Source organism: Poecilia formosa, unplaced genomic scaffold, assembly GCF_000485575.1.
Source record: "Poecilia formosa unplaced genomic scaffold, Poecilia_formosa-5.1.2 Scaffold385, whole genome shotgun sequence".
Classification (NCBI taxonomy): Eukaryota; Metazoa; Chordata; class Actinopteri; order Cyprinodontiformes; family Poeciliidae; genus Poecilia; species Poecilia formosa.
This window is the reverse complement of record NW_006800324.1, coordinates 281,703-342,651: the sequence shown is the minus strand read 5'-3', so window position 1 is coordinate 342,651 and position 60,949 is coordinate 281,703. Positions and strand designations below refer to the sequence as shown.

The window sequence follows — 60,949 nt, the reverse complement described above, 5'->3', positions numbered from 1 at the left end:
TATATATATATATGTTTTAATTGCTTAACTAAAATGATAATAATAAATCTGCACTAACCAAACTGGATTCAACATAAATAAAATGTGGACTTTTCAGTTGATTAACAACACAGAATAAAACTCAGCAGATGGTGAATGCCAAAATGTAAAACACCAAAGAAGAAGAAGATGATGATGATGATGATGATGATGATGATGATGAAGAAGGAAAGAGATCCGGAGAAAGAAGAAGAGAGTCGAGCAGGAACCAGCGAGCCGCTGCTCATAATAACCCCATTATGAGCCTCATCAATGATGTAATGAAAGCAAACAGTGTGAAAATTGCCTGTAAACAGTTGGATCTGAGTCTCCTGATGAATCCACTGTCTCCTATCAAAGCGAGGATGAGCAGAGAGGAGCGGAGGACGGAGGGAGGAAGGAGGGGAGGTCCACTCCGGCTCCCCTCAGCCAATCAAGGCTTGTCACAGGGGACTCACGTGGACGAGGCGCTCTTAAAACCTCGCTCCTGACTTTTCCTCAAGTTCAATTTTTTGGGATTCCCTCCCACCCCAGCCGCATCAAGTCGCTTTTACTTCCCCAGTTGTCACTATTTAACCTACTTTATCTCTCCTTTTTTTCCGCTTCCTCTTCCTCCTCTCTGTCCTTCTTTCTTTCTCTCCACAGCGGCTCCGGACCCTCCTGTCGCTCCGCTTCCAGCTCTTTAAAACCCGTTTTTAAAACCCGCTTTAGCTGCTCACAGGAATGCCGCTGAACAGAGTCCAGCGGGAGGACGGTTCCTGTCCATGGTGCTGAAAACTGGGGAACATTTCCTCTTCCTCAAGCCGAATCGATTGCTGCACCAGCTGCGCTATTGATCGCCGACAACAAGAAAATCGGATAAGCGAACTGTTTTCATTTGAATTTTTATCTGGAACTATTTCCGTCGACCGATCCGGCAGGAGGACTGGAAGTAAAGCGGATGAAAATAAGCAACAGCGGCGCGTTGTGCGGAGACGTCCGAACATAATCCAGCTTTCTTAGAGTAAAACTTGCACCTGAAACCAAATGGTCATTTAAAAGAGAGATTAAGGGAAAAAAGGCCTCATCGGAACAATGGAGGCGTCCACCAATGGGTCCAGTTTCGGCATCGACTCGCTGCTGTCCCACCGGCCGGGGAGCCCGCTGTCCAAGGCGGACGGCCTGCTGCCGGGGGAGTGCCGCTCGCCGCTGGAGTTCAGCCCCAGATCGGACGTGGAGAGCGGCTGCTCGTCGCCTCCGTCGCCCCGCAGGGAGTGCGTGGAGGAGGCAGCCCAGAGGCAGGTGCACAGCGCGGGGCTGCCGCCGCACCTGCAGCACGCACAGATCTCTGCAGGCGCGCAGCAGCGGACCGTCACCTCCTCCTTCCTCATCAGGGACATCCTGGCGGACTGCAAGCCGCTGGCCGCCTGCGCGCCCTACTCCAGCAACGGCCAGCCGACGCAGGAGGCCGGGCGGCTGGCCGCCAAGATAGCGGACGATTTCATCGAAAAGATCCACAGCAACTCCTCATCGGACAGCGAGTACAAAGGTAGCAACTTCTCCCGTTTCCCCAAATATTTCCTCCCCTCCCCCCCAACTTTTTATTTAGGAAACAGAAAAAACAAACAACAAAAATAACTTTCTATAAGTCATCCAGATATGTGCTGTGTTAATCATGCTCCATCTCTGGCTGGAAAGATAAATTTTTAGTTTATTTTTGTGATTCACATTTTCTAATTCACAGTTATAAATTTTTTGGCAATTAACTGAATTAGTTCTTTTTAATATTTTAGATTTTTCCATTTAGACTCAATATTTCATTTTAATAATTCACGTGAAATTAAAACGAGACACTGCAATAAAGCGAAAAAAAATCAATTAAATTGAATTTAACAGTTTGAAAAACTGCAAAATTTCCAATTTAATCAATTGAAAAACTATATATTAATCACTTAATTTTAATTCCGTTCATTTATTATTTTTAATTTAATTTGCAGGTATTTATTTATTAAGTTTGTTCGCGTTGCAGCGGCGGCAGAAAACATCCAGTGTCTGTTTATAATCCTGTCAGCTGAGGCAAAACAACTCATTTCATTTCAACCATATTTCATATCATAATTAACATTTTTCACATTTTTGTTTCAAAATTTAAACTCAATCACTCTCTCTCTTTTTTCCCCGCGTGTGCGCCCCAGCTCCTGATCGATTCATTGATTTATTTCAATGACCGATTGATAAAAAGCAGCCACGCGCACCTTTACTTTAATGTGGCCGCCCGGATTGTCTCGCGGATTTGATCCAATTTGTCCAATTTCGGCGCTTTAATCAGACGTGTGAGCGCGCGCGGCTCGTGGTTTCTTCCCCGTCCTGTGAAGTTGCGGCGGACGCGCGTGGAAGGCTGCAGCCCCGTCCCCTCGTGGCTCAATTAGGGGGATTATTATCGCGTTGCTTCCTGTGATGCCTCCGCTATTCAAGCTCTCTCTCTGTTCGCGTTTCTCTCCTTCAGAATGGATTATAAGAACTCATGTATGTGATTTCTTTGCACTCCACGCGTGAAAAGAACAAAGACTTCGCGGCTCTGCTGACGGGGAAAACATCAGATCTGAAATATGAATATTGAAGGAGCTTCTCATAACAATTTAAGGCCAAAAATCAAACAGCCCCGCAGCGAGGAAAGTCGCTTTGCGCGCTTAAAATCACGTTTTGGAAAAACTTTAAGGTATATTCTTTACTCTAAACACAAGCGCTTTTGTAATTTGCAAGAAAAAGAAGTGAAATTTTGGGCGATATTTGAAGCTGGAATTGCGTTTTAAGCAAAAAAAAAAAGAAAAAAAAAAAAAAAAGAAATATAATATCAGTGATATACCATCAATTTTCAACGACTGTCATTTTAAGACACTTTATGGACCCAAATACGCAAATTAAATTAATATTGTTCATTAAATCGCCTTTATTTTTCAGCGCATATTTAAAATGTCAATAAAAAATATTTTGAAGACTTCATAATTTATTCTCTTTGAAAATCAGAAAATGTCAGATTAATCAGTGACATGTTCTTTTGATAAATCCAATTTAAAATGTATTTTTATTTGTTTCAGAACTTTAAAAATGAGCTGCACAGACATTTCCACATTTTTACCTCCGTTTCCTTCCTCTCAACATTCTTCCTTGTTGTTTGTTTTTAATCGGCAGTGAAAGAGGAGGGGGACCGGGAGATCTCCAGCAGCAGGGACAGCCCGCAGGTTCGGCTGAAGAAGCCCCGGAAGGCCCGGACGGCCTTCACGGACCACCAGCTGGCGCAGCTGGAGCGCAGCTTTGAGCGCCAGAAGTACCTGAGCGTCCAGGACCGGATGGAGCTGGCGGCCTCCCTCAACCTCACCGACACGCAGGTCAAGACCTGGTACCAGAACCGGAGGTGAGGACCGAGCCGCCGCCGCCGGTTCTGCTGCTGCGCTGCTGGTTTTGCTGGGACGGGTTGGAGGAGAGACTCTGGTTTCCCACTGAGGAGAAAGTTCACTTCCACGGCTGAGTCACCTTTTCCCTCCATCCATTTAAACATAATTACAGCTGCATTTAATTTATTTTATACTTTAAGATGAATCTTTGAAAACCTCAAAACACTTTCTCTGTTTATTCTGTCTGCTCTTATTTAGCTGATAAAATGTGTCAAAGCTGGACTTTTCCATCCAAGAATCTTCTGTAGACCAATGCTTTGGTTAGACTTTATTTATTTATTTTAAGCCTCATTCAGATGAATTTCTATCAACATGAAAGGAAATGTGTTTGTTTTATTTAATTCTAATGAAAGGAGCAAAGAGTTGATTGTTTCTTCAATGTTCAACCGTTTTATATCGGTTCTGTAATGGAGAACCGATAAACTACAAACGTGTCAAAAAGCCTGAAAGTGCTAAAAGTTTGTAATTTTCCCTAAAACATAACCTTGTGTGTTTAGTTTCAATTTAACCTGAAGGGAAACAGTTAGTTTAACTGCTCCACGCATGGGGCCCATGTTCGGAGGATGTGAGTTGGAAACTTGGGTCCAGAACCAAATGGGTTGATGAAAGTCAACTTGGGTCAAAACGTAGAACCCAGATGTTTTCCACAATTTGAAAATATTCTCTTAATATCCATCCCAGACATCCAATCAGTCCAGCTGTGAGGATTAAAACAGAATCCAACGTACATAATACAGTTTTATACTGTTTTATTTTTAGTTGTCTATTTTAATATTTTTTTTAATATGGAAAAAGAGAAGAAAACACTTTTTTCCACTTTTTTCAGTTTTGAATGTCAGTAACATGGAAAACCGACCAAACAGACCAATCGCACCAATTATATTTGTATTTTTTCAGTTTTTATCAACCATCTATTCACAGCTTAATAACAAACTGCTGGTCAGAAACAATTATTTTACTTATTTAGGCCAGAAAATGCATCAAAAATTAAAAGTAGGTGTTAACGATTTTCACATTGTTTTGATGGAGGCAATGTTTTCTTTTGCGTTTGGGGAATAATTGACTTAAGGAAGAACCAACTTCAGCGCCATGTTTATTATTTAATGTCTTATTTCAGTTTTTGACGAAACTGTTGGTTGGATCTACTGGTGATTCAATAGCCCAGTTTCCAGTTGAGCAAAACCAAAGACTGGATTTATTTTTTAAAGTTTTTGTTGATGTTAGTCAGACAGGAAGTGGGTGGAGGGAAGAAGGGAAGACATGCAGCGAAGGTCACAAGGTCAGGGATCGAACGGGAATAATCGTCCAAGTCCCAGAAAAAACTTTTTTTGTAGCTTTTCTTATTCAGATATTAATAGTCAACCAACATTTACAGAACATATTGGACTTCCATGGGTAGCTCCATGCTAACCACTGCTCTGATTTAGATCAAAACGTGGATCCTAGATGTGATGCCCAGGTGAGAGGGGACCCATTTGGTTTTGCTAATGTGTGTTGTATTTAGTCAACCCAATGGGTCTCATATTAGAAGCCTAGCATGATTTCAGGGCCAGTTAATGCTGATGTGAACTCACATGACGTCTTTTTAAAATTTTAACCAGGAAGAACGATTTACATGTTAAATGGCCGACTGTCGTAACCCTGAAATTAATTTTGTATATTTAATTTAATCTATTTTTAGTTTTTAAAATAATTTTGTGTTTTTTTGTGTGTGACTTTAAGACAACCTCTGACAATCCTAAACCATAAAAACTTCTGCTTGTCATCAGTTCCCAAATGAGTTAACCCAACTCTCTGAAACGTTGATGTTCATGAATGTCTTACGTTTACTTATGGGACCCATAAGGGACTGGATGAAGAATAAAACTCCAACAGTGATTGCCTTTGTTTTCATAATCACCCCATATTGACTCCCTATATTAGTTTGATGTTGGTCATCTCTGGGCAATTTGTGGGACCCATCCGTTCCTGGTTGTATTGTCCAATTTGAACAGATTTTCTTAATACCCATTTGAGACCCACTATAATCCTACATTGGGTCCCCAACCTTTTAGTTAAGCCAAGTGGGTCCCTCCAAGAAGCCAATTGCGAGCGCAGGATCACTTAGAACCCATCCAGCCTGAGCTAACACCCATATGGGGCCTATATCCACTTTGACGTCCATGGACAGGGAGGCAGCTAAGTACTTTCGGAGGGGTGTGCAGACACATTACAGGCCCCCCTGGGGGGTTTCAATACACAAAGAGCTGTCAAATACAGAAAATGACGACTAAAAATAATTAGTCCATCATTGTTTGGCGCCCCTACGAGTCGCACCCACTTTTTGCACCACTGTCAATAGATTTATAATAATGTGTATTTTCGGTCGGTCAGAAACCTTTTTTATTTGGGATGTTTGACTTTATTATGGCCCATTTGATCCATCCTGATGAATTTCTAGCCACATTTTGAAATCAACAGACTTCTCTATTTTCACTCACTTTGTCATTTTTTTTCAACGTCCTTCCAATGAAATTGTGCTTGGAGAGATAATTTATAGAAAGAACATCCCTGTCAATTGTTGCTTTAATTTTTTTATTTTGAATCCTCAAGAAATTATTTCTTATTTATTTTCCACATTTACGGCAGAAACCATGCTGGTCATCACTGTCTGTGACTGAATTAACCTGAGTGCGTCTGATTATTTATTTATCTTTCATTTTATTTCTAACTCTCATGCAGCTAAATGACATAAATAAATATAAAAAAACACAATTTGAGTCGGAGTTGCTTATGAATAATGCATCGTTGCATGTGTGCATATTAATAATTCAAACAAACTACTATATCTACTCAATTATCTTTATTATGAATTATTCACCTGCGCGGAGTGCACGCTGGCAATCTGAAAGACGTGTTTGGGTGTGAACACAAAGTGGCAGGCTGGAGATTTGGGTGATTTTAAAAACAGAGCGGGGGGTAAGAGAGGCTGGGAAAAAAGAGGAAAACATTCCCTACTTCTAATTGGATCCCAGGTTAACAGATGGGAGATATTTTGGCGTGTCAAACACAATCGCTGCCGGCTGCAGGAAGACTAAAAACAGCCTGTTTTATTTCTCTCCAGGACAAAGTGGAAGCGGCAGACTGCGGTCGGGCTGGAGCTGCTGGCGGAAGCTGGGAACTACTCCGCCCTGCAGAGGATGTTCCCGTCCCCGTATTTCTACCCGCAGAGCCTGGTGTCCAACCTGGACCCCGGGGCGGCCTTATACCTGTACAGGGGCCCCTCGGCGCCCCCGCCGGCCCTACAGAGACCGCTGGTCCCGCGGATCCTCCTGCACGGGCTGCAGGGGGGCGGAGAGCCGCCGCCGCCCCCGCCGCCTCCACTACCCCCCATGTCCGGAGTGCTTCCCCGGCCTGCGCAGCAGCGGTGAGCCGGGCCCCCCTGCTGAGTTTTTATAGAACAAACTGGACCCGCTTTGAACGAACAGGACAAAATAAAGAGAAAACGATGAACAGTTCGGGCCTTTATGGGACAAAACTGGACGGAACGGAGCGGAAAAGACTCTAAACGGACTTTTTGTTGTTGTTTTTGTTTGTCTTTGTGAGACAGAAGCTTTATTTATAATTTATTTATTTTTCAGAAGGCAGTAAAGCCTTTAAGTTAAGTATTTATTTACACCCAGTTTCAGTATTTGGGCTCCGGTATTCGACCTCCAGCCAATTATTATTATTATTATTATTATTTACAGGTAATATGATCAAACTTTCATGTCTGAATAAAAAGTAGTTGTATCATCCAAATGAACAATATTTTTTAGTTTTTTCATTCATCCGAGTCGTTGACGTGTAAATAAGAAATAAGAGGACATTTTTTGTTCGATTGTTTGCTACTCGGTCCAGTTTAAACCGAACTGGTGCGATAATAAATATACGGATGGACTGGATGTTTGGATCCACAAACCTTGGCTCTTGCTGACTTAAATATGTCAAATTATTTATATCTAAAACGCGGTTTTAGCCCCCCAACAGATTTTAATGCATCACCTCGGTGAGGCCTCGTTTTGTATTTTTATCGATAATCGATTAATCAGGCTTGGGCCCCGAGCTCAGGTGGATTTGTTGACGTTGTGCATCATTTCTGTTATTTCATATGAAGCTGTGATAATAACTCCGTACTGTTCCGACTCTCCTTTATATTGGTGAACATGTATATTGCAGATATCAACCTTGTGGAGTGATTTTGGTATAATTACTTTTCCTGGTTTTTATTCGATTTGTTCCCTCTTCTTTCTTTTTTTCCTTCTTTTTTTTACATTTTAGTTTCTTAAAAGACGTTTCCTCCCAAAAAGTGGTGAAGTTTATTTTTATTTTTTAGTGAAGTTCACAGCAAAGGTTGGACTGATTTTAAAAAAAAAAGAAAAAGAAAAGGGGGGATTTGATGTAAAAGAGAATTACTTTTATAAATGTGGAAATAAAAAAAGATGTCTTTCATTTAATACCGTGAAACGCTTTTGGAGTTTTGTGGGGAACATGGAGGGGAATCAACACGTGGATTTAGTAACAATGTGTTTATTGTTGATACATGAACATTTGTTTAAATTCTTCCAAGCGCAAAATCTGGACATATGTGAACCAAGCAACGGAAATCTGTGTGATTTTTAAACAATTTGGTGTCTTTTCTCGAACATGGCGTCCACTCTGCCCGCCTACAAACAGCAGCGACTCCGAGCCGTTGTCCATAAACAAAGCAGGGAGCGGCATGAAATATTAATGCCATTCATCGCAATTGTTTAAGTGCCTTTAAATGATCCCCATTTTGGAAAATTGATTGTTTCCATCCGCGTGTAGTTCCTCCTTGAGAGGGTGCTGGATACGCGCTGCGGTGCCAAGCGGCTCCAACAGCTGGTGACCGGGCTGGAGCTGCCGGCAGACCGGGGATCAGAGCCGGGACAGCTGGTCAGCGGCGGCCCCACCTCCCCAAAACCCCCGTCCAAGCCTGAGCGCACCCACACGATCCCTCCGCGGCGCGTCAGGGGTTAAAGGAGTTCAGGCTGACGGACAAGGCTTGGCGAGCAGGATGTTAACGACGAGACAAAAGACTTTAATAGGTTTTAATTGAAAGTCGATAATGGGTTTGATAGCCAGCTCCCCCTGCTGTCAGCCGCGCATGGCACCTGTTATCTGGGAGCCCCGCTCCTCCTGTCGGCGGCTGATCCGGCCGTGAAACATCAAACTGACGGCTGGAGAACTTGCGCTTTTATCAGGCGGAAAATTGCATTAAAAGCGCAGCGAACTGCGCCAGGTTCTGGCCGGTCTGGGTCATGCATGACGCTTCTTACTTACAGTAAAAAGAAGTTCCCAACAGGACATAAAAATGCTCCAAAGAACACAACGGAGAACCAGCAGACATGTTTATAATGGGCTTATTTTACAAAGGAAGTCCGATAAAATCAATAGTGACCAAAGCGTGGACCAATCAGGATCGACAAACAATCCTCCAAAAGCAAACCCACTGCAGCCAGCGCTTAGAAAACAAGAGAAACACAGAGAAAACTCATTTTTAAAGAATACAAAATAAATAAGACGAAACAAAATAAACAATTAAAGTCCTATAATTTTTAATGCACACTATTTTATAACTTTAGAATTAATATTTTTCTACTTAATTCCTATTAAAGCACTTTGAACTGCCTTTAAATGTGCTACAAATAAAATTACCTTTACCGATTATTATTGATTTTATTTTCCAATTTGATGATTAGAGATAAAAACGTTTTTGGTTCAGTCACTTTGTAAAGGTTACAGAATTTTTTATTTACTTTTTATATTATTATTCTTTCGAAATTAACATATACAAATTATTTTATTTTTTTGAAATTTTATTTTTACATAATTTTCAAAAAATATGTTTTTTTTTCTTTGTTTGGTGTAAAAGTGAAAACCAGCGAATAAATCGCCTCATATTTTAATCAGGTTGTTACGATAACAAAAATCAGACACTTATCCTGTTACTTACATTTTTTTATTATTATTTTGTTATAATTTCTTTCACGCGGTGATGAGAGCCGGACAGCGCCTGGTTTCGGACTGATTTTCTTGCTATTACGTGAGATAAACACCGTTTTGAATCTTTTTCGCCTCCTGCTAAAGTTCAGCTTTGATTATCTTTATGGCCACTTGCTTCCTTTATCATGGCGCCTTCTTTATTTACACCTGCAGCGGCCATGATACCTGAAGCATCCGAGCAGCACCTGCTGGATGTGAGGACATAACAAGGACCCAGCAGCGCTTAAAAATCCCCTCTGTTCAGATTTCACCTGGATAAAGAGGGAAAAAATACCTCCCAACTCGCCAAAAGATCATTATATCCCCATCATGTGGATCCGTGACCGATTCAGATAACGACTGCGCATTTTCTTTTAATACTTGCAAAGTGCGCAGCTGATTATCACAGGAATAAGGGCCCAGCGCGTCCTGCCTGATGACTCGGAGATTTCCCTTTTATTTCCATGTGAAAGGGGGAGCTGGTGGTAAATCCCCCGGCTCTCACCGCGGATTGTCCCCGGCTCAGGGTTAATGAAGTGCGGATGGAGTGTGGTTAAGATCCCGACAGACAAAAAGAAGGAGGAGAAGAAGAAGAAAAAGGCTTATTCTCTCAGGATCAGTGGCTCATTCTAATCCAATGGACCTCTAATAATAATAATAATAATAATAATAATAATAATTCAAAGGAGAAACAAAAACACGAACAACAACCTTCTGATGAAATTAAGAGCGAATCAAAGCCTGATTTGGATTGTTTCTGCTTTTATTTTTAATTTTAGTGGACCAGTGAGGCAGATCTGCATTAGATCTTTATTATTATTGTAAAAAAGATCCACAAGGGAAGATGAAAAATACATCAATTAAAATGCTGAACAATCACACGGCCTATTTTCTTCTTCTTTAGCTACAAATGAAAAAGATCTAATTTTACAGTTTGGTGCGCAAAATGTGATTTAATGCTGGTTATTATATCTGCTCTTAGTCGGATAAGAAACAAAAATATTTTATGCACAAACAGCCACAGCTTTGCTGCATGCATTTAGGGCATCTGGAGCAACTTTTGAAGCCATCTCTGCGCACAAAAAAGTTGCAAAACAAACCGATTTATTGCGCACAGAGCTTCAATCTGAACAAAATATTTGAATTTAGCTCGAGAAAATGCGATAAATGCATCCTGCGGTGTTAATTATGTCGTTTAAATATTCCCTTTATCCATTAGCGGGGAAACTAATTACAGCTTTAAATCACACGGATCTTAGTTTCTGACCCTTTCCAGTTCAAAAGGAAAACTAGATTTAGGAAGATGCTTCCGTATTAGTTGGGAAAATAAACAGCAAAAGTTGATCTGATGATGATGTTGTGTGAAAGGATGAATTAGGAAATGTACTGTGGGAATATCTTTGAAGGAAAAGGAAAAGGAGAAATACTTCTAGCCTGGAGGTAGGAGTGGAGGAAGCCTGGTGGAGCGGAGGGGAGATAATTTCCCCCAATATGACGGAGGGGAAGAAAACATACAAACTTGGGTCGGGGGCGCCGGGATTGACATCCCAATCTCAGCAAATAATGAAAGCTTTCCTCTCGGATCACAGGGAGGGTTAGGGAGGAAAGGGAGAGCTGGAGATGGAGATGAGGGAGAGGGAAGAGGCGGGCCTGCTGCCTCGCATAGCCACACACACGACCCGCTGCCCCCAGACCGTTTCATGTTCCCACAAACAATCAAACTGGTGGCGCTGGTTGACTTTCAGCCGCGCGCTTTACAGATCGAAACGACTGCTAGCTAGAATGCTAGCTAGATAGCTAGCTTTCTAGCTATCTAGCTAGAATGTTAGCTAACCACAGACATGCACTCTGTTCACATTCTAAATATTTATTTATTTAAATGCTACCCTATCGCTAACGTTTGTCCGTGACGTATGCGAAAAGCACCAGTTCGGCTATGAAGCTAACCGGAAGTTACGTGCACTGTAAACAACAATCCTCAAAAGTTATGAAAGGTTAACAAAAACGTCAGGTGTGTGTTTCTGCCTGCTGATTTATTTTTATTCTTCATTCAGTGAATTTACTCACAGTGGATAGAGTGCCCAGAAATTTAACTCAAGTAAGAGTAGCGATACGACATAATAAAATTACTCAATTAAAAGTAAAAAGTACAGCATTGTACAGTAATTCTTTCCAAAATGTTACTCAAGTAAATGTAACTAGTTTTAAAATTTTAGTAACTTCCAATGTTACAGTCAGATGTGGGTACGGTACCCAAAAATTGTACTCCAGTGAGAATAGGACTATTAGAGCTTTTGTAGAGCCGAAAAAATGAAGTGCAAATTTTCGATAAAAAAAAAAACTTTTTAAACTTTGATGTTAATTTTGGAAATTAATATCATGAAATTGTTATAATTTCAAAAACTTAAAAATTTCGACCTTTGAAAACTCAGAAATTTTGAAAGTTTTTCTAGAAAGGTTTTGAGAACAATCTCAACAATTCTGGGGCTTTTTTAGCAGATTTTTACTTTTCAATTTTTTTTTTTAACTTTTTTTAGAAACCGTCCAAAATTAACCTAAAACTTCAGAGTTTTTCCCCTATCATCTTTTTATTTTTGGAGTTCTGAAATGCCCTTGCTTTTTTCCTAGAATATTTCTCAGTTTTTTTGTGAAAATTCACACCTTTTTTTCTATATAAAATGGCTCATCATGATACCATCATATGTCCTTCTGTTTGTTGATTGGTTGGTAGAAATACTGCTGGAGGGAATCCAAGTCAATGGGAGAAAGCCTAGACTGTAGCCTGGTAAAAGCCATACATTTATTATGCTTTTTGCTAGAGGATCTGGACCCTCAGCTACCGAGAAGTGATTGTTAGCTAGAGGAATCCAAGTCAATGGGAGAAAGTCCAGATTGTGAAGTGATATTTAAATTGGAATTGGATAGGAAGTGAATCTGCCAGTGGCATTAGTACTTATACTTTAACATTGAGGAATTATTGACTTAAAATAAGCTTATATATCTTGCTGAAAAAGTTATGTGTAACCCAGTTTTGTCTTATTTGCAGTGTACTAAGATATTCCCACCAGAAATATTTGGTAAGAATTTGTATCTTTTGCAGTGCAAATGTAGTTTAGTGTTCAGATGTGACCAAAATGAAGCATGATTGACTGATAACAGGTGAAAAAGACAGAGAACCTTGTTTCTATTCAAAGCGATTCATGTAAATAGTGTTGATGAAGTGCCATGAAAACACAGATAATCAATAACAACCAGCAGCCACCAACACCTCTTTGATTTCCTCTCAACATGAATTGCTTCTTCTTTTCCCCGATAGCGCTGAAGGCTGCGTGGCTCCACAGCGGGGAGCCCGTGTTAGACATATTACTATCGGATGACACAGATTACTCAATCAATATCTGGTTGTGTTTGTGAGAGCGTCGGCCCCTCTCCCAGCGCTCTCTCAGGAGCCACTTTGGTCAGACGACATGTTGGAGAAACAGAGAGAAAAACAGCCTGGGGCCCTGACACCCACCGGCCAACTAGCCCTACAAATGCCTCTGGGAGCAGACGGCTAGCTCAGTCTGACACTAAAGCTAACAATGATGTGACATTCAGGAGAAGCAAAAAACAAAAATCAAAACACAAATGTTGTTTTGTTGTCACAGCATGAGAGATATTAGATGTAGAAAGTAGATAAATCTAGTGTGAACAGTAGAACCAGAGTTGGGCAGGAAATTACATTTATTTAAGCAACTTTTTTAAAAAAAATTACTTTTAGGAGTATTTTTATTATGGTGTACGATTTACTTTTACTTGAGTAGTTTTATTATGAAGTATTTCTGCTCTGACTTTAGTGAAATTTCTGAATTTTCTACCCAGAGTAAAAACAAAACATGTTTTGACCAAAACTTCACCAGACACACACACATCTGGAAGTTTTGTTAAAGTTTCATAAGTTTTTTATTGTTTTGTAAAAATTTACTTTGCCTGATTTTGTTATGAATTATTGTCACTCGTCTTAAAATACCAAACTTTCCACTTAACTTTACATTTTGGTCCAGATTATGTAATTTTTAAATATGAGATGATTGATAATTTGATCAATTACTCAGTAGTTGAGTAACTTTTTACCAAATGCTTTTTTACTTTTACTTGAGTAAAAACATGTTGAAGTTGTGCTACTTTTACTTGGGTACAATTTTCTACCCACTTCTGGCTGTAACATTAGAAGGTCCTAAAATAAATAAATAAAAATCATATGGATAAAGTTGGGTAGTAACTAGTTACATTTATTTTAGTAACATTGTTGAAAAAAAAAAGACTTTTAGTTGAATGATTTTATTATGAAGTATCGGTACTGTTACTTGAGTAAAATTTCTGAGTACTCTACCCACTGTGAGTAACTTCACTGAATGAAGAACAAACATGTTTTTAAAATAAAATAAAAAAAAGTTCCATATTGAAAGAAATTGATTTTGTAAAACGTTTCTTTGGTCTGCTTTTGTTATTCTAGAAGGTAACACCACAAATCAGCAGGAACTGCACCGTTACCTAGCAACCCAAGCAGAGCCCAGCCCGTTACCTAGCAACCTAAGCAGAGTTCCAGCACGTTTGGTGGAAAGAATGAAATGAACATGTTTTGTATCGCTCAGAGATCTTTCCTAACCTGTTCAATAGGTCACCTTTAAGGATTCTTGTTGTCTATAGGTTTTAAAAACAATGAAAATAGCAACATTCTGATGTCAGATTAAAATGATTCTCCTTCTCTTGTGTTTTGATGTGTCCTAAATCATAAGGTTAGCGCCACCTATCGGCAAAGATAGGGAATTTCAGTCATTCATTTAGATGTTGGGAGAACATGATGTTCATGTAGATTAGGAACCATAGCGAATAGTTAAAATCTGTAAATATGAGACCCTCTCTAAATTTGCTTAACTCTGTATTTTATTAGCTCACACAGTACACATTCTTTAATATAAATTAATACATACAATGAAAACCATCTTAGCAGTCGCACAGAAGCTAACATCTACAGTTTCCTTTATTTCCGCTCTTTGGAGTTCAGCCAATCAGCAGCGAGGAAAATGAATCGAGTTACTGGATTGGCTGCTTTGTAAACACCAGACAGCGTCTCAAGTAGAATTACGTTTACATATTTCAGCTTCCCAATCTGCATTTTCTTTCAAATATTTTAAATATGAGGGGGAAAAAAACTTTGTGCAGGTTGATTTTTTTTGTTGCAAAAATCCAAAGAAAAGTAAATCCACCCGCAGCGTAAATGTTCAAGGAAACGTCCGGGTCACTTAATTTTGTAAACAAAGTCTAATTTTAGTTCTGGACCGGTTATGTTTTCAATCTGTTGGTGTATGTTTTTAAAACTGTGATGTTCTGGGAAAACTCTGCGTTGGAAGCTAATGGGAAGACGTCATTGTTTGTGTCAGGAAAGCTGAGGAAAAAAAAAACGTCAAATTTAATTTCATGAAGCATTTAAAAATGTTTTTCTTGTTTTTACATTTTCTGTATTTTGCTTCTCACACAGAAATGTTTTCACTGCCGAGTTTATTTGATGACTTTCCTCTGTTGGTAACGTGTAATTGTGTTTGTATTGGTGACTTTGATAATGACAATAATTCAGCAAACTCTTTCACATGTAAATCAAACCAAGGCTTATTCCTTTCCACCATCGCCTGAATCGATTGTGGAGTGCCTGCTCGATCCCCTGTAGGCTACAAGAAAACATCAATCATTCCCTTTCCTCCCAGAAACCAGCACCGCTCCCTCTACAACTTTCCCATAATTTATCCCAAGCTGAGACGTGAACACTCGACATAATGAAATGTTAAAAAGGAAAAGTCATTGTTTACTTTTTGTTCCAATGAACAAACGCGTCTGCGTGTCAAACATCGCAAATCCAGCTCAGAAAACGTTTAATATTCCTCTCCTGAATACAATCAATCAAGTCGATCAAGTGTATTTGTACAGCACATTTCAGCAGCAAGGCGCTTTACATAATAAAAACAGAAAATTACTAAGTTATAGAGAACATGATCAGAATCAGAATCCCTTTGTGCACAAATCTAAAAAATAGAAATTCTTGAAATCAAGTCAAATATTTGAATAAAATAAGTATATCTCAATAAATAAAAATATAATATAAACACACAGAAACATATGAAATTAATGAATCTGTTATTCAAGTAGTGGTTTATTTTTATTTGTTTTATTATTTTCCAGCAATCATAATCATAATCAAAGCTGAATTTCTTCCAGAGGAAGAGAGGAAGGATTGATTCAAACACCAGTGGTCCTGCTCTGCTCTCTGGCCTCCAGTGTGAGCGAGCTGCCAGACATCAGACAGCAGCAGCGTTAAAAATACATGTATACCACTCCTCATCACTTATTGATGACCTCTCCTCCCTTTATGTTTATGAGGTGAGAGGCCTCCAACGGTGACCCCGAGGACCCGCCGAGGTGTCCCACAAGCTGCCTGCTCCTTCTAATTGAGGCTCCATCGCTCACGTACGCGGAATAGCGCAACGCAAGGGTCACCGGTAAATAGCATACAGTCGCCATTATGTTTAAGGGAAAAGTTAGACTCAGTTCAGAATGTTCATTCGTTCTCTGTCGCGTTGTTTATATTCAGTCCTCCAGTGACGTCATGCGTCAGTCCAGTTGCCATGACAACACTAAATGAGCCGCGATTAAGACTAGCTCTCGCCTGGTACAAATATTCCTCGATCAGTTTTTGAGTACTCTACCCACCTCTGTGTAATACTAAGATAAATATAAATGATATTTACTGTAGTACTTACGGCCGAGCTAGCAAAATTAGCTTAGCCAATGTAGTTTTGTCTGCTAGCTAACACGGACATGTAGCCTACCTGTGTGTCAGTCAACAGAACGAAGAGTTCGTACGTCCTTTACAAATCCGTTTAAACATTGATGGGATCCGTCCATGGATTTCAGGTGAAGCTCCTCCGTGTTGTACTCACTCTTCATGTTCACTATAGTTAGCTATATCCGCAGCTTTTGACATGTTGTCCATCTCTGTCTCACACGGGTCGATCCCGACAGCGGCCATTTTGTTTATGCATCTGTCTCTCATACATTTGTTAAACGTATCCTCATATTTTGTTTGTGTTGGTGTCCGCGTGCTGCCATTGCCGACCACGATGGTGCGGATCACTTCCGGTTCAGATTTGTTTGGTAGACAAACCAGTGGTGATGTGTGATACCACCGATACTGAGTAATATTGAAGCTGGTACCGGTGATACCGACCTGGTACTTAGTGCAAAAGACACTTAATTTTCCTGTTAAATCTAAAACAAAAAAGTGCTGTAATTTAAATCTTGGCTTCCTAAAAAGAATTTCACTATGGTCTATAAAAAACATGTTACATACATTTTTTGAACAAAATCATTCTTAGATAGTGAGATTTTAATCGGATCATTTCTGCCTATTTTGTTTTAGGGCCTGTTGTCACCAAATAAACGGCTGCTGGCCACGACACCCAACTGTTTTTACTCAGATGTAGTAAATAATGAAGCAAATTAGCATTGTAATAATTTGTTTTCTGTCAGAGAGAACGTTGACTCTCCCCAACAAAAGAGACAAAACACATCGGAGTAGCCCTAAAAAATAAACTGATCAACTATGTTACCATAAATATTCAATAATGTTTGGAATATTTTGTTTGTCTGCCATTTTGTAGTGAATTTGCTTCCTTGTTTGGGATCATTTTCCTGTTTTTACCAAACTTCACCTGAAGCAGAGATGAGCCCATATTGGAGTCATTGTTGACCCTGAGTGTTTTCACACCTGATGGGGAGCAAAACTGAAACATTTGTTACATTTTCAAACTGCTGCGCTTCCCAAGCTGCATTTAAAAAAATATTGAAGACATAATCTGCAAAAAAATAACAATAAAAATCTACAAATAAGTGAATTTGCCACAAATAATTTACAAAAATGTCCAAACACTGAACAGGGAATATGGTTTACTTAAACATACAGACCTTCAATAGAATCATTTAAAGCATACTGGTGTTGGAATGGCCTAGTCAAAGTTCAGACATATTCCAATTAAGAATCTATGTTCAATTTCACTCTCACTAGTTATACAAAACTGATGTTTTACTGTGTGTTAGCTTAAAATATAAGAGCACATGGAAAAAAATGTTTTATTTTAACAATATACTATTTTTACAGTGTAGAATTTAAATAGTCAAATTCCACTCAAACTTTGGAAGGAAATGTTTTTCCAACATCTTGAATGTCACTAAGAAGAACGTCATTTTGGCGAAGGAATGCTACTTCTGACATTTAAAAAGTTAGCGTGGTTTGATTATATGTTAAAACGACTTGCCATACTCCAGGGGGCATGTTTAAAACAATCTGAGGGGTTTAAAATCGGTTAAAACGCAGATTTTTTTCTCTTTCTTTGCATTATTTAGAGTTATAAAAACAGCGGCCCAGATGGAGATGCCAGTTATAAATTGTTTGTGGAGAAATATGTGATGTGTTGTGGATTTTTTCATTTGTTTGTTTATCTTCTGTACTTCTGTCAGTGTTTACAAATGCGATGAATTATTCGGCGCGGCGCGTTTGTCCTTTAAGAAGACGCTGATATTCTTGGGGAAAAAGTGTTACGAGAGCAGTCAGGGAAAGTTGATTCCCATAAACAGGCTAAGTTGAGACATCTGTAGTGAGAAACCACTTGAATTGGCGCGGCACATCACAGCCTGTTTACTTTTTTTATTGTGTATTCTCGGGAATTTGTTGTGTTTTCTTTATTATTCTTATTATTAGGGCTGAGTTTGGGTGTCAGTACCCATCAGGCCTGTGTGAGTCTCTGTGAAGGCGACGCCACAGACGGTGCGTCACATCCAGTTAGCAGACACCCAGCGCGCTAAAGAGGTTAAACTGCCGCGCCTGGCACAGCCAATTGTATTGAAAGCCGTTTGAAGCCGGGTTTCTCTCCTTCCTCTTGCATCACGCTTCACACGCTTTATTCGGGTTGCCACTCCAGACAAACTTCAAACCTGTGTGTGTACAGGTGTGGGTGTCTGTGTTCATGAGTGTGTGGGTGAGTGTTTGCGGCTCCAGAGGCCTTTGGTGTTGTTTGTTTGCGCTGCTTTCCTTTCTATAAACCGGGCTTCTGATCTTCCAGCCAACATGCCTCCAAATTCCTCTGCTGTTCCCGGCGCCATGTAAATAAATCGGTGTCAGCTCGGCTGATGATGAAACGAGCAGCGGCACAATCCTGGAAAAAAACACACAAAAAAACGTGCAGCTTCTTCTTCTTCTGCGGTGTGAAGTGTGAGATCTGCGGCTGCAGGGAGTTTTTTGCGTCTCTTTCTGTTTTCCACTCTTAGCAGGACGTCCAGGTGGGTCGAGTGCCCACAAATTATACTCAAGTAAAGGAAAGTTACATAATCAGATGGGCTAAGAGATAAAGTTAGGGGGAAATGTCAGAATTATCAAAATTCACCAGTTTCAGGTTTAAATTCACCAGTTTCAGGTTTAAATTCACCAGTTTTGGGTTTAAATTCACCAGTTTTGGGTTTAAATTCACCAGTTTCGGGTTTAAATTCACCAGTGTCGGCTCCTATAGAGGTGAAAAGTTTGGACTCCCGGTCTCCAACAGCGCCTTGTTAGCCCGCGCTGCTCGCGGCCCGGAGTTATGGCTCTGTCGGGCCAGCGGTCGGGGTCCTCCGAGGCAAATGGTGTGTCACGAAGTGGTCAGTGAGGTCGGCTGTCTTCCTCACCGCCACCGGTCTCGCTTGTCCAATTAGGGGCTCTTTGGCCCCCCTTATGTCCCCAACATGTCCGCCTTTGACTGATTCCCTGACACGTCCGGCCCCTGAGATGGAAACACCTGACAGAGCGAATGAGTCCAGGTCCGCTTGAGGAGAGAGAGACGAGGACAAACAGAAATAATCCTCTTTGTTTTCACTCCTGCAAAAGAATTAAACTTTTTAAAAATAACTGAGATTTTAAAAACAAATGGGATTCTGCATATATGGATGAAGCATAAACAGCCTGCTCATTATGTGACAAATCTGTTTGCCATACCGGTTCCTTATAGTGATTCTTTGGGTTTCTGTCAGATATTCTGAGGGTCATGAAGATGGAAAAGAAAAGAAACGAAGTCAGAAGACAGAGAGCTGAGAGGAAAAGGGCAGAAGGGGGGAAGGATGCCAGGGAAGCGGCGGAGGCCCTGGGGATTGCAGCTGGCGTGCGTCAGGCTGGCTGGGCGCGGCGGCCGCCTCGGCGTCCCTTGATCTCGCGCAGAGGCGGGTTTTCAGCAGGCCTGCGGGTGCCAAGGCGCCGCCATCCAAACCTGGAACCGTCCTCATCCTCCCTGCGGACGCTTGGAAAAGCAAAGAGAAAACACACGGGAAGAGCGCGTGCATCTGCAGGACGGATATTCATGCATGCATACACCGCTGACAGGCCGTACACACATGTTCCCGTGGTAACGATGACAATGTCAACACATGCTGCTGCACATCCTGAGTCATAATGAACTAGAGGAACAGATCCGACTTTTCTTCTTCGAGGGTTTTCTCTGACAATTTGTCGCCTGCCTCATGGCTGCAGGTTGGATTCGGACCCTGGAGGAGAATGAGGAGAGACGGGAAATAAAGGCAAACACAACCAGAGTGTGTTTATATATGGCTACCCGATCCGGATGAAACGATGTGCCACTCTGCGACCGAGTTGTTCCCTTCAATTAGGCTCGACACGAAAATGAGAGCAGAGAGGCGAAGGCTGGAGGCGAAGCGAGGAGAGACCGAGTCATGAGAAGCAGCTCAGACACAGATGAAGAGCAGAGGGTTACGACGGACTGTTAGGGATCATTTAGACAGGAAAACAGGAGTACATTCCTGCCAAAAAACTCTGCAGGTCTGAGATTAATCTAGGAAAAATTCTACAAAAACAGGGAGATTTTGAGTTTCAATTTGTTTTGTTTTTTTTTTACTTTTGAAAATCAGAAAATCTAAAAAAAAACTGAAAAAGTAAAAAAAATTAAAAGTTTTTCTAGAAAATTTTTGAAATATATTTCAGAAGTCTTCTAGAAAGAACTTGGAAACTTGAGTCTCATAAATGTTTTAGAAAATCTTGGAAATTTATGAGTTTCAAAGGTTTCAATTTTTGAAACTTAGTTTTCCAAAGGTTAAAAATTTGTGATTTTTAAAACTCAGGAATTTTCTGGGGAAAAAATACAAAGCTCTGAGTTTTTTCTACCAAATGTTAAACTTTTCACAATCAGAAATTTCCCTTGTTTTTTCTACATAATTTTAAAATGTTAGTTTTTAGAGTAAATTTTTGAGTATTCAAACTCAGAAATTTCCATGTTTTTTTTTTCAAGAAAATTTTAGATATTAATTTCAAAATTTCTCTGTTTTTTCTACCACATTTTCAGCTTCTCAACTCCTAAATTTCCTTTTTTAATTTGGAAAATGTTTGATAATCTCAAATTTCTGATTTCTTTTTTCTAGCAAATGTTCAACTTTTGAAAGTTTTTTTTTGATTAGTCTCAAAATTTAAATAAAGTTTTTCTTGCAAAGTTTTGACTTTTAAAGTCAGAAATTTTAACTTTTCTTTTAGAATATTTTTGAGATCACTCTCAAAATTTCAGAGATTTTCTAGCAAATTTTTGACATCTGAAACACTAAGAACCATTCGGCTGCATCATGTTGAGCTGAAGCTAGAAAATGGATCCTGATTTAAATGCAAAGGTTCACTTTCACGCTGCACTGAGTCAAATGAACCAAACCTTTGAGGAACCTGTTCCCCTTCTTGCCTGTGGGGGCGCTGCATTAAGAACCACTGAAGGAAACAACATGAAAACCTCTGAAGAAGAAACTGAGCGCAACTTCCTTCGTCTTTAGTGGTTGTAGGATTTCTCTTTTGTCTTGGTGAAGAACGACAAGTCATTTCTCATGCTAATGCTAGGCTAGCACCTAGCTAGCGGGTTGTATTTACCCAGAATGTTTTCAGCTGTAGTTCACTTCCTGCTTTTAGAGCGATCTCCGGTCTGCTTGGCGTTCACATTCGAACTGCACCAGAGTTCACTTCAACCGAACCGAGACCGAGGTTTGCAGGCGAACCAGAGTTTGAATTTTTGAGTTCATTCACGTTTTCACGCTTCCCCAAACACACCGGACTTTCTGGGCAAACAAACTAGAGTTTGATTAAAGTGAACTAAACAGGGGTGGTGTGAATGACACACCCTGAATTTCCAAATCTTTGTAGGAAAGCTCACATCTGCTTTAGCTGATTACAGTTTTTAATGTGTGGGCGTTTTGCAGCAGGAGGGACTGGTACACTTCACAAAGTAGTTTTCATCCGGAGGAATTAGGTGTAAATACTCAATGAAGATCTCAAGGAATCAACCAGGAAATCACAAATCGAATATTTTTCTATTCCAAAATAGGAAGAAAGAGGCCAGCGTTGGAAATATCCACTTCCTTGCTTCCTTACGCCTGCGTACAACGGAGGGTTTTATTTTGGATGCTTTTATCACCTGCTCACCTGAGATTCCCTGGAAGCTATTAATTTAAAGCCACAAAGTTTACTGCCTCCGTTAAAGGAGGAAAAAGGGTAAAGGAGGAAAGGGGGAGGGAGGGAGAGAAAAGGCAAAGAGTATCTTATTGTTTTTATTAGATCCATTCCCTGGGTGTCCTGGTCAATAATGACTCGATATATTAGCGGGCGCCTTGCTATTTGCGCTGTTTTCCGCGTGTTTTCCCTGCCGGTGATTGAGCGGAGCTATTTTCACGAGCGGAGGCGGCTGAGGGGACCAGGGAGGCTAACGCGTGTTTGATCAAAGTTTATGTGAAATTTCCCGGGGCCTCCTGTGGGAGCTGCTGTTTATGAACTGTAATAAAAAGAGTCATTTTGACGGCGTGACCCTGCCGCGCCGGGTGAAGGATTTGGTTATGTCTCTGTTTGCAAGGAGCAGGAGGTGGAGCGGGAGACGGGAGGAAAAGCTGGATGGGTTTTAGGAGGAAGGCGGATCACGCCGCGGCGAAAGATGGGAGAAAAAAAAAAGAAAAGGGAGTGTTGGAAAGACGAGTGAACAGAGGGGATTACAAGCCTCGGTGTTGTCTCAGCAGCCAGCCAGCACCTCTTAATGAAACACTTTGGTTCAATTCCTGACTCATCCCGCGCCGCCTGATCAGCTTTGTCCCCCACAATCCTCCTCTCCTCTGAATTTAATGCATCGTAAATGAGAAATTAGAATGCAGGAGACTCTCAAACACGGGAACCAAGAAGAGAAGATGAATCTTATCGAGTGTGTTACGAAGAGACCGCGTCGATAAGAAGGTATAAATAGTAACCTTTGAGAAAATCAAATAATGTTGACCTTTTGCTAAGTCGATAAGATAATCCTCCATGCTCCTTTCTGCCTGCGGAGATGCTTGAACAGTATTATGCTTTTAATGAAGTGATGAACAGTCTCCGGGCTGCGAAGATTACCGCCGGACTTGGACAGATGCTTTCCAAAAGCTACTAAATGATAGGTTAATATTAACATTAGCTCGCCTGAAATAATCCTTTCCAGCATTTTGCCTCTGTATGCATTGCTTCAGAAAATCACTCTAAATTTCTTTAAACTTCTCCAGACTTCCTTGTAACCTTTTAAAACGATCTTAAAATAGTTCCTGTAGGTCTTCTAAAGTGTTTTTTTAGACTCTGGTGGCTTTTTCACTGGTTTTCTATCCAGTACTTGTGTGTATTTATGTAAATATATGAAAAATGTAGCTAGAAACACGGATTAATCTCTACAAAAGTGTCCTCAGCAGATTAAACATGTCTGTAAGAAATTCATCAACTGGTGAGGTCTTGTTCATCACCTCGACAGTTTCCTGGTTATCACCTAGTTGGAGAAAAAAATGTTATTTGTTGTCTGTCAAACTCTGTCATGTTTGGTGTTTTTCAGTTACAGAAATTGGTCAGGTCCAATAAGGTCTTTGCATGACATGCATAAGGTATCAGTAAGGTCTTGGTAAGTCATTGGTACGGTCTTGTCAACATACGGTCATGATAAGGTCTTCATAATCTAGTCAAGACTTGAGTAAATCATCAGTAAAGTGTTGATAAGATATGGGTAAATTATTTGTAAGGTTTAGGCAAGATTTTGTCAACATATTGGTACATATTGGTAAGGTCTTACCAAAAGGTCATGTCTTACCAAAACATGAGTAAAGTATTGGTAAGGTCTCAATATTTTACCAAATACAGGTCACTTATCGGTGACGTCTTGGTGAGATATGGGTCTTGTCAACAGATTGGTAACGTCTTGATAAGTTGTGGGTAAAGTATCTGTATAGTCTTGGTAAGATATCGGTAAGGTCTTAGGTCTTATCACGATGGGGTAAAGTATCAGTACGTTCTTAGGAAGACAGTGGTAAGGTCTAGTAAAGACATTGGTAAGGTCTAGTAAACACGTTGTAAGGTCTAGTAAAGTCTTGACAAAATATAGGTGAAGTACCTCTTGTCAACATATTGGTAAGGCCTTGACATTTTGTGGGTAAAATATCAGTACGATCTTGATAACATATTGTTAAGGTCATGTTAAGGTCTTATAGTAAAGTCTGGAAAGGTGTTTGTAACATGTTGACAAGTTGTGAGTAAACTAAGATATTGTAAGGTCTTCATAAAATCTTGACAAAATATCGGTAAAATACTAGGAAGGTCCTGACATATCTGTCTTTACCCACAACAATTTCTTATCGATATGTAGGTAAAATCATAAATAAATGTTGTCATTACATGTCCTTTGGTAAATAATGACACTTTTAAAGCAAAGTTGCATTAAAACTTGCATTCAAAATTCACTAAAAGTGTCAACTTTGCTTTAAAATGTCATTATTTAAGGAATAATGCAAATTTGACACTTTTAATGTAACTTTGCTTAAAAAGTGTCATTATTTACTGAATGACGCTTCATGACAGCAGTCATAAACATTTATAAAGACTCCTTTATCTTCATGATTCTCATGTCAGGCTTATGCACAACTTTACAAAGGCTAACTGCTTGCTGGGAAAGTGTAAGGAAGTAATAGATGATCCAAGACTTTTGCACAATGCTATGAAAGGAAAGACGTCGGCTTTAAGTTAAGGAAATCAGAACAGCCTCCCAGTTCAAGCTGCGCTCCGCTTCTCTAAATAAACCCAGCAGGTCAATGAAATCTGCAGGAGAATCAGTGAAGCTGCGCTGCGACGACGCTCCCGTCTGAGATTTATCACGAAAGAAAAATCAATGCGGCAGAGAAGGATCACAGCGAACACCAGAGACCCATCAGCTGTAATAGCCATCACGACACGCACCACTTAAAGAAAAAACACACATCTGTCAGACGAGGCGGTTTGCAGGAAAACACACGAGAGCCTCTCCTAATTTCCTTTCTTATATCGAAGGTCTTTAATGTGGAAATAAAAAGAAACTGAGGAAGATTATTTGTGCATCTGTTCAATAACATGTCCTGGACTTCCTGCAGGCCAAACATGAGCATGCACATCCATCACAGAGCTCACCTATGGGTCCGTGGCTGCATGCCACACACACACACACACACACACACACACACACACACACACACACACACACACACACACACACACATAGAGGCAGGCAGGCAGGCAGAGGATTATTGAGGTGGTATCAAACAGGAATAATAAAGCAGGTTCTTAAGATTTTAATAAGAATAAAATGAAACAGTAACCACCAAGGGGCCAGCAGGGTTAATCCCTTCTATATTACTGAAAATAAAAAGAGGATAAAAACAGACAGGAGGGCAGAGCTGCTGCTGCAGGAGGAGGGAGAGCGAGGAAGAGGAGGAGGGGGCTGCAGGGATGAGAGCGAAGAATATGCCATCAAAAGTGGATCCAGTTAAAAGGGATTGAAATTAACAAGCAGGTTTTAAAATAGAACCTATAATTTCCTTCCACATGCAGAAAAACGGCTGAGTTTAGGCCTGGGTGTCACTTCTTCTTCTTCTTCTTCTCCTCCAATGTCAGTGCGCGAGCAGATGGCATGAAACAGTTGGCAGGAGCGCGCGAGCGTGAATATCTGTTTACTAATAACCCTTTAATTACTTCAGATGGGCAACGGGATCAAACACGCGGACCCACTCAGGAATTAGCCTTAAATGAGACCGGACTGGAAACCCGGCCGAACCCCCCGGCGCTGCAGCGGGCCAGAACTTTTGCTGTGAAAAGTGGCGCTTTGAAAACCCGTTACAGACGGGATATTCTGTCTTTATTTTTACCGTCAAACACGGCAGATGCTGCGATGCAAATTTAAGAGCGGAAAGTGATTCATGTTTGAAACGTCAGAAAGTGGAGGGAATTTTTTCTTGTTGAATTTTTTAAACACAAAATAAAAGCAGAAAAAAAATCTATCATTGAAACATTTTACACATGCACCGATCCACTTTTTTCACTTCCGATACCGATATCTGACACCTCGTATCGGCCGATACCGATCCGATACAGAAAAACAGCTGAATTTATTTCAAATGATTTTTTTAAAATGAACTGAATTACAAATTTATTTGCTAAATCTACACACTTAAATACACCAATAAATCATCAAATCATGATCAAATCATGTAAAAACAACTTTAATTTGTTCAGTCTGTCAAATAAATAAGTGAAATTAACCAAATCAGTTTCAAACTTGTAAAAATAAACTGCAACAAACCTTTCAGATGGTTCAGAAAGTGCAGTTAGAAATTATAAATATAATGTAAAAAAATAAAGAGGACATCTTCCGTTATGGATCATCGATATCCGATCTAGAATGTTGTCAAATATCGGACCGATACAGAGATTAATATCGGATCGGTGCATCTCTACTCATGAGTTTAACTCCTCCTCTTTTATTAATTAGTTATGTTTTAATTTTTAGTTCACACTAATACGTCTTTCAGTATCAGCAGGTAATGCAGCTGATATTTAGATTGAGCATTGGGTAATTTCACTGCAAAATCTTACCAAATATTTTTTAATTTTTAGTGCAAACATCTTAGATCACGTAAAATAAGATAAAACTAACTTATAAGTAACTTTTCAACAAGATATAGAAGCCTGTTTTAGGTCACCAATTCCTTGATATTGATGGGAAAGTTCCAGTTATATTAGCAGATTATTTCACTTATAAAACGGGAAAAATGTCTCGTTATAAATGAAATAATCTTCTAGTTGAAGTAACACTTTTTAATCAATATGAAGGAGCCGTTGGCTTAGACTACTAAACCATGCAGGACGGTGAACGTCCAGCCCTTCCTGTCATTCATCATAAGATAAAAACTCAAATCTTTTTAGTGCACTAATCAGTTGCTGTTTTTAAAATATTTTAACAATATAATCCACAGAGATAATTCATGATGTCCACTTTAGTGAACAGATTATTTGTTCCAGGTTTCCTTCTAGAAACGACTTGCCGTTTGGCCTCAAAATGGACCCGACCGACTGACTGACCGACCAAAAGCGTCTCATGTTTTCCTCAGACAGATTTGATCAGTCAGAACCGGTCTGCTGATAAACCGGATCTGAGGGCAGTGAGAACCGGTCTGCTGATAAACCGGATCTGAGGGCAGTGAGAACCGGTCTGCTGATAAACCGGATCCGAGGGCAGTGAGAACCGGTCTGCTGATAAACCGGATCCGAGGGCGGTGAGAACCGGTCTGCTGATAAACCGGATCCGAGGGCAGTGAGAACCGGTCTGCTGATAAACCGGATCCGAGGGCTTACTGCTGATCCTCGACTGTCACTTCCTGCCGCCCGCTGGGCTCACAATGTGGAGCTACGACATTCACCAGCAGGCTTTAGAAATGATCACAGCTGCACTATTTGACTCAACTGTTTCCAGTAGCTATGGAAGAAAGAAAGAATACGATTTTATCAAAATTCTGATTTTTTTCTCAACATTTTTCTCAGAATTCTGACTTTCATTTTGATCTGAGAAAATCACAGTCAGTTTAAGGGCCAATGAAAGAAAAATAATTTTGATTGTTTTTCTCAGAAATCACTTTTTCCTCAAAATTCTGACTTTAATCTGAATTTCACTTTAATACAGCCTGTAAGCTACTTACCTCATCTAAATCCTATCGTTTCTGACTAAAATGAGGCTATTTTCTAAGTTGTTTAAATTAACTGATCTACAGAACCAATGGAGTCGATGTGAAGCACAAAAGCTTTTCATATTTCTTATTTGTTCAAATTAGTAGTGAATGACTGCATTTAAAATTATGTTTTGCTACTTTTTGTTTTGTCTACAACAGTAAAATAATATCAGTTATTCATCCTGCTTTTCTCCCTTCCTGCTGCTTGCTGCATTCTTGTTGGTTGCGCAGAAGGCTCAACTTCTGCTTTTCAAAGATGTACGGTTGTTTAAATGTGCAGATTATTTCACATATTCACTTAAAACAATCTCCTGCATCTTGCTGAAAAGTTACTTTTGTCTTATTTCAAGAAGAAGCTAGACTAAAAATCCTTTAGTGTCTTTGCTGTGTGTGCAATTATTATTACAAAACAAACCAGCCAGATTTGGTTATTTTTTGCTTATAGAGACTAATTTAATCCCAGTTATTTCTACTCCAGACTCTCATCCTCACTGTGACCGACACAAACGTCCCGCGTTTCGCCATTAGAATCATTTATAGCTCCATCCACCTGAGCGTTTCCTCCACATCTCACAGACACTTTTATTATTTTGTACTCTTAATGCATATGCCTCTGTTCATATACAGTGAGCGCTATGAGGGTGCTCTCAGGGAGAAAATCCCCGCTGTGTGTAAATGTCATGGTGGGAAAAACATTCCCTCGTGTGCCAGAATAGAGTTAACCTTCACCATTTTGTTCCGCTGAGCCCACCTCTCAGCGAAGCGCCTTACAAAGATACGCTCTCCGTCTTCCTTTCTACGCCTTTCATTACGCGAACGCGGAGCGGACGCCGCTCGCCAGATGCCCTTTTCTTTTTGCAAGTGTGTTGAGAAAGCATACATTTTAATGACGGGACCTTTACTTTTAAATAACTGCGAATAGAGAGAGAGAGAAAGAGGTGGGGGGGAAATAAATTGCTGTTCAAAAGGAGATAACACTCCTGGCATTGTGGGATTGCTGGGGATTGGCCAGCTGTGTGGCAGCAACCCCTGTGTTGAGACCAACCTGTATAAATTAGGATAAAAATAGCCTCATCTGGTGTAGTATTACCAGGGGTGTGCTTGAGAGCTCCGGCACATGCTTAATATACGGCTAGGTGTAGAAAGGAGAGCATCATATGTCCAGCCTGCAGCCTGGCGGTTGTATGTGTGACTGGGCGCGAATGCTTTATCCTAAATCCTGCTCAAGTGTAATGCAAACAGTGGTGGCAGTGTGTGTGGTTATTGTTTTCTCTGAGCTTGGATCCCAGTAAAGACCCCCAGGCCTGCGCCGCCCGCCCGCCCGCCTGTATCTGTGGCCATTCGGCCGGCTTCGGTGCCGCGCTGCAGCCAGAGCCCTGGCGCCGGCCCCGCAAGGAAATTAAAAGGGGATTAAGGCTGCCTGACACTTTGTGGCCGATTACTCATTTCTTTCTCTGAGTGAGAAGCCGGGGTGGCAGGTTGGAGTGGCATCTTGACTTGGCTGGGAAGAGCAGGGCGAAGGGGCGTGGCCACAGGGGCGGCGCCGGACACCCTGAAGACCTGATTGGTCTCCCCACCAGAGCTGTCAGTCAGTTTGTTCACATCATGACGTTCATAGATTAGCATTTTGTCCACACTTCATGTCAACAGATGACAGAAATGCTCCTTTTTGTTGTTTCACGGCTGCAAAATTCACATTTTGCACAATTTTATACTTTGATTTGGATTTCTGCGGCTTCTAAAAAAAACCAAGCACTTAAAAAAAAAACAAAAAAAACATCCAGCCGTTTTTTAGTGTCTGGAAAATTAGCAGCTTCAAATCCTCCCTGAATGCCATAAGCTAAGGCCTTTCACCGTTGTCGAGCAACCGCAGCCAATCTCCAGGACGTTTGTTCAGCTGGTTTTACCACTTTATGCCCTGTACAATGGCTGCTGGAAAAGACAAGTGTTTTGTTGCTGACTTACCATCCAGAAACCACTTGCTACATTCTTGCTGGTTGTGCAGGAGGCTCCACTTCTGCTTTTCAAAGATGCACGGTTGTATAATTGAACATTTGATGCAGGCGTTCTCTCGTGTGAGTGTAAACGTTGATTTGGGGGTGTGGCCAGCAGCTTATGTTGATTTAAAGTGACAAGAGGCCCTAAAACAGATCCAAAAGGCAGAATGATCAGACAGAAACAATAAGAATAATATTCCACTAAATGTAATGAACATGTTTGTGTAACCTATAGATCTATCCTAGCTTGTTCAAGGTCACCTTTAATATTTTTCTTTATTCTTTCAAGTTTAAATTTTATAAATGGGACATTACATATCATATATTTACATGTAAATACATGAAATTATATCCAAGAGGCTAATTTCCATCTCTAGTCCCACTGGCAGGTCGATGATGTTTAATAATAAGAAAGAAAGAAAAAGCAGGTAATTAAACTTTTTTGTAATGTGTAGTCTGTATTGGTTAAATATTTTTTAACTTTAAATTGATAAGTTGAATAGAGCTAGCATAACAACACTAAAAATAGAATTGTATGCAGTTAATCTATGTTAAACTAAACAAGCTAATCATGTGAGTAAAATTAGCCTGTATCCTGTAACAACAAATCTACTGCATAGTTTTAATGCTAAACAGATCCATGTGTGGATTTAACACAACATACAAGGTTCATTTTAAGATATTTGGGCTACATTTGGTCATAAATGCCAAGTAAAACTTCTGAATAGCATGCTAGCATATATGTTAGCATGTTAGCATAAATCTTAGCATACTAACACTAAAATTAGCAGCTATTTTTCTTTTGTTGTTGTTGAATCATGACGCTAAAGTGACTCTCTGCCTGTATGAGTTTCTGAAAATATTACCAACATTTGTCCTCAAACTACATTTTAAACTACATTGCGAGTAAATCTTGTGTAGCTCACTTCAACTAGCTACGCAAATACAGGAATGATGAAAACTGCTTACGATTCGGTAGGTTATGAGTATTACGGGCAATTGTGTGTATTATAAGCAGATACTATAACTTTTAAAAATCAAATTTTTTGTCATAAAATTTGTATTCTGCTGGTTTTCATACTTTAAAATCAAACTAAAGCAGTATAATTACTGAAAATGAAAGATTATAGTTCCCTTTTAACATGCAGTATAAAATGAAATCCCAGCAGCAGCTAGTAAACATTTGAAAGCAGCCGTCACTTCTGAACTCTGCTGCTCTAATAGCAGGCTGTGTAACCTCTCATTGTTAGCAACATTTCCTTCCATTTGACCAGCTTGCTCTTGATCCCACATTAAATATGCTAAGCAGCCAGCAGTTCCCTTTCTGATTGTGATGCACAACAGGCAGCTCAGGTTTACGGCGTCTTTGTGTTAGAGCTCAATATCATCGCTGCAGGGGAAAACAAACTGTACAGATGCCAGTGTTTGGTCTGCTAATTAGCAGTTTGTATTAGTAATTAATAGGCATTACCAGTCGACTGGGCCCCTTGCTCGGCTGCCTGTGAAGGGGATCCAGGCAGCGCTGTCCCCCTGCAGCGCCGCAGCTCAAGGAGAACATTTCAGCACTGCGGTTGCTCCCGAGGCCAACTGCAGTCACTGTTTACCGAAGGGAGCGTTCAGCAGAAAGCATGAAAGGCCTGAAGCCGGAGACAGAGCTCAGAACATTTTCCAGGGATGCTTTTCTCCAGCACAAATTATGGATCGGCTCCTTTGATCAGCAAGTCAAAGTCAAAATTTATGTTATCAAAATTTAAATTTGTCTTTTAGCCTGGTGTTAATATGTTATCTGGTTAAGGAGAAAAGATGGGAGAGATGCTTCAGTACAAACTTCTGTTTGACGATACCAACTCTTAAATAGGGAAAAAAAAAGAAAAAAAAGAAGAAATTTTGCGGATTAAAGCCTCACGATTGATTTTATGCCTTTATAAAGTGCCTTTGATAATAAAAATGATTTTTTTTACATTAGTTTTCAAAGCATTTTAATATATATTTGATGTGCTAGACCAAGATAAAAGCGGGTAAAATCCAATAAAACCGCTTGCCTTCAAAATTCTATGGAGGATGGACCCTGCCAAAATTATCAGTAGAAAAAGAAAGAAATAAATGGTCAAAAAATTAGAGATGAATAATGAAATGAAAAACACAAGGTAAAAAACCCCAACAATACTGGAAATAAATTGGAAATTGAAATAATAGTGATAATGTTTAAATCATATTGTTGTAAATGATAAACAGATATTAACTTAATTCACACTACATAATCAAATAAGTTGGAAAAGTTCTTATTGTTTACTTCTTTGGATCCATTATGCATTTGTTTATTTCTATTTTTACTGTCAATTTTGGCAGTACTGGTCCTCTGTAAAATTCCACCGTTTTTTTAGTGGAATTTTTGAGTTGGGATTCAAACCCAGAACCTTTTTTTACTGTTAGATAACAGTGATACCAACCAGTCCAACACATAAAATCCTAATAAATGTATTTAAGTGAACATTTGTACGTCAAGTCAGATTCATTTGTACAGCACATTTCAACAACAGGACAGTTCAAAGTGATTTATACCATAAAACACTTTGGTCACCAATTGACTGTATGGTCAGTTTGTGACCATACAGACACAAATTGAGAAACCAGTGACAAACATTACATTTTGATAACCACAATCATCAAAATCATCAATACATGTCAAGTGTGTTGGTAAATGTTCCATTAATTATTAATCAAAAGCGACTCAACAGGTGGGTTTTTGATTTACAGGAACTCAATGTTTCAGCTGTTTTTCAGCTTTCTGGAAGTTTGTTCCAGATTTATGGTGCATAGAAACTGAATGCTGCTTCTCCATATTTGGTTCTGGGGATGCAGAGCAGAACCAGGACCAGAACCAGAACCAGAAGACCTGAAAGGTCTGGAAGGTTGATACAACAACAGCAGATCTTTAATGTGTTGTTCAGCAGTTCAGTGATTTATAAACTAACAGCGGTATTTTAAAGTCTATTTTCTCAATGTAAGGACTTTAGATCTGGGTGATGTGCTCTGTCTTCCTGGTTTTAGTCAGAATGTGGCTAAATTTAAATCCATGGATGAGTTTCTCTGCTGAATCATTAGTCCTTCAATCCTGGAGATGTTCTTCAGGTGATAGAAGGCCAACTTTGTAACCGTCTTTCTGTGACTCTGAAGGTTCCAGTTTGTCACTGCACACAGATCTGATCACTGGTTTCAAGTGTAATCGCAGGTTGACTCCAGAAAGTTCATCAGATCATAACTTCCAGTCCTGGAAATGTTCTTCAGGTGATAGAAGGCCGACTTTGTAACCGTCTTTATGTGACTCTGAATGTTCAAATTCATCACCACACCCAGATTCGATCACTAGTTTCTAGCTGCAGAAACACAAGCTGTGTGCTGGCTCCAGATTGTTCCTTCAGTCTTGTAAAGCACATCTGGAAGGGATTGGAGGTCAAAACTGTTGTCGAAGTTTGAAGAATTGTGCATGAAGAAGCTTTAAAGCTGCTAAACGTTTTTGTCCGACTGCTGGTTTGGGTCGATGACGATGTGCGGAGCGGCAGGTCGAGCGAGGTGTGGCGAGGTGGCGGCGGGTTATCAATTATCCAGAGCGCAGTGGCACTCTGGCTTCCTCCAGATCTGGTGTTAAATTGAGTTGTCAGCGCTGTCTCTCTGATTCCCCTCATCACGCGAGCAGGCGGTGATGGCGCGTGACGGCCGCTTGCCGGAGCGCCTCGCCGGCTGCCTCCACGCATCTCGCCTGCAATTCATCAGCTTCCGAGCAAAGCCATCCAGCCGCAGCCTCCACGCCAGCGCATGCGGCGTTGCACTGGAGCCAGCCAGCCTACCAAGCAAAAAGAGGAAAAAAAATCCTCGGATCACCTTCCAAAAATCCGACGTAGAGGACGGGCTGAGGTGGACTCTTGCCCCCGCGTCTGGTTTAGGGGGCGGTGAGTGTTTTGAACTTGAGGGTGTGTTTGTTTGTGCAGCGAGGAGAAAAAGCCTGGGAGTGTGTGAACTTGGGAAGTCGTGTTGGGATGAGGTCTCAGGTGAGGGCAAAGGATGTGAGGCACGGAGCAGGGAGTCTTGGCACAAGACGGCGGTGAAGGGCACCGCAGCACTCAGCCGCAAGGAGAGGAAGAGGCAGCAGAGGACAATCAGGTGACAGGAAGGAAAAAGGGATAAGTGTAAAGCAGCAGGGCGCTAAGCTCTTGCACTTAAGTATTTATTTGTGATGAATAGTTATGGCGGCACAATTACAAAGCAGTTGTTTAATATAGAGACCAAGAAGCGACCAGGGGGACGTGCCAAAGTCTGCCCGGCCCGCCACCGAAAACACTTGCCGTCCCTTTACACTGTCTCTGCCTCTGAATTAAACATTAAACACCATTCTGAGATATTAACCTACTTATTGAAAAAAAGAAGCAGTGATTTATGTCGATTTGGTTGGCGCTCAATGCTGCCCAGCTGTCACTGCCGAGCCTGTAACCTAAATTATCGAGCGATGCTCTTTCACTGCGGTTTAGGGAATAAGCAGAGCTTTAACACTTCAAAAAGGCTCCTCTCTGCTAACTTGGAGCTCCAGCTTTATTTTTAAGTTCTGTAATTATTCAATCTTGGTGATAATGAGCGGCTTGTTGACCTTGTGGATGAAGAATATCTTCTTTTATCTCCACGCTTCATGTTTTCCAGGCTAATTTGAGAAAACAGTGCTTAATCTTTCATCAAACAAGCAGCAAAACATTGAGCCTTTGGATCCCCGGCACCGCAGCGGGAGAACCTCCCCGGTTAATGCGCAGCTTCCAGGGCCCCGGTGCAGAACTGGCAGCGGGTCCGGCTGCCATGGATCAAACAGCCATAACCTCCTGTTCCAAAGATAAGCTGCAATCAGATCTGCGGGGGATCTTTAACCGGAGAGGGAGGGTGTTTGTGTGGAAAAGAGGCCGAACAGACGGGGGAAGTAAGCATGAAAAAGAACAACGGGGAGGGAGGGGTGAGGATTCAGGCGAGTGTGTGCGTGACGCTCCGCCGTGGGGCCCCGCGGGGGGCCGCGGACCGAGCCCCTGCGCTTAATTGGGCACTCAAATGTTACCAGGTCCCCTTCCCAAGCGACTTGGAGGGACACATGGCCAAAGTGAGGGAGTGTTGAGGAGAGAGGAAATGGAGCAGAGGGTTTAGCACCTCCTGTGGTCGAGTGTTTTTCAGCTCCCTCCGCTCAGTGAGGCGGGTCCGGTGAGGCGGGCCGACCCGGACTGGTGCATCGCGCCGCGCCAGAGGATGACGGGGCAAAAGGTGGAGGTTTCACTTGCATTTCTGCATCCGTTGAATTATTAAAGGCCGTGGAACAAGCTGAGAGACAAACATTAAAGATTAAATCAGGGGTGTCCAAAAGTGAGGCGCGGGGGCCATTTGTGGTCCTTGGACTGAGTTTGTGCGGCCCCCAACTGCACTGCAAAAACACAAAATCTTACCAAGTATTTGTGGTCTAGTTTCTAGTGAAAGTATCTTTTTTTTCAAATGCTTATTTAGCCAATTTAAGAGAGAGAAAAGCTTATTTAAGTAGCTTCTCAGTACAAGTCTCTTAGCTTTACCTTTTGTTAAAACTTGGTTATAAAACATGAATCCTTTGTGTTGTTCTTTACATTTTCCTGTATAAGAAAATTATGTTGGTAACAATTTTTACCTTGATGACAAATTAAAAGTCTCCATCTGCATCTACGGGCCAAATCTGTATCATTTTTTTAATTGAACACTGCAAAAACACAAAACCTTACCAAGTATTATTTGGTCTAGTTTCTAGTGAAAATACCGTAGTACACTTGAAATAAGACAAAACCAACTAACTTTTCAGTTTGTTTTAAGTCAATAATTCCTTAATACTAATGAAAAAGTTCTTCTTTTTCACTTTTAATAAGACATTTTTTCCATAGTTAAATCAGCCTAATTTAAATATTTAACAGGTAAAATTACAGATTTATTTGAAAAACTAACGCTAAAAACCACCAACATGATAAAATTTGTTTTTAAAAGAGTAAAAATGAATTCAATTAGCCTAATTTAAATATTTAGTATGTAAAATTACAGATTTATTTGGAAAAATAAACACTAAAATCCTGCAGCAGTTGAGAAGAAATTCAGATTTTTCCAGTGCATCAAAGCCTCCATAACGCTAAAAGTAGTTTTTAAAAGCGTAAAAACGAATTCAATGAGCCTAACTGTGTTACTTAACATGTAAAATTACAGGCTTGTTTGGAAAAATAAGCGGTAAAATCCTGCACCAGTGCAAGATGGGTAGAAAATCGCATTTTTCCAGTGCATCAAAGCCTCTGCCATGCTAATCCCCTTTCTTATATAAATAGCTCTTTTGGTGGGGAAGGTATCTGCCGCATGGAGCTCTAACCCTTCTGTCCCTGAAGCTACAGCCAGAATAAGCTGCGTGTTGGATTGGCACATCGGGCTGCCTGGGGCCTGCTGCTGCGCTGGCCGACCAGTACAGATGGAGGGCAGGGCTGGGCAATGCCAGCTTGTCAGTCGGATTAAAACGACTCATTTATTCACTGAAGTACCGTGCAAAGCGACCGGGCCAAAGCGGGGTGAGGCGAAAAGGAGGGCGGGGGCGATGCGGTCCTCTGCTCTCCGGTCATCCGTCCGCGCATCACTCTCCTGCCTTATTCCATCGCCTGCTTATCCTTCTAGGGCTGCCAGAAGCTATTACGGCGGTGTGCGGAAGGCGGACGGCGGGGTGGCAGCTCCCGGTGCCCTGGTGACAGATTGCCGCTCGGCATTGGCGGCAAAGATGGCGAGGGGTGGGAAGTGATTGGCTCTGGCGCTCAGGAAGTGGGCACCGAGGGCTGGAGGAGGAAGAGGAGCAGGAGGATGACAAGACCTGGCTGCGTGACCTTTCCTAACGGCCGGGTTACGGCGAGGGGCAGAGGCCTTCAGGAGCATGCTCGGCAGCGGCGGTCGCCGTGGCGATCCTGAGCCGAACACGGACGCGAGGGCAAGAAGAGGTGGCGGCGACGCTGACATGTCTGGAAAAGCCTGCTGTCCCCGCAGAAACCTCAGCGAGGATAAGTAGAGGACGAACGGCAAGATTAGTCCAAGACTCACCTCTGGAGTTTCAGGGCCGCTGCCAACATCAGTCCTCAAAGTCAAGCGGTGGCGGGGGAAGCAAGATGGCCGATGTGTGTGCATAAATAAAGCTACAGGATGTAACTTTTCTTAAAAAATGTTTTTTGCATATTTTGTTAAAACTCTCCAATTTGTTACAGATGATCTAAGATAAGATTGATCTCCTTCACTTCCTCCCGGAGCTGCTACTGCTGTCTGAATTAATGCCTAAAATCAGCCAATCAGAGCCAGGAGGCGGGGCTTAGTGCTGCCAATCATTCTCATGTACACCCTGCTAAATGTGCTACTATCTACTGTCATAAATTCTATGCTAACTAGCCTAGCATTCATGACAGGCTATGCTAACTGTAGCGTAGCAGAGAGAAAGTGGATGAGCAGTGCTACATGGAAGGTGATATTAAATACTCTTTAAATATCGTGTTGTAGCACGTTAGCATTAGCAGAACTATTATTTATCATTTTTAATTAGTGGTGCCAACCACTGATTTTCAACCACATCCTTTTTAGACTTTAACTAATTCTGTGCTTTTCAAAGCTTTCTCAATTCTTAATGACCAACCATTAAAAACATTAATGTATATTTTCATTATCTTCAGGAATAAAATGCTTAACTAAGACATTTTGGGAAGCTGAAGAAAAACAGTTGAGAACTAAAGGTAAACTCTGACATATTCATATTCACTCAGTGCAATAAGATAAATACTTGGTAAAAAAAATGTTACCAGGTATTTGTCTAGTTTCAAGTGCAAATAAGTTAGTACACTTGAAATATGAAAAACTAACTTACAAAAAAACCTATCAGTAAAATATAGGAGCTTATTGGCTTAAAAAGCACAAGCTCCTTTGGCAAATGTTTTCACTTATAACACATGTCAAACTGAAGGTCTGTGGGCCAAATCCGGCCCGCCACAGCTTCTTATGTGGCCCTCTTGATTCGAGACTAAACACTAAGTGAGCTTAAATGTTATGTTTTCAATCAAATTAATGCAGATTTTATCTGTTTACTGCCAAATTATATCAATCAGTCCCTCCAGTTTCTCGAGAATTATGGTGGAAATTCACACAAAATCAACAAACTCCTGCATATAACTGGGAGTTTATTGTAGATTTTCCTCAAAATTTGTTAAAAACTTTCTAACTTGTACTAAACAGCTGCCTGAATCTCAACTGATGTCAGATTATAGTTCATAAATAAGCACAAATATTTCCAAATTAGAACTATAAACACTTTTCAAATCACAAAATCCTGGAGGGACTGAAAAGATGTTCATTATTATTCAACTTTAATAATTCATTGATGTTTTAACAGGTTTTATCGATGCATTCTGGTGCAACCAGCCCTTTAAGAGCATCCATGATCTTGATTTGACCCAAAAGGAAATTGACTTTGACACCTCTGACTTATATACTTTCCAAAAGTATTTCTTCTTAATTAGTATTACTCAAAACAAGCTACTTGTGAGCTAGTTTTGTCTCATTTCCAGTCAGATATTTTCAGCTGAAACTCGTTAAGATTTGGTGCTTCAGCTGCACAAAATGCATCCTGAAGGTAAGAAGCACGAAGCTCTGACCAGGTCTGGATCGCTGTGCTTCCAAGTGGCACGCGCCCAGGTCAGCGACAGGCCAAGTCTGTACGTGTGCGCATGAAGGAGGGGGAGCTTGGAAGGGTTTTATCGGGTCTAATTACTCCAGATAGCTGTAATTTACAGGTTGACAGCAGGGAGAAATCGGCAAGATTCACACTTCTGCGGGTCAGCATCTGTCGCCATTACAACGCCGCCGGTTGGCTGGTTGGTCGGGAAGGAACCGTAAACAACAAACGGCGTGTGACAGATTAGCATGGCGGGCTAAAGGACCTTCCACTGACACATCATTTCTCTCGCTCCGCGGCTCAGTTTGGCGGCAGCTGTCAGCGATAAAATGGAAAAGGCAGGAGCCGGGGAGGGTGGAGGTGGCTTTTGTTCCAGATCCAGAGAGGTGGGTGGTGAAGGAGGAGAAACCGGAGGAAGAAAATGAAAATGGAGATGGGAGGGAGGGTTAGCTGAGAGTGACCTGTTTTAAAAGTCTGGCCTCACTTTTTAATGGAGTATTATCTGGAAATCCAGGGCAGGGCAACGTCAAACACTAGTTTTCCGCTGACTCTAATTACCCCGGCTGTTTCTTTTTTAGGTCTGCAGTACAAATTGCCGGTGTCATCCTGAAGAGGTAAATTTAGCTCCATTTGCATCAGCCTGTGTGGTACAGTCAGTGCCGAGCTGCTCTAAGCATTATCCGTGGACACATTTGTTAAAAAGCTGCAGCCCTGAACTTTCTGCTTCCTCCGGGTCGGTCCGGAGCCAGACCGGGCCGGTGGGTTCCCACCTCGTTTCCAGCAAACGGCCTCCATAATGGAAATATCCTGGCAGAAACATTTCTCCCTGACCTTCGCCTGGAGGACGCCTCCAAAGCAGGTGATCGAGAGTTTCGTCAACTTCCTGGAAGGAAAACTGAGACTTTGACGGAGAAAAAGAAACTGTCAATCAATTAAAAATTAGATTAATCACAAATAATCACCATTAATAAGCTAAGTTGGAATATAAATATACATGCAGCTGTGCAAGCCCCGCCCTCTGACGCAAACCAACCAATCAGAATTTAACAGCAACTTTACGTTTATACAAATAGAAGCAAACCAGTTCAGGGGACATCTGACAGATAAGATGTATTTAATATTCTAGTTTTTGGGTGGCCCGCCCCTTAATGATGGCGCCCTGGGTAACTGCCATATCATATCAAAAACCACCACTGTTCACTGCAAAAACAAAGTCTTACCAACTATTTTTGGTCTAGTTCCTAGCGGAAATATTGTAGTACACTTAAAATGAGAAACTTTTCAGAAAGATACAGGAGCTTGGTTTAAGTAAATAATTACTTAATATTGATGAAAAAGTTCTAGTTTCATTAGTTTATTTCACTTATAATATGGGATTAAACATCTCGTTAAAAGTGAAATAATCTGCCAATGGAACAAAGCCATTTTTAACAACATTTTCAAATTTAGATTTAAAAATGTTGTTAGATCTTTAGATCAGGATATTTGACTGAATAAATAGTTTATTGGTGGTATCTTCTCCAGCATCTATTCTCCAATATCTCTACACAATAAGTCCAGAGTTGGTAACTAGTTCCATTTGAGTAAAACATTTATTTTTACAGCGCTGTATCTTTTACTTTAGTACTACTCTTAATTGAGGAACATTTCTGGGTATCTGCCCAATGTGAGTAACTTCACTGAAAGAAGAACAAGCTTGTTTTAACCAAAAACTAACACAGTTGCCGATTTTGTTAAAGTTTTCTAAGTTTTATCTTTTAAAAAATTATTTTACCTTATTTATACAAATTATTTTGATTTTTAAAATACCAACATTTTCACATAACTTTATATTTTGGTCCATCGTATGATGTAATTTTTAAATATTATATTAAAGATGTTTTGATCAGTTACTCAGTACTTCAGTCGCTTTTTTACCAAATACTTTTTTTACTCTTGAATTACTTCTTGGAAAGTTACTTTTTAGAGGGTTAAACGCGACTATTAAGCTTCCTTGAACAGGTGAGGATAGGCGTAGGGGCGAAACAAAACATGTTGACTACATTTTTTGAACAAAACCTAGCCAGTTCATGCTATTGTGAATTCCTTTCAGATTGGGTTGCTAGGTAACGGGCAGAGTTCCACTGGGGTTGCTAGGTAACGGGCAGAGTTCCACTGGGGTTGCTAGGTAACGGGCAGAGTTCCACTGGGGTTGCTAGGTAATGGGCAGAGTTCCACTGGGGTTGCTAGGTAACGGGCAGAGTTCCATTGAGGTTGCTAGGTAACGGACACTACCTCCTGATTTTCCAGAACTTTTTCAAAAGGCAAATTTTCTAAACACTAAAAAACTTTAACTTACTGCGTAAAACTGGCTGATTGATTTTTTTAATGCTTTGGTTGTTTTTAGAAGCAGCAGAAATCCAAATGGAAGTAAAAAAACATTTAATTTTGTACAGTACGTCTCCTTTAAGAGACAATAAGTAGCACAAACATAGTTTTTTTTTGCCTGAAGTGAGCGAGGAGCAGCTGTGTCTCCGTCCCCATCAGCGATCACATCCATAATGGTCGCTGGTCGCGGGGTGAGCGTACGGGTCTGGCCTTGTCCTGTTCAATATCTAACGGCAGGCTGCCTGGTGGCCACCAGTGCCAACCTCCAGAGCCCCTCGGTGCCAGATGGGCACCCCAGGTCTGGTCCATTAGCGGGGCCCGAGCAGCGGTTAGAGCGGGCCTGGACCCCAGCCCTTCTGGCCGTCCCCTGGCACTGCCACAGGGCATGTCGTCCCGCCGCCAGCTGCCCAACGCCGGGTCAGACCATGCAACAGCCACTGCCTACCTGAATGCTGCAGGCAACCAGCTGCTGGTTCCAGCAAGACATCAGGGAATGAGACAGGTCCGTTTTCTATGGAAAAGATCTGCTTTTAATAAGTTTGTTCTTCTATTTGAAATTAAAATGTAATGTTATTAAAGTCTTAAATGACACTGTTCTGTACGTAGCAGCAACACTTTATTTTTATAATGGAGACAACAGGAATGGGATAAAAACCCAAACTGATTAAATAACTGTCAGGAAATTCAGCTCAAATCACTCAAATTATCTTCAGGTTGTTATAAAGGGTAGATTCGGTTTGATTGGAGACCAAAATAGCAAAATTTGTTACATTTTCCGTTGGTTGGTTCGCTTTCACACTGCACTGTGAAAAGAGCCAAAACCTGTGAAAAATCTTTTAATTTCTAGTTATTCTTCATGAAGTATTTCTCATAAAGTTACGTTATTCTCCTATTATTACAGCTGTATCCTTGTAATATTTTGACTTTATTCCCATAATTTAAAGAAAGGAAAATCATAGCCTGACTCTCGTGATCTGTCATAAAGTTGGCCTGAATTCAAAGTCCAGATAAGTTATAAAACATGTTTTTGAAACAAGATGGCCGCCCTGGCGTGCTGGCATCACTCTGATCAATGGAAACCCAAGGAAAATATTGGTGAAAAAACAAAACAAACAAATTATAAAAAAATTAATCTTTCAAAACCAAGAATTATCACCCAAACTTTATTTGTTTAAAAAATAATTACACAAATAGATTTAATAATAGTTTTGAGTTTTTCGTTATCGTTTAGTTTCCTTTTGTTGTGACTTTTTGTCAAATTTTTAAGAGTGTTGACTAGTTTTATTAGTCAAATATTGTTTAGTTTAAGCTTAGTTGTTATTAGGTTTAGTAGTAGGTTCAGTTTTTTCATACTCTGGTTTAATTTTTTGTGATTATGTATACATAGACAATAGAAGATACCATTTCAAAACATTTATTCAATATATCGTTGAACGACCAGCTGAGTGGTGTTTTCTCCCAACTCTTGCTGTTGCCATTTTGTGGACTAGCGTTAGCCAGGAGGATTACGGAGAGACTTAATTCCCTACAGGTGACAAAAACCGCTGGTAATGGAGAAAAAAAACAAAGAAAGGCTAGTAGACCGTTTCACAAAAAAACGACGGCTCTTTCACTATGTTGTAGTTGGTTTTATAAATACAAAGTTATGGTTTTACCCCTTTAATTATTGTTTTTATTTCCTTCAGTTACCAAAACTGTTTTCTCAGTTTCAGTTTTCGTGACTTTGTCAGATTTAGTTAACTGTAATAACCTTGGGGACGATGAGAATCCACTCAGAGATGGGTTCTCTGGCCCAGAGTGCTTTTTACATGCTAACCAAGCTCTGGTCTTCCACCTTGTGTATTTATGAGTCGGGTTAAGATGTGGGGTGTTAAGGCATGTAACACGTGTGTGGGTACCCTCCCTGAAGAAACAGAAAGCAGGAGGAAGGAGGGAGAGACATCCAGCACATCACAGGGGAACGTCAGTGTATGTCTGAGCTGCCTGTACCTGCCACAGGACCTCAGGCCTCTTTTAATTAATCATCACACAGGATGAATAATTCAGCCATTATCCCTCAGAATAAATAGAAGCACTGGATTTTTTCTGGAGTCGTTCGGTTATTATGTTTCCTTCACAGATTGGGGACCATAGAAGAAGAAAACTCTGCACTGCAAAAACATCCAAATATACCTTAAATATCAAATAAAATTAGATGTATAAATTCAGACTTGGGTAGTAACTGGTTAGATTTACTCAGTAACATTACTTTTTACTTTTACTTGAATTCTTTCATTATGATGTATTTCTCCTCTTATTTGAGTAAAATGTCTGGATTTTCTTCCCACTGAATGAAAAACAAAAGACACACCTGGGGTTTTTGTTAAAGTTTCATAAGTTTTTTTTAACTAAATAATAAATAAGAACAGAAACAAAAGTGTCATGTACTTCAGTAATAAGTGTCAAATAGATGGTGATAATTCAATAAATCCTGCAGCCACCAGTTTGTGGCGAATGTTAGTTTTTAAAAGCTGTGATGTACGTTTTGATTCATTCCAGTAGTGATTGCTGGTTTTCTGTTAAACATTGTGTAAACTGCTGCTCTGAATGCTTGTTCTGATGTTGGCACTCTGTCGCCTTAACCTTTTACACCGAGCGTCTCTGAGGGGAGCAGAGTGAAAGGCCAGCTCCGCGTTTCCACACTCAGGCGAAATCAATGTGAGCAGGGAGGGGAAAAGGCAGAACCCTTTTTTTGTCCCATATTAAAGAGAGAGAGGAAGAGGAGAAGTTATTAAGAGCTACTGTACATAACCTGAACAGAGCATCCCATAGTGATACATGGTGGTGGAACCATCATGCTGTGGGAAAGATTTCCTTTAAATGTTGATGGAAAATCTAGAAAAAAATCTGACTGAGCAAAAAAGAATTTACAAAAATGGCTGTTTAAAGTCAAGGTTAAGGTTAGGTACCCTGCCTCTCGCCCGGAACGTTAGCTGGAGATAGGCACCAGCACCCCTCCCGACCCCACTGAGGGACAAGGGTGAAAGAAAATGGATGGATGGTTAAGGTTAGGTTTAGGGCTGAAACGATTAATCACAATCTATTGATTATCATCAACTAATTTAGTAATCAATTAATCGTTAACTGGTGTACAGACTCAAAAGAGATTCATTTGCGTGAAAACGTCATATTGAGATCAGCTCCACCTTCAAATCAGACAAAATTGGTGTCAATCAGCTCGACTATGTTTGTGCTGCAACAATTTTCGTTTGTGCTGCTTTTCTCTGAAGGTATTAATGAAAGTTCAAAGGTCAAAAGGTCAACCAGTCTCCCCACGTTACTTAAATCAAGTGAAATTGCAGTCAAACATTTGTGCTGCGTTTGTGCAGCAAAAGTTTTAATTTGTGCTACTTTTGCTTTGAAAAGATAAATGAAAGCTTAAAGGTCAAAAGGTCAACCGACTCACACTCCCCCAACGTTACTCAAATCTAACAAAATTTGTGTCAAAAATTGGTGCAGCAAAATTGTTTAATTTGTGCCGCTGTCATTTGAAAGATGTTGATAAAAACAAAATTGGTGTCAATGAACTCGACTACATTTGTTTGTGCTGCTTTTGCCCTGAAGATATTAATGATGAACTCTGGAAACCTTTTGACTTTAAAACTTTTATTAATACCTTCAAAGCAAAAGTCAGGTGAGGCCTCAGCAGTCGGTGGTGCAGAAGGAGCGCCGAGTCGACAGCCACTCTCTGCCGCCGCCGCGGCGACCCGTCGGGTGCCGCCGGCCTCCAGAGGAAACCCGAACTCTGACGCTCCTCCACGTCCTGTTAACGTCTCCCCAAACGGAGCGAACCGCGCTCTAAATACATTTCATTATCATCACCGTGATTATATCAGTAATTGTGTGTACTCTGTAACGCGGTGCAGCAGCAGCCGCCGCCTCCTGGGAAGGCTGAATGATTAAAACATGCATGGTGAGCCATGCATCAAAACGTCCCTGCAGGCCTCCTCACCACATCCATGCAGGCGGCTGCCCTGACGCCCGGCGCTGGCAGGCTGCAGGATGCGGTCTGCTGAGGGTTGAAAGGCTGAGGAGGATCCTGCAGGCAATAACAAGACAGCAGCTGGACTTCAGAGGTGCAGAGGATTGACCCGAGCTGACCCCATCCATATCCATAAACCCACACTACATAACCTATATGCCTTCAGACACGAGTCCAGCCTAAATAATTCCTCCAGCACACAATCCTGGGGTTCAAATCCGGCTTCTTCCATCTTCATGTGCGGCTGGCAGCAGAGGATAAAGTTTTTGTGACAGCATTTGATGAATGTTTAATCCGACATTCATACTTTTCCCCGGGCTGGGACCGGGTCCCAAGTCAAAACCCACTGCAGACACACAGCAGCAGGTGTGTGAAATATTCATCCACGACACGCTTCATTAAGAATGAAACACGCCGTTCATTTATTTACTCCGATTATTGAAACAAAAGACAGAAAATGGAGGGATTAAAACATGGTGGGTGTGCGATTCCGTGTTTGTCTCGCAGATTTGTAGCGATTTGTTTTGTGACAAATAACTCTGCCTGTCGTCTTGCTGAGAGTTTACAGCGAACAGGGGGCTTAAACAAATCACTGTCTGCGTCAGATACTCCGGTTCTGCAGCGGCGTCACCTTTGACCGGCCCAGAGGCGTCGGCTGACTGGTCCCACAAAGCGAGCTGATGTATGGACTCAGCCAGCAACAGAGAACTGGATAGTTTTTTACTAATTAATGACATTTAATGATCTCTCCTGACGAGAAAGGGCTGCGCTCGGACAAATGAAGTGACTGATGTCGCGGCTGTCAGAGTGACAGCGCCGCTTCGGCGTTTGTCTCCGCGAACGCTGAATGGATGTGACACGCTGATGACATAATTTCCCAATGGAGATCATTAAAGTTTCATCTGTTCTAATCTAATTACAGTAAAAGATATTCTCATCTTAACGCAGAGTCTTGGTGAGAGCTTCAAGAAAACAACTGAACGACATGAATAAGATTGAAATAACGAAACATGGAGTATATCCCACCAAGGCTACCGGAAATGTCATTTAAATTATAAATTTAGCTTTAACTCGACTTGAAAGGCTTTCGGTTACTGTTTTTACCATTCTTACAGAAGAGCATTTATGAGGTCAGACGCTGATGTTGGACGAGAAGGCCTGGCTTACAGCCCAAGTACTGAAATTATCTCTCGTTAGCTGCGTTTCCGTCGATTATATAATTGAACAATTTGACATTTTGAAAGTAAATTTGCTTAATGGAAAAAAAAATCTAGTTGTTTCAATAAAATGTTTTTGCACTAGCATGAGGTGGTTTCTTGGCCGAATCCAAATTAATGTATTTCGCAAAACTGCAATGGAGACACTTTGTTTTCTGCAGTTATCAGATTAATTTGTCAGAATAATCTGATACTTTTTCTAGATTAAAAACAAGGAAATTTCTGAGTTTGAAAAGAGTCAAAGTCATGTGATCAAAAATTGGATGTTACTACTGGCACAAACTACAAAGAAGAAGACTAGAGGAAGTAGATTGAAGGTGTTTCTTAATGTCTTATCACATGAACAAACTTATTCATGTGTGATTTTAATTACATTTCTTATTTAATGGAAACATCGCAATTGCGAAATTGTGTTTTTTCGACATTATTGGAAAGTTTTATTCTCATTTATATTTTATAGCCAGATACAACTGCTGTCGAACAATTAAAGCTGCTCTCCTGCAAATACACACATTGTTGACCACAAAGGTCGCACTACATCTGTTAACCTTTAATGAATCCAATAAGTTTAATAGAAATGCGGCCTAAGCATATTGCTTTTCCTCCATAATTTTGTACATTGTAACACACAGAGGTCAAAGGATGGATAAAAATTTATATAAAAGAGGTTTTACATACTAACCAAGCGTAATGTTGTTACATCAAAATGTAAATTTTGATTGGATTTGTTGTTATTTACACACAAAAGCTAACAAAGGAAGCAAAATGATTATTAAATTATAATAAATTTATTGTCATATAATTTAAAATAAGGAAACCAATAATAAATAATAATAAACAATTATTATAAAGACTCAGAGAAGGGGTAGATCTAAATAAGTTTGTACTTCTTCCCATTCACTTTCAAATACGTAAATTGCTAATGTTGTTTTGGTTATCTATCAGGGTATTGTGTTTATTTTCATTATTTCTTACTTTATGAATAAAGTAAGAAATAATTTAAATAAATAAACATTGAATTGAACTGAACGGCTGAAGGGACGGTATCAGAACAATAGAATATTGTTTGGCCGATTGAGAAGCTAAATGTAGCTAAAAACTTTACAATCCTCATTAAACTGCTGTTCCACCAGCAAGGAGACTTTTTTATTTCAGTTACCAAAATATACGTGTTTCCTTTTGCTACATAAATCTCTGTTGTTCTATACAAAATACTTATTTGGAGAAAAAAAATGTGTTTATAAATATTTTTACTAGTAGTTTCCTCTTACCCGCCCGTTCGTGATGACGTCACGTCCGCTTCCTGGTAAAGATGGCGGCCGCCAGTCTGCCAGACTCTGCTCCCCCGGAGTCTGGAAACGTTGCGATAAAGACGGAGCCTTTAGACGGGGATGGCGTGCCGCCGACGCCGCGGGACGTGCCGGTTAAACGCGACCCGGTGGTGCCGCTGCTGTCCCCGGTGAGCGGGCTGCAGCCGCTCCGCTGGTCTCCGGATCACCGCCTGGCTGTGTGCACCTCCAGCTCCCTGTCCGTGCTGGAGCTGCTCTGTGACATGCACAGCAGCAGGCAGGACCTGAGCCTCAACAGAACCTCCATCCCCGTCCCGACCCAGACCCACAAGCTGCGGGTAAATAAAAGATATTCCGCTGTTAGAACCAGAAGCTGCAGTTCGATGAGAAAAAGCAAAACAGCAAAAATAAAGTTTCTGCAGCAAGATGTTGCTGGAGGACGTAAAACAACAACAACATATATTCATCTATGTTCATACATCCTCTGTGATTCTGGCCTCTTGATTTAACTTCAAGATATTATGTCACATTTTGCAGTGATAGTTTCTGTTTATTGTAAACTAAAAAGTGAAAGAGTAAGTTTTCACCCAAAACAAAACAAAAAAATAAATTCGGAAATTTTTAGATTAATCTCAGAAATTTTCTAGAAAAACAATCAAAGACAGTACTAAGGTCAAAAAGTCGAAAATTTGCTACAAAAATAACTCAGAAGTTAATTTTCTTGAAAAAAGTAGGAAATTTCTGAGATTGAAAAGTTTAAAATTTACTAAAAGAAAAAGCTCAGAAATTTTGAGATTAGTCTCTTAAATGTTCTTAAACTTTACCAGAATTAACCTAAAATTTCACACTAAATATGTAGCAGAAAAGCTAAATAATTAGTAAAATACTAACTAAATAGTGTATAATAACTGAAAAACACATTATTTAGTATTCACTTAGTATGAAATACCAACTAAATAGTAGTATTATGTGCTAACATGCTAAATGTTTAGTTATTAAATTAAATATGTAACTAATTTTCTAGTTATCAAACTATATATTTAGCTTGGCTGCTAAATATTTAGTTTGGAAACCAAATATTTAGCTTGAAAATGAAACGCATATATCAGCAAAATATGTAATTTGGAGCTAAATATTTAGCTTGAAAACTAAATATTTAGCTTCCTGACCTAACATTTAATTTGAAAGCTAAACATTAACTTTAACTACATATTGTGCTTGGACCTCTCGCCTTTGTAAATGTAGGAATAAAAATGGTGAAAATATGACTTTGAAAAACGAAGAACCACATTTTTCTCTGTGACAGACTGAACCAAATTATTACTGCTCATTTTTTACAGTGTAACTTTCCAAACTATTTAAGAGTAAAAGTCAGATTTTCTGATAAACAGAATTTGGATATTAACTTCTTGTTAAATGTAACAGCATTGGACCGTGGTTGTTTGTTTTTTGGATTTTAAGGTCGGACCGCCAGACGAGCTGTCGCAGGCTGTAAAGAAGTTCTCGTTGGATCCGGACCCGACTGTGCGGCAGGTCTTTCTGGCGGACACGGTGATCAACCCGTCAGTCGGGGTTCACAGCGGGATGAAGTTCGCCAGCTGGTCTCCGTTGGGCTGCGACTCGTCCGGCCGCTGCCTCCTCGCCTGCCTGACGCTCGATAACTGCCTCACCGTCCACAGCAGCCGCGGCCACCTGGAGTGGAAACTGCTGGTCAATCTTACCGAGAGCTACGGCGAGCGGCTAAAGCAGCGAGGCTACGCCAAGAAGGATAACAACCCCCCGCAGGCGGACCTGTTGGACCTCGGCGAGCTACAGCGGCGGTTCCGCATGCAGACCCCTGTCAAGATGGAGTGGTCGAGCATTTACACCATCAAAAAGGTCCAGGCGGACAACAGCTGCGTGGATGAAGAGATGGTTCTCCTCGCCGTCCTGATGGAAAACGGTGACCTCGTGTTGTGGAAGTTCGTGCTGCCGTTCGCGGACGGAGACGACGTCGTCTTCTACGACCTCATCGAGTCCGGCGTGAGCAGACCCAGCGACTTGGCGTGGTGGGAGTACAAGAACGGCAGTCAGCGGATGGGGGGGCTGATCGTCGGCAGCGAGGTTGGACCCGTCAAGATCATGCCGGTCAGCCTGTCCAAAGTGAAGGGCTACTGCACGCTCCGGCTCCCCGTCATCCTGTGGAAGGAGTGCGACGAGATCGCAGTGGAAAACATCCGGTGCTTCCCGGTGATCCACCCGATCCATAAAACCAGCTGCAGCCTCATCCTCGCCTCCAGGGGTTGCTACATCTTCTGGTGTTTGCTGATGATTTCACCAAACGGACTCAACATTCACAATTCCCACATAACGGGACTCAACTCGCTGCCTGTCGTCTCCTTGGCAGTCAGTCAGCAGGAAGTCGCGGTCTACTCCTGCTCCATGGACGGCTGGATCAAAAAGCTGACACCAACGTTCACGGAGAGCTCTGTTATCTTCAAAGTAGAGGACTTGGCTCAGCCAGAGACCCTTACAGGACGATGGATACACGGGATTGCCGTTAGCCACAACGGCGCGTACGTTGCTCTGGTCAGCGCCCCGGGGATCGTCGGTAGCTTCCACCCTTTCCACAAGAACTACCAGATCCACTTCCTGATGCTGAAAACTCCTGAAGCGGCTGCATCGCTCCTGCTCAAGTCCCCCGAGCAGAACCTGTTCAAAACGGCAGACTTGCTCGAGCTGGTGAGGTGGCAGGTTCTGAAAACCAAACGTGTCCCTGCGTCGCTCCAGGAGGAGCTCGACCGTAAACTCCAGGAAGTGGACTCGCCGTACTTGTGGCGCATCAAGCTCTTTTTGGCGCGAGTTCTTCACCTGACCCTGCAGGCGCCGCGCACAGAGCACAAATGGAAACCAAGGCGGACGGCGGTCAAAGTGTTGGTACAGGAAGAGGAAGAAGACGAGGCTGTGGAGAGGGTGGAGGGCGAGGCTGGTGGAGTCGAGGGGGAAGCAGAGGACCGAAGGACCGAGGTTCAGACTCTGATGCAAGTGGCAGAGATGCATCTGATGAGGGATCACATGAAGAAGGTTTTGGGCGTCGTCTACCTCAACACCTGGGTGCCTCAGAACATCTGCATCCCCACCTGCGGCCTGATGGACTACCTGTCCAGGGATCCCGACGACAAAGATTCAGAGGTACACACTTGTTTTAATGCTCATATATACACTGATAAGAATATTTTCAGTTATTAACAAGTTGCTGAAAGGGCTTTTTTACATAAATTTGAATTTTAAATCATTTTATAATGTTATTCTGTCGTCAAAAACATAACGGGAGCGTTTCCTTGATTGTAAAAAAAAAAAATCCTTTAATCCCCATGGCAACCATTTAGCAGTGCAAAACGCCTGGGTGGGCTTAGCCCCGCCTTCGAGAAAGAAGCTCCTCCCCCACTCAGCTCCTTCAGACTAGCCAGAAGCAATTAGCAAACACCTGTTGGAACGCTGGTGAAATTGTTGTTATAGGGTTGATTGAGAAGCCATGTTGGGATGACTTCCTGAAGGCGGAGCTTCAGATAGAGCACGAATTTCTTAAAGAGACAGAGACGCAATTTCAAAGTGTTAAATTACAAAGTCAAATTTATTTTAGTTTATAAATGAAATGTGATAAAAATACCCATTTTATTACAACTGTAGGTAACATAGTTGCTTGATTGTGCTATAAAATGTGCCTGGAAAATATGTAACACTGCCCCTTTAAATTCTTCAGTGGTTTTCTAGTTCAGTGGTTTTCAAAGTGTGGAGTCAGCAGGGGGCGCTACAATGACCTCAGAAAACATGAGGGGAAAAATTAATCCAATCTATTTTTTAAACAGAAAAATATGAATACTTTTTTTTCTTAAAATCTATTTTTCAGTCATCACTATAATCAGTTTATTGTTGTATAGATAAATAAAAACTTTATTAATTTTAGCTTTATTAGACAAAGAACTAATTTCAACTTTATTGTTGCTACGAATTTATTCTTGTATTATAAAAACTTTATTCTGGTAAAAATATGAGAAATAAAAATTGAGTTTATTATCGTACAACTTTATTCTCATAATATTATGACTTTATTGTCCACTAATGCACACTAATGAGATAGTAAAAAATGAAAAACAAATCTCTTTTCTGTTCCATTTAAGAATAATAATCATGGGAGTTTTACTTTTATTATGTTTTGTAGGTGAAATGATTAAATTTATGTGGAGTTTTTATTTTGTGTCGGTGGTGTCAAAGCTTCAGGAACCTGAGCTGCGGTTCTGATAAACTCGTTTTGGCTCCTCCAGGTTCTGATCGGCCACATCCGGAAGAAGCTCAACAAGCAGACGTTCCCGGAGCGCTGCAGCCTCTGTCAAGCCCCGCTGCCCTTCACCGACTGCAAACAAGCCGTCTGCGAAAACGGACACATGTGGCTCAGGTCCGAACGACGGTCTTTGAAAAGAATGACGGTTTCATTTCCCCTTCCTTCTTAGGGAAGCGTGGGCGCTGCTGCTGCTCCTCCGGGAGCCTGACAGTTAGGACACAAACCGAATCCTAATGCCAAATTCCTCCTCTGACAGTTTATTTATCCTCGGAGAGCCGTAATCAAGCCGCCCACCTTTTGATATTTACTCAAGCGTCGCTCTCATCTCCTCATAAATATCATCTGTCAGCCGTTCCTCCTGCTAGCACATGGCGCCTCTGCTGGGCTCGCCATCCCAGCTCCTCGCCCGTCACTCGCACATCCGCCAAACTTTTTTTTTGTTTTCTTTCTGTGTGTGTGTGTGTGTGTGTGTGTCGCTGTCCCTTCCCATCCGGCTTCCTCATGTATTTGTGGCGCTCTCCTCCAGGTGCGTGTTGTCATACCAGGCCTGCCAGACGCTGACGTTCAGACGCTGCCTCCTGCAGGATTGCATTGCCAGACTGCCAGAGCCTGAGGGTAAGCGCCACTTTCCATCCTCCTCCTCCTCCGTTTCGCAGGCCTGTCACCCTCAGCGACAGCCTTCGCCCCGCGCCGCCGCTCAGATCCACGCCTGGCATGTCGGGTTTCCACCCGCTTGAGGAGTTAATACCTAATAACCAGCGACCGCTTTAGAAATTGGCTTCATTTGCTCCGTTTCTGCGTCCCTTTTTTCTTTAATTTAGTTCCTCCGCCACATTTTTTAAACATTTATTGTATCATCTGTAATCTGTCGTGATAAATGTCTTATATTTATAAGATTCTGATTAATTGTTGTCACAATAACTTCCTATCAATAATGTTTAGCATCACCCAAAATTGTCCAGTTTTAGTTTTACTATTTCTCTCCACTGTTTGATCAATTCATAAGAAAATAAATAAAATAAGAATGAATAAATAAGAAAATATGATTATTGTGTCCTAAAGAAGCATATTACAAAATATTATAAATTTTTAACAATAATTTAATATGATGAAATGGAGATAAAACACATTAAAACACCTACTATTTCCTATTTTAACAGTATAAATCCCAAATATATTGCAAAATGTATGAATATGATGAGATTTTGATTGATTGTTGTCATGCTAAATTCCAAATAATATTTAAAGTCCCCCAAACTGTCCATATTGTTAGTTTTACTATTTTATTCACTGTTTGCTCAATAAATATATATAAATAACTATTAAAATATGATTAAATGCAGTTACTTTGTGGATTTTAGTCTCTATGTGACTCGTGTCCTAAAGAAAAATATTTCAAATTGTTTGTTAATAATAATTTAATTTGGTTAAATGGAGCTACTGCAATAAAACACTTCTTATTTTAACAGTATAAACATTAAATGTATTTTAATCTGTGCGCTAGAAGCCATCTTGGCGCTACCAAAGAAGCTAACATCTACAGTCTTACTTGTCTTTGCATTCGGGGTTTCAGCCAATCAGCAACGAGGAAATAAACGCAGTTCTTGGATTGGCTGCTAGCTTGTAGCGTGTCAGTTAGCATACTAGCTAGGTACTTTAGCTAAATAAATGATTTGAAAACTTTTTGTTTTTACTTGGGTTCTCTTTGTCCCACATGAAAGTTTTAGTTTGAAAATCTGAAAAACAATGTCTTCAGTCAGAGGGTTCACCAAATGCGCTGTAGCACAGACTGCTACAGGAGATCCTTCCATCACTATCTTCAAAAACTCTTTGAAAAATGTTAAATTAAATTGAGCTACAACATTTAATTTCCATTTGGGAAAAATAAAAGATCTTTTAACTGAAATATTTATGTAAATGAAGCAAAACTAAATATTATTAATGGAAAAAATAGCAAAAAGTTGATAACTGAGAAGTCTTGAAACTTCTCACAAACTGTTGGTGCTTTTATTTTGTTAAAAAAAGAAAAACTTCCATCAGAGGGTTTAGATTTTGGTCCTCTGAGGTTCTGCAACCTTAAGAATGCTGCAATATAAGATCAGGGGTTCCCAAATTCTGGCTGGAGGGCCATTTGTGGCCGCCAGAAGGATTTAGTGTGGTCCTCAACTGCAGAATAGGCATAACTTTGGTGTCTCACATCAAATGTTTGATGAAGAAACACATTAAAAAGATGTTGGGGTGGAATTTTCACTGATAGGAGGCAGACAAATAAAAATAGAATAGAAAACCATCTTTTATTGTCCCGCAAAGAGACAATTTAAGAGTAACAGCAGCATTAAATAATATTCTGTACAAGGAAACAGTGCAGTTATTATAAATAGGAATATTGGACTTGGAAGTTAAAATCCACTTGAAATGGAGAATGTTTTTATCTCTTATCAACCAAGTTTTTGGCAAATAAAGTCAGAGTGAGCCTCATCCTGTTCATGTTACTGAAAATACACACAAAAATTACAAAAACTAATCAATCTGTGGACGTTGTTGTGTTTTAGTTCATTGTCAAATGGGTAAAAATAACTAATTTAAACTGTGTTTGCAATTTTAATGATCAATTTAAATTTTTATTTATTTAAGTTTGGACACGATTGACTTAAATTGGAAACTGACTGCAAAAACACAAAATTTTACCAAGTACTTTATAATGTCTGAGTTCACTTTAAGTAAACCAAACTAACTTATAAGTAACTTTTCAGTAAGATGTAGCAGCTTGTTTTGAGCTAATAATTCCTTAATATTTATTAAAAAATACTAGTTACAAGTGAAATAATCTGTTTTTTTTGCAGTGCTCATCAACTCTTAATATAAAATGTTTTTCACTGTAGAATAATTCAGATTGTTTGGAGGCGGCCATCTTTGTTTATAAGTAATAATTTTGAAGTTTCATGTGGTTTTTTTTGTACATTTTATATCAGATTCCAATAATTTTATGCTTTAAGCCTCTAAAGTTGTCAGATTTTATGTTTAAAATGTGTGAAATATTAATCTTTGACTTCATTTAACAGTTTAATTCCTCAGTTTGGTGGATAAACTTCCCATTTTCTGGTTTCCTGTAATAATTTCTTGTGTTTTTGCTTCAGATCCGGAGTGGATAAAGAAACTGCTGAAGGCGCCCTGCCTGCTCTGCGACTCACCCATGATCTGAAACCAACCTCAAGTTTACTCAAAATTACTGCTCTAAAGTCTTTATTTTTCATATATATAATTTATTTTATTAGTTTATATCGTTATAATAAAAAGAGCAAATAAAAAAGACCCTTTATTAGTTGTTGGTTTGGTTATTTACTTGAAAATCTGCTGCTTTAAATGAATGTTTTACCTCCAACTTTGCGGCTCTTTATTATTTTTCTCCTTCAAATTAATTCCCCCATGCAGGCGCCGTGTTTGCAGTAGGAAAGTTTAAAATGCAGTTATATGTGGAAGTCTTTATTATATCAGTTGGACTTCAGGGGCGCCATAAATAAGCTCGTTCATTTTCCCCGTGTTGACTGTGTTTCCAAACCTTTGGTGTAGTTTTTATTGCGAGTTAGTGGAACTTGCTCTCCAAGTCCTATTTTAGTATTGCTTTTTTCTTTTTGTTTGAGCGTAACAAATAATACGGTGTGAATAATATATACTCTGTAAAAAAAAAAGCTTGGCGTACCTTCTTTAATTGGCACTGTAAAACAATTTTGCGGCTCTGGGTGGAGGAGGAGGAGAAGTGCTGGCGCTCAGTCATTCCCTCAGATGAGGACTTCCGCTAATGTAAACGCAGAAGAGACGAAGCGGCGAGGCAGACGAAATGAGCAGGAAGAAAAGGGGAAAGTGTGGTTAAAAACGCGGCGCGTCCTCTCCCGCGGGGACGCCGCCCGTAATGAGATTCAGCAGTAATGAGGGACAGAGCATGGAGCCAGATGTGATTCTAATTCTAATCAAGGAGGGGAGTCGAGTTACAGAGCGTATTGTTAAATACGATTAACCCTTTATCGCTGTTTGGACGGGGCTACGACCGGTGATCAGAAGAACGGGACGATGAAATGGGATTTCAATCAGTAAAACTCTGAGAAGACGCAGCGAATAAGGTATTTTTGGTCTAGAATCTAATTCAGATATCTTAATACAGTTGAAATAAGACAAAACTAACTTACAAGTAACTTTTTAGTAAGATATAGAAGCTTCTTTCTACATTCAATCTTCTTGGTCTGGTCAGCTCTTCCTGTTTTACTGCGTCTTGTCACTTTAAATTCAAATTAGCTCCTGCTGGCCACGCCCCCAACTCAACATTTACATTCGCACATGAAAATGGATGCCCTGCTATAAACCTGTACATCTTTGAAAAGCAGAAGTGGAGCCTCCTGAACAACCAACAACAATGCAGCAAGTGATTGCTGAATGTGGTTTTTCCAGCAGCCATTCTTCAGCGCATGCAGCAGTAAAACCAGCTGACCAAACGTACTAGAACTTGGCTTACGTTGCTAGGTAACAAGCAGAACTCATGGCGTTGCTAGGTAACAAATGGAGCCCTGCTGGGGTTGCTAGGTAACAGGCAGTGCCTGCTGATTTGTGACATAATAATGTGGAGAATTTTGAAATGGTTCATTTTCTAGACATAAAAAAAAAACATTATTGCCAAAAACCGGCTAAATGGGTTTTTAAAAAAAAAAAAAGACTGTTTTTAGAAGATGTTAAAGCCCAAAGTACATAAATGGGCAAAATGTGAATCTGGGCCATCGTCTTACGATCTCGAGAAAACAAAGTTTGGTTTCTTGAGATTAATTAGTTACTTTGAGAAAACATTCAAGACATGAGCCTGTTGGAAAACAAACAGGAGATTAACATATTTCAAGAAAACATGACATGACAACGTGACATCAACTCGTTATCTGGAGAAAACCATCGGGAAATTAACTCGAGAAACAATAAATTAAGTTGTTAACTCGAGGAAACCATTGCAGTTTCATTGGCAGATTATTTCACTTATAACTTGGGGAAAAATGTCTTGCAGTGAGTGCAGTAATCTACCAATGAAACACGTACTTTTGTCATTAGTGAGCTCCCATATGCTGAAAAATTCCTTGTAAGTTAGTTTAGTCTTATTTCAGGTGTATTGTATATTTGCAGGAGAAACCAGATGAAATAACCTGGTGAGATTTTGTGTTTTTGCCGTGTGAAGGCCTCCTGGCGGTTCTGTAACCAGGCCGCTCGGCGCCGTCAGGTGGGATCGCTCTGCTGTTTGTTTGTCGACTGGAATCATCGGCTCCTCAGGTTGTTTTGTTGCTGTCGCTGCTTCAGGTGGAGACCAGCGAGGGTTACATCCTCCTCCCGCTTTAATATAATAATCCGTCAAAAAAGCGTCTCTACTTGTAATTACCTGGCTCCCCCTCCCTTCTTCCTCTCCTCCACCGTCTTTGCTCTCGAGACTTCAAACAGGGGAATCTTCTCTTTGCATGCAATATTTATACCCTTTATGTCAGTGGCTGGAAGACATGAAACATTCATGACACCTTTTCACACCTTAATTTCATGTGATACTCCTTTTGTTTTGTTTAGACTCAAATTTGAACATGATATGTCCCACTGTATTCTCCTGAGGGGATCAGTTTATGTTGTTGCTCCGGAATATTTCAATTCAGACACGGCAGAGGCGGCTTTCCGTCGCCGTGACAACTCCTATGAGTCATCAATCGGTCCTATTAGCAATCCTACAGATTGGTGAATGATTTCTATTGGAGAAACAAGTTTAGACATGGCTTAAACACTTTGGTGTTGGCACTACCGAACTTATCAAACCACTCAGGTTCTATCTAATGTTTCATGAAGCCGTCCACTGAAGCAGCAGTGGAGGTAAGAAGAATATGGCCCACAGCATGACAGACCTTCCACCGTGCTTTATTGCTCTTGAAAGTGTTAAATCTTCATTTGGGGTCACATCAAGATCATAAATGTCGTTTAACAGTCGGTTCTGGTTACATGTATAAACGAGACCAAGTGACATACTTGAAAAATGTAGTAAGTTCCCGTTTCTGTCATACTAAGAAAAAATAAAATATAGAAATATAAAATTATGAGAATAAAATAGAAATAATACAAGAATAAAATCATATTTTTAAAGGGAAACAACTTAATTCTCATATGATTTTATTCCCAATTGTATTTTCTTAGCGTGGCCCTAACACTCCACCGTAGTATTCGATCAGCACTTCTTGTAATTTAATAATATTGAACATCTTTTCTTTTCAGAATGATGTAATAAACATAAAACCTGCTGATATTTAAACTCATAGCTGTTCCATTTATGAGGCTCTTCATGGCATCAAACTCATTTTCATTTTGGGCCAAATCAAGATCATGAATGCTCTTAAAGGGCCGGTTAAACCAGAATGTATTGATAAAACCTGATCACAAACTGTTAAAATATCAATTAATTCTTAAAATTGAATAATGTCAATAATCTTTTCAGTTTCTTCCGGATGTTGTGATACATTTTGTGATTTCTGCAATAAAAATCAAAGTGTTTGTGGTTCTAATTTGGAAATATTTGAGCTTATTTATGACGTTAAATGCGACTTGCTGTACAGATCTTGAACTATATAATCTGACATCAATTAAACATGAGGCAGCTGTTTAGCACAAGTAAGAAAGTTTTTGACAATTTAATTGAAAACATGATATTTAAGCACATTTAGTGTTTAGTCTGGAATCCAGAGGGCCACATTAAGACGTAAGGCGGGCCGGATTTGGCCCTCGCGCCTTTAGTTTGATTCATATCGTTCAGATGAGAAGCTGTATTCTTGTATCTGTTCTCTCTGACTTATTAGATGGAATGGTCTCTTGTCTTTCCCGTTTTGAAGAGTAGCTCCGGTACTAATTCAGTGACTTCTGGAGGATGTTGGTTGCACTGATTTTATTTAAAGGCAATCAGAGTAAAAGGGGACTGAAAACAAACGCATGCCGCACTTCTGAGATTTTTATTTTCACAAAATCTTGTTTTTGGTTGTGATGTGGCAAAATAAATATTTTTGGCACTTACAGGTTTTTATTTTTTTGTTTTGGATTTTGGACTGTTATCATTACATCGCCTGACATTTTACTTATTGTTTTATTGAAAATCCTAAAATTTGCCAGTTAAATGTAAGTTTTAATCAGTCTGCTTGTCTTTTGCTGAGCTTCTTCAAACATTCCCTCCTTTATCCTCCTCACAGGCGCAGGTATCATTTCATCCTGTGATTACAACGCTCCGACACGTCCTCTGTTTCCCTCCACAGTTACTATATTTGAGTAGCATCCAGACAGAAAACACATATTCCCTCAGCTGCAAACATGTCTGTCTGTAAAGTTTGAGCCCAGAAATACACTCCGATAATCACGGCGGTGCAGAAACAACCCGTCTGTCTCCCTTCGTTCCCTCCCTGAGGATTCCTTCCTCTCTTTCTAAAGTCGTCTAAATTGAGCTGCATCCCCCCCTTCAAACTTGTCAGTGCTAATGAAGTCGGTATTTGAGGTTGTCTTCCTCTCTTTCAGCACTGATGGGGTGAACATGGTTGTCAAACTGGTCGACACACCCTTCTGTTCCCCCGGGAGGAGAGGAGCAGTGACCCGAGACCGTCCTGCAGGGGGACGTTGTCCATCATTAGAGTCTCTATTTGTTCCTGGCTTTGGGGCGCTGAACTGGAACTAATACTGAGCAGCACAACGGACGTAAAGAGGGAGGGATGCTTTTTACTGCTACATTAATTAAGCTCATTTCCAACATGCTCCCAGCCCACCAACTCCTGCCCTCTGGTTCTGCTGTAATTAAGTGTGTGGGGGTGTGTGTGTGTGTGTGTGTGTGTGTTTAAACCAGGCTACATTGTTTGTGTGCGCCTGGTTTAACCTTTTCTGATGGTTAGCATCAGTGCGGACTGAAAGAGAAACAAATCCCACTAAAAGCTGCTGCACTTCTAAACAGTTTTATTTGTTTTCTGTGGTTAAACTTAAAAAATAAAACACTAAGGGAGACTAAAATGTTGTTACTCCTTGTGGGAAAAATTTAGAATTTTCCACTAAATTATTTAGGCTTAATTAGGCAACAAAAAAGTGTATGTTTATAGAATTAATTTGCTATTGAAAGCCTTGAGTTTCACTTGTGGACCGATTATAAATATAAAATTATCATCTCTGTATGTAAATTTATTTGAAATATGTTAATAAGCTACTAATTTACAATGGTGGGCACACTTCAACTAATGTATCAATACATAGAGCTCCTGTGATGTCACACTTCCATGAACTTTGTAGCTGGCAGCCATCTTGGTAGCCCTTTGCTATGGCAACAACAAACAAGCCACATGCTTGGAATTAGCTCTCGCCTACTAATAACTAGTAGCTAAGCTAGTTTTTCATGTAGTACTTATGCTAACTTTGAAAAGTTAGCATCCCCTAAATGAATGTTTTTGGGTAAATTTTAATCATAAGTTTTGTAATCTTTTAGTTGAAAAAATAAACTCTAGCTTCCCCAAAATAATTTTTCCATACACAAACGCTCATTTATTTGGTTGTTTTGTAAACTTTCAGTTGAATAAAGTTTGACATCTGTATTGAAGTTTTGGTTGGAACTTCAATATGCTGATGCATATTAATGCATCAGCATTAATATGTACATATTAATGCTGATGCTCTTATTTTGAAGTCTGTTTGCGCAGAACTTCTGTTTCCTCTCCTCAATTCGTATCTTTTTTTTTGACAGGAAGTTCACTGAGCAATTAGCAAGTACATACATTTTGAGTATAAACATGGTTGACTTTTGTGCATTAGCATTAACAAATTTAATGTTTGTAATTAGTGCTTTAGAATAAGTGCAACAAATATTTTAATACTTCAAACTGGGGATGCTAATGCTAATGTTAGCATTTACAAACTACCATTCAACTCTAATATTTTACACACTATGAAGTGCAGCAGCTTTTAGTGGGAATATATCACAGTAGTGTACAGAAGTTACTGATTAAACTTTCCAAATGTTTTAAATCAAAGACTAAATGCCCCCTCAGGGTGTTGGTTTAGATCCTGGACGAGCCCCCAAAAATACGTTACAGGCTAAAAGTCAGCAATAGTTCAAAGAACATGCGTGTCCCCAAAGCACAATCTTATGATTCCATCTTGGATATGTGGAATAAACACAAAATTAATTAAAATTAACAACATGCTAGAAGAAATAATATGGAAGCCATAGAATAAACAAAAGTTGTCCCGACTTTCACTTGATTTGCAAATTTGCATTTATTTTGTACGTCAGTTAAAAATAGTTTAAATTCGAAACAATCTATTAATAATGTCTCTTTAACTATCAAACTCTTGTGAAACAGTGGCCACGCTAAACCATAAAACAGTTTAGATAAGTG

At 40.4% G+C, this 60,949-nt stretch overlaps 2 protein-coding genes across 3 annotated transcripts; both read left to right on the top strand.

Annotated features, from left to right (window-relative positions):
• The first annotated feature begins 237 nt into the window (after positions 1–237).
• barhl1b (BarH-like homeobox 1b) lies at positions 238–7,858 on the top strand. Its single transcript, XM_007575662.2, has 3 exons — positions 238–1,546; positions 3,190–3,412; positions 6,556–7,858. Exons 1-3 carry the CDS (start codon positions 1,093–1,095, stop codon positions 6,860–6,862), a joined length of 984 nt encoding a protein of 327 aa, XP_007575724.1. The 5' UTR covers positions 238–1,092; the 3' UTR covers positions 6,863–7,858.
• A 39,314-nt stretch (positions 7,859–47,172) lies between these two features.
• gtf3c4 (general transcription factor IIIC, polypeptide 4) lies at positions 47,173–54,845 on the top strand. Of its 2 annotated transcripts, XM_007575661.2 has the most exons (5): positions 47,179–47,550; positions 48,674–50,383; positions 51,517–51,647; positions 52,060–52,148; positions 54,671–54,845. In XM_007575661.2, the coding sequence occupies exons 1-5, from the start codon at positions 47,236–47,238 to the stop codon at positions 54,733–54,735; spliced, it is 2,310 nt and encodes a 769-aa protein (XP_007575723.1). In that variant the 5' UTR covers positions 47,179–47,235; the 3' UTR covers positions 54,736–54,845. The 2 variants fall into 2 exon arrangements, with proteins under 2 accessions (XP_007575721.1, XP_007575723.1); XM_007575659.2 differs by lacking the exon at positions 54,671–54,845 and having other exon boundaries at positions 47,173–47,550; positions 52,060–52,551.
• Positions 54,846–60,949: the final 6,104 nt, after the last annotated feature.

Excerpts from the sequence above, each read along its gene's own strand:
- barhl1b (XM_007575662.2), top strand. The coding sequence starts at position 1,093 with ATGGAGGCGTCCACCAATGGGTCCAGTTTCGGCATCGACTCGCTGCTG. Across the intron at positions 1,547-3,189 it reads ATCGGACAGCGAGTACAAAG|TGAAAGAGGAGGGGGACCGG; the intron begins GTAGCAACTTCT and ends TTTAATCGGCAG. Across the intron at positions 3,413-6,555 it reads ACCTGGTACCAGAACCGGAG|GACAAAGTGGAAGCGGCAGA; the intron begins GTGAGGACCGAG and ends ATTTCTCTCCAG.
- gtf3c4 (XM_007575659.2), top strand. The coding sequence starts at position 47,236 with ATGGCGGCCGCCAGTCTGCCAGACTCTGCTCCCCCGGAGTCTGGAAAC. Across the intron at positions 47,551-48,673 it reads CCCAGACCCACAAGCTGCGG|GTCGGACCGCCAGACGAGCT; the intron begins GTAAATAAAAGA and ends TTGGATTTTAAG. Across the intron at positions 51,648-52,059 it reads AACGGACACATGTGGCTCAG|GTGCGTGTTGTCATACCAGG; the intron begins GTCCGAACGACG and ends GCTCTCCTCCAG.